This window comes from Mauremys reevesii, linkage group 16 (genome assembly GCF_016161935.1).
Source record: "Mauremys reevesii isolate NIE-2019 linkage group 16, ASM1616193v1, whole genome shotgun sequence".
In the NCBI taxonomy this organism is placed as follows: domain Eukaryota; kingdom Metazoa; phylum Chordata; order Testudines; family Geoemydidae; genus Mauremys; species Mauremys reevesii.
In genome coordinates this window covers 37,214,325-37,285,806 of record NC_052638.1, presented here as the reverse complement: position 1 = coordinate 37,285,806, position 71,482 = coordinate 37,214,325, and the positions used below count along the sequence as shown (strand labels likewise).

The following is a 71,482-nucleotide window of genomic DNA, read 5'->3' as shown; positions in this document are numbered from 1 at the left end:
GATCTTCTGCGTTGCAACCGCGCTAGCGAAAGTCTGTTTGTTTGGCAGCCTCACCTCCCTGTTTCTTTTCCTCTCTGCTTTGGGGTGCATGGCTCGTTTTGGCGTCCCATTAACGTTTGCATTGTTCTTTCCCCCTGCTGCTGGTGAGACTTTCAGGCATTTTTATAAACTGTAAATTACCAGGTATTTTATGGATTTTTTAAGACACTAAAGAATTAAAAGACTCCCCCCCCACACACACTATCTCTCGAATCAGCTGTGCTAAAAGCACCAAGCGCCCTACACGCCTTGGCTACGTGATTTCGAAAACAACCTAAAGAATTGTCTGCAAGAGGCCAGATTTTTCAGTTTCAGGAAAGCTCTGGGTGGGACCGGACGGGCATCTGAGCGCTTGAAGCAGAAGGCGGCTCGCAGTTAGAAAGCAACGGTGCTGTCGCTTTCCCCCTCTCCGTAGCCAGGGAATGTAGGTGTTTGCAGGACAATTCGGAGCTGAGTAAAAGCGGTTTACGTTTTGCTTCTCAATTCCCCAATAAACCTCTTTTATCTACCGACGTACAGCGCGCACAGAGCTTGTCTCTCTATCTGGTTGGGATGTTATCAATCCAAATGTACAGAGCATCGGGCCAAGCATCTTACGCTCCCGAGAGGTTTTGCTGCAGTAACTTCTACCCACTCGCCAAAGGCCTCCCCGAAGCAAGGCTTTGCGGGGAGGTGGCCCGATGCTGGGCAGGGTCAGGGGGGAGGAATTTGACCCACACCAGTCTTAACGCTCCCAGCGTATCCGCTTGCCCCTGCGGTTGGGGACGATGCTGACAGCAAGTGTCGTCCCAGCACCATCCCTCCCATAGGCAGGGACACTGCGGCAGGCTGCGCCTGTGACCTTCGGCGCTGGAGCCGTTGTCTTTAAAGCCAACCCTCCCCCGGGGGACCAGGGCCTGAGCCTGCCACCTGAAGGATCTCCTTGCAGGGAGACAAAGCAGCCCAGTGCCTGAGATCCACCCTAACTGGGCTGCATGTGCGGCTGTGCTTTGGGGGGTCCGGGGGGGGGGGATCTAGCTGAATCTAACACGAGTTTACAAATCTTCATCGCGACCAACGGCTCATATTAACCACCAGGGCTCAGCGGAGGATAACGCCAAGGGCTGAGCTCTCTTCCTCGTCTACTTACACCCCACACAGCGTTATGGAAGCCAGAAACTGTATCGCGAGCTAGAGATAGGCATGGACCTATGTATAGGATGCGTGTAGTTCTCGCTAAATAGCGAGAGAGCACAGGAAAGGTAGCTACAGACAGCCATTAGCCATAGGTAAATAGCCATCTCGGTAGATTAGCGGTATATAGACACCCACATTTCTACTTCTGTATAGATATACATACCTCTATGGCGCTGTAATTCATTTATCTCGCTGTTTGTAGGTATAAATATAGCTTATAAATTAGAGGATATAGTTCATATACTGCTTATGCAGAAACTAGAAGTATATACATGTATTTTGATATAGACCTGTCAATTAATCTGTGGCTGGATAGCTAGCTAGCGTGGGTGGGGATAGATAGATGAGAGAGAAAGCGAGAGAGTGTTTCTGCATTACAGGTATGTGTATTATTATCTTGAACTTTCTGCATTAAAGAGAGAGAGAGAGACTGCAGAAAGTAGAGGCTATAATACATATACCTCTAATGCAGAAAGTAGAGGTGTCTAGCACAAGCTAAACAGGCAGGCAGCACTCTGTCTCATACTCCTAGAGCCAGGGAGAAAAAAACCCACAACCCCCCGGAGGCTGTTATATCTCTGGGCCAGCCCTTTCGCTTGTTGGAGATCCTCCGGTCGATAGTAAAAGCCTGTCTTGATAATAAAGATGCCCTTTATGGGACTTATTTGAACGCTGCTGATCTCTCTCTCTCTCTCTCTCTCTCTCTCTCTCTCTCTCACACACACACGATTGTGATGTTATCAATACAATTATACAGAGAATAAGTGTATACACACACACACACACACACACACAATTAATCCAGAGGTCTACATGCAGGCATAGCTCGAATATCTGCATACCTTAAATCTCTCTAGTCTGTTTTAAACTGCTGCTAAAATCCACAAAGATTCAGAAGAAAGCTCAGCCCTGAATAGATACAGCTATTCATCCATGGCATTTCCCTGAGTAGCCCTGCTAGAACTGGACCATGTAACATAGACTCTAGGGTCAGGGATTTTGCTTCCGAAGCAAATATCTTTACTAGGTGCGTCCGAGATAAAGGTCCTGAGGTTAGAAGTTCAAACGCCACCAAGTGGTTCTTTTCCTTAAAGTCTCCTTATCTTTCCCAAGATTCATTTTCAGCCTTCAGCTTCATTTCAGGCTTGCCTTTTGTGTATACAATAAATCCCTGGAAAGTCTGGTCTCAGGGTGGGGTGGAGGGAGAGAGAACGCACCTTGCAGGCTGCAGGCCAAGTCTCCCAGAGGCCTTAACTCCATTCCACAGGAAAGTTTTGCACAGTTAATTTTTTTAAAACCTGGAAAAACAGAACCACCACATACCATGGACGCCACATATTCCTCAAGTCAGTGAGCGCAGTCTAAACAGACAAGCAGCACTCCATCTCGTACACCTACAGGCAGAGAGAAAAAGATAAACTCCTGAAGGCTGCTACATCTCTGGGCCCTTCTCCTGCATCAGGGCAGCCATTTCCCCTGTATGAGTTGCTCCAGAAGATAGTAGAAAATTGCTTTGATAATAACTATGCCCTTTATGGGACCTATAGGTGTGCATGCATGATGAACTGTGTCCAGATATGAGCAGACACCAACTACACAAGGGCCCAGATGCTCAAATCTATTTAGACTCAACTTCCACTGATTTCACTAGGAGTCTATACCAAGACTTTTGAAGATCCAGGGCCTAATTGCTTGGCCATAGTCTCTGGCTCAGGTGTCTCCCAGGTAGTGGGAGGCAGATGCCCTCAGGATGCCTGGGTAAGGGGCAAGGATTTCCCCTAGCTATGTTTTTGACCCAGCAAAGGTCCTGCCTAGGTTTATAGCTCTTTGAAGATGCGCCCATGACTTGGATGCCAAGAATATTCTCTAGCAGGTCAGGCCCAGCTTTTCGCAGGTTGGGGATACACTTCTCCAGCTAAGCCCCCCAGCTGTGCAGCAGAGAAACAACTACTGGGGAAGCACCCCCCCCCCCTTAGCAAAAAGCAAGATCAGCCAGCTCCCAGTTTCATAGTTTGAATAGGGGCATGTTCCCTGGGAGGATGGAGCCAGAGTTAAATCTCAGGTGAAGCCAAGCTCCTATTAAACAAGGTAGGAAAGAGGAGCAAAATGCCATCTTGACCTCAGGTCTTGGGCTGTTGCTCTGTATTTTAGCTCCTGCCTCCCCATGTTGCGTGGCCTCCTGCCTCAAAGAGCAAGTCTGATCACTGCCTTTCAAGCCAGTCCTGAGCTTTGTAGGGCCCCTTGAAAAGGAGGGGGGTGTGTGGGGGGGTGTTTTGCAAATTAGGAAAATAAAGCAGCGCATGATTTCAACGGCCTTGGTGGGGCTTGCAGGGGAGTGGCTTCCGGGTACCCCCTGCCCCCAAGAGAAAAGAGGAGCAGCAGAGCTAAAAGCGACTAGGGACTGCAATTGGAGCAGAAATACTCGGCGGCAACGCAAGGGTTAAGCGGCCTTACTGCGGAGCCCTTTAACACGGCGCTAGCGCCATCTGCCGTCCGCTCGGGGTGCGGTTCTTCAGGGCTAGGGCCATGCGGGGACGGGCCTGTGGCGGGGGCTGCCCGCGTGTCCCCCCACTTCGCGCTGTCTCGCGAACACCGCTCCCCTGGCTCGAAAGCCCAACACAGCCCGGGAAAGGGCCAGAAGAACAAGAGCGGAGAGTAGGCGGACTAGTGCAAAACAAAGCCTCCCGGAAGGGCCCTTCAGAGACACGCGTGGGTTGTGTCAGTGGCGGCTCTTAGTCTGGCAGGCTGTGTCTGCAGCAGGGGTAGCAATAGCACAGGGCAGTTCCTGGGGTGTTACACGCTTGTTCTGACTCCTATGCAGAGTGTTGTAGCCCTGCTGGTCCCAGGATATTAGCGGCACAAGGTGGGCAAAGGGAATCGCTTTAATTGGCCCAGCTTCTGTTGGTGAGAGAGAAGGCTGGCTGGGCTGATTTAGTTGGGGATTGGTCCTGCATGGAGCAGGGGCTGGACTAGGTGACTTGAGGTCCTTTCAACCCTGATATTCTATGAAAGTTGGTCCAATAAAAGAGATTCCCTCACCCACCTTGTCGCCTCTCAGACTCGGCAGATAACCCTTGTCAGGATTTTTTATTTGTTTCACCCTTTTCGCCATCAATAATGCGTTTTCATTAAAAGCAAAATGTTCTACAAAAATCTGTTCAATTTTGATGACACATTCAATTTTTCCACCACCCCCCCCCAAAAAAAATCCCAAACAAACCAGAAATGCAATTCATGTTGCTCAGTTTAGTTTTTGGCTTGAAACATTTGTCTCAGTTTGGTGTCCAATAACCAGAGAGAGAGAGAGAGAGAGAGAGAGAGAGTGAGTGTGTGTGTGTGTGTGTGTTCATTTCAGTTTTGTCATTTAAAAAAAGCCCCTAAACTTCATGTGGAAAAAAAAATCTCAAATGAAACTGGTTCATTTGAAATGTTTCACAGAAATACAATTGGCTCTTTTTCACTGGCCCTAGTATGTTGTCTAGAACCTGCCATTGTCACTACTAGTGGCGATACAATGGGGTTATCCATAGTGGGAAATTTTAGACATGAGGTAAAATTTTAAAAAGCCTCTGAGAGACAAGCCTAAGTTCCATTTTCAGAAGTGATTTAGGTGCTTAGATGCCTACATTTCATTGACATTCAATGACAGTTAGGGTCTTGTTACTTTTGAAAAAATGGCATGTAGGCTCCTAAGTCACATAGGCCCAGTTGCACAGGCATACCAATGAATTCAATGAGAGTTAGGCACCTCAAGACCTTTGAGGTGTTGGATGACAGGTGCTTTTGAAAAATGTTGCCTGCGGTGTCTTTCTTCCATGCATATTTTTGTTGGCAAAAATGTTTGCAGATAGAGAATGTGCTACAAATGCTTAGGCAAATATGTATTTGAACAGCAGAAATGTTTGCACATTCGTGGTAAAGACTCTGTGTATTAGGGAGTCATCATCAGGGACAAGAAACAATAATATGGACATTACGTGACCATTCATAGAGCATGGATAATGACTTACGAGTAGCAAAAGCTCAGAGCATTGGTGATGGTTAATAATTCATGAGATTTGCATATGATAATATTAATAATTCATGACATGTGACATCATGGACATCTATGGTGTTATTTCCTTATTCATACCTTTGTTAATGAGATCAAAATTAGGCCCAGAGAATATAGAAATAGATACAACCATACTTTAGCAGAAGCTGAAATTTCACTGCACCACATGGCTTCATGCTAATTACTGAAAAAATAAGCAAACATACCTGGGAAAGCAAGATGTCAAGGAGCCTGGGAAGTTTGGAAGGAACCTGTAGTGCCAGGAGTTCATGCGTAATAAGAATTGCTCCTACAATTGTATTTATGTGTGCTTGTAAAGAAATGACCCCACATATCAACTGCCTGAGTAATCACTTCCTGCAGCAGATGAAAACATTACTTTCTGGAGCCTAAACAGCACAAATTACTGGAAACCCTCTGAAAATGTGATCCTCAATTTAAAATGTGAGAGTTAATCTCCTTTAAAAGATTAAGCTAATCATCCTAGCAGACTGTTCAAAATCACTCTGAAGTGACAGCAAAGGATTTTTGAACATTAATGAACAGCAATACAGATGTTTTTGCAAGTTTGTTTAGTGGCTGCATCTTTCCGCTCGGGCTTTCTCATGCAACATTCTTAGCGAAGGCTAGTCTTTGCTGTACAGGTAAGGGAGGCCATAGTATCAATAACTGCGGTTCTCCAGCCATGGAGGATGATGGTCTTCCCTGTGGTCAAACAACTGATAAATAGGGATCCTTGCTGCTAAAAGTAGCCCAGTTCAGGACTATTTTAGGGTTTCTAGAAGCTATTTGGACCATCGGAACTCTGTATCCTATGCAGCTACTCTTAGTCTGGCTTTGTTGCATGTTTCTTTGGGGAAAATTCAACTGCACTCAAAATTGCTGATGACACAAGAATTGGAAGGGGTCACAAACACAGAGAAGGATAGAGCCAAGCTACCCAATGACCTGGCAACATCAGAGCTATGGGGTTGCAGACAGTGAGGTGAGGTTTGAATCTGTTCAGTGAAAAACCCTGCACTTAGGGACAGGAAATAAAACAGATCAATATACCAAATGGAGGGAAGAAACCAAGCTACTGCAGCCATCATATTGAAGTGAACTTATTACCCAATCTCCTTAGAGCTCTCCTAATATTCCTTAGGAGTGCAACCAAGACTATAGTTTGAGCAGGAAAGCCATTAGCTCAGGACTGAGCAGTCAGGATCAAAGCGCAAAGACCATGGCTCTACGTTTTTTTAGTGAGAGGGTCACTGAAATGATGACGCTTTTACTTTGATAAAGCCACTTTCATACCTGCTGGATTTCAAAGTTCATTGTGTAGGTTACCAATTGCACCAGCAAATTTCTTTGCCCAGCCTTGAGGCACTGCCATCTGCAAGGCAGAAGGGGATGACTGGTTAATAGCATTACATAATCAGATAGGCCAGGATGAGAAGAACACTGTATGCAAAGAATATGTAATATCACCCAAATGGAAATCTGGTTAGAAGCCTGGAGATAAGCTCTTACCCTTATAAAGTGAGCCAGGAGCTTGATTTTTTTGACCGAAGATACCTGGAAGATCAAACAAAATAATAACTAACTCTTATATAGCATTTGTCATCAGTAGATCTCAAAGCGCTTCACAAAGAGAAGCAACATAACGCTTTTCTTCATTGTGGCAGGCATCAACCAAATCAGACCATATAGCTTTTTAAAGGAAGGATTGTAGGGCATTTTATGATTTTAAGTGCTAAAAATATTCCAAATACAGTTTGACAAATAACTGAAACAGCCTCCTGAACAGATACTGATGAGAACCGATAAATAATTGAGAGAAAAAGATGTGACCTATTGGTATTAACACCGGGCTGAGAACGGAGAACTTGCTGATTCACTGCTGTGCCAAAGCATTGGCTAAGTCACTTAAGCTCTCAGGTGCCTTGAGGATCTAGGACTTAGTGCTTCAATTCTCCCATCTGTAAAATGCAGATAATATGCACAGGCTTTAAGGCCAGAAGCGACCATTATGCTCATCTAGTTTGACCTCTTGCACATTTTAGGCCACAAAACCTCACTCACTCACTTGTGTAATAGGCTGATAACTTCTGGCTGAGTTACTGAAGTCCTCAACGCTTGGATTCTCTGTAAACTGAAGTCTTTAAATCATTTATTCTAGTTCAAACCAGCAAGTGACCTGTGGCCCATGTGGCAAGAGGAAGGTGAAAATCCCCTTGCATCTCTGCCAATCTGACCTGGAGGAAGATCCATTCCTCACCCCAAATATGACAATCAGTTAGACCCTGAGCACATGGGCAAGAATTCTCTGTACTAACTCAGAGCCCTCCCCATCTACTGTCCCATCTCCCATCTTCATGGAACTCTGTGAAGATTAATTAGGTAGGACCATATCCTGCAATCATTTCTCCTATTTACTTCAGTGGGATGTCCATGTAGAACAATGACAGGATACATCACTCTAAACATTTTTGAAGTGCTTTGAAGATTGAAAAATGAGAAGGACTGATTTTTTTTACCTATGTAAGGATGGGAAAGAGATAGGGACGTGTGTTATTTATAATAGACAGCAAGAACAATATAGATGAAAAGATGGGAAGCGTCTCACTTTTCTGCTGAGACGATTATCTTCTGCAGGTGGCAATGAGGAAGTAAAATCTTTCAGAGCATAAGTGTTGCAGAGGGCTGTATATGCTTTACTAACTAGCAGCGGTTTCAGATGGCCAGAGACACAGATGTTTCCTCCACTGAAACTGATCTTAGAGTGGTCTTGGTCAAGAACTTGAATTAGAGAAATCACAGAGAAAAACAATACCCTCACAAAAGAGCTCTCGTCCTGCTGTGGTTTTCAGTTCAAAACTCTGGAGATTTTTGATTAAAAAAATTAACAGGCAAAGAACATTTGCTGTTTTTCCCTACCAGCAATATAAACCTGTTCAATGGTTTTCAAGAATTTAATTTTTGCTGACAATTTTTTCGCCAAACATTTCTTATGATAAATTGTTGCCCTTTTTTTGACAAGTTGTGGTAACCTGAGCCTGCAAACTGCTTTTCAGGGACAGATCCAGGAGTCACCTCAATGAAGTCAGAGGGGGTGCTGCCTGGAGCTCTGCCTGTATGGAAAAGGATCAGGGCTTACATGGCTTCCCAATTTATGAGGGGGCTGTTTTGTTTCTGGTTGGTTGTTTTGTTTTTTTGTGTGTGGTCTCTGGAAACAATCTCTAATGCTTACATCTGTCATTCAGTTACTGAAGTCATCACAGCAATAGATCATTTTGACTCACTGTTGCTTTCTGATTGAAACTGTGTGGCCAGAGACGGCTCTAGGAAAACTTTCATGATCATATCGTTTCGGCACTGAATGGCAGCTAGCCACCTCATTTTGACTGTTAGCAGATTACAACACTGCCTCATATTATAGTGCCACACATTGTGCTCTGACTAATATCGTTTAACAAAAAAAAACCAACTCCAGAGTGCCAGTGTTCTAATGCCTCGTGTCCCTGGTAGCCTCTCAGTTCTTTTGCTACCATGCTTCAGTCATGGCTTGTCTACACTGAGAAGTTAATTCAGATTAAGGGAGGGTGTGAATTTAAAGCCAAATCGCTATTTCTGATTAACTTCTTGTGTGGACACCCTGATTCTGGTATTAGAGTGTCTTATTCTGTATTAGCTAAATTCACTTCTAAAGTTGATTAACTCCCCTGTGTGGATGTTCTTACTGTTGAATAAGAGTGCCTTATTCTGAATTAATCCATCAGGAATAGTTGTGCTGGAATAATTCCCCATGGAGACAATCCTCAGCATCTCTCCCACCAATATGGATAAAACTGGGAAGGGGGGGGAATCATTCTTGAAAAATACTCATTTATTGTAACCTCTAGGGTGGTTGCTTGAACATTCAGAGCCTGATTCTGCTTTGCTCTATGCACCTTCAGCTGTCATGAAGGTCAAGGTGATTTGATAGCACTCAGCAGCTCCAGGAGTTGCTCAGCATCTTGCAGGATTGAGCCCTCAATGACAGCATGCAATAGTAAGGCTCTGATTTGTTTGTGCCATGAAAGTAGCTGGAAAGAATGCACCAACTACATGACAATCAAGGACACAATGGAGACATCAGGCTGCAGAAAGACTAGAAAGACTTCATTTTAAATTGCTGCTAAACAATGCTGGCTTCAGCTCTGGCCTGTCTCAGTCTGCTGTTGAACTTTTCCTCCCATTGTGTATCAAAGTGAGTTGCATTCTGTTGTGTGGTTGTGAGTGAAACAGACATGAAAATTGCATGTTAATGACATGCACTGATCACGTATGGAGATGATCCATATTATATCTATCTCTGGTGGTCCCCCCTTATTGTAGTAGTTGAACACCTCACCATCTTTGATGCCTTTATCCTCACAACACCCATGTGAGGTAGGGAAATACTGTTATGCCACTTGTACAGATGGGAAAGAGATGCACAGAGAGGTTAAGTGACATGCCCAGAATCATGCAGGAAGTCTGTGGCTGAAGAGCGACTTGAACCTGGGTCTTCTGAGTCCTGGGCAGGTGCCCTCCTTACTCCCAATATTATTGTATCTATCATGGATTAGAAATGAACTACATCTGCAGATGAGCAGACCCTGCACTTTGATTTATAGAGCTACAAATGCACTGCAACTGGCACGGTAATGATCATTCTTAGGATTTACATAAATCTTTTCCTTTTCAAAGCCTGTTAATTCATTTAGATTGTAGATTCTTCAGAGGGGGGAACCTTGGCCAGGGCTATATTGAGACCCATTGCTATGGCTTCAATCCCTGGAGTCATATGATGAGATCATACTCCCAGGATTCATTAAAAAAAGGATGATGTTTCTAGTTTTTGTGGTTGCAACGAAAAACTCGAAAGTGCAGAGTATAAATGATGCCTGCTTGAGTCTGCAGAAAGCCTGAAACCAAGTGGTGCGAACTGCCAGGTTCATTTTAATTCTGAAACCTGCTGTCTCTCCAAGTAGGGGGTGGCTGTTCTGAAGGGGAGGACTACATCAGAAGGGAAGAGAAATGGGGGCCCACATACAGACGTGCATATGGACCTCGGTTGCCTTAATTCAGCCCTGTTCTGTGGGTTATTTAAATAAACAATAGTTACTATGTCTTGCATTTGGAGTTCTGCTTTAGCTGAAAAATGTGCAAAACCACAGACTGCATCCTAGACCCTGACCCCCTGGCTCGCAATGGCAAAACTCCCACTGACTTCAAGAGTGCAGAATCAAGCTCCTGTTGAATATTAATTGAAGAGGCTTCTGTGTGACATGTTCAGAACTCACCTTCTTCCTAGTAGAGACAAGGCCTAGTAGACGGATCACGTATCCACAGCTGAGATCAGGAGTGCGTACATGGGTGGAAGGATAGCAACACAATACCATTGACTCCAATGCTAACAAATAATGCTTATTCTTAGCTAAAACTGTTGGGTCCTGATATTTCAGCTAAAGGTTGTTTATTTTTCTCATGGTGCTAACCACAGGTCTAATGTCATGTCTGGTAGATCAGTCTCCAAGAGGGCTCTTCTGAACTGGCCAGCGAATCACTAACTGGGTTAACCAATCTTTTTAAGAATGGATTTAACAGAGGACATAGATATGGGTTAAACATGGAGCACAGCTGCATGGATATGGAAACCCAATCAACAGTAAGATCTATGTACATCTTGTCAAAACAAAAAAGAGCCCCATATTGCAACTAGTGTGTTGCTATCACACCATACAGAGATACAGCTATCTTTGTGTGTATGGGCTTTACACTAGCAGAGGGCATAACAACAAACCCTACGTTTATTGCTCTGTTTCACTATGTTCTGAATATAGCTGACCTAAATCAAGTCTTATGGTTTCAATCAATTTTTTAAGCAAATCCATGTTTTTCAAATTACCAATGAAAGTGTTAAAAACTAGCTTTAATTGCAAGACAACTTTCAAGTGCATAGAGTTATATATATATACAATGTACTCCACATATACACATTTACCTAGGCAGAACTACTATGACAAAAGTATTAAAAATCTCAGCGGTGATTATTCTTAACAGTAATTTATTAAGTTCAAATTTTAGGAAAGAAATTGAGGTAGAGTGAGGCATAACCACAAATGCAAGTGGCCAAGTCAGAAGCAGAAATACAGCAAGGGAAATTGGAGATGGGCGCATGGGTGTGGGGAAGACGACTCGCTTTTCAAATATTAATAAGGTCAGGTTTGAAGGGCAAAATTAGCTCCCAGTTCAAAGATTCACAGATTGCAAGGCCAAAGGGGACCATTATGATCATCTAGTCTGACTCCTGTGTAGCACGGCCCATGGAACTTCCCCAAAATAATTCCTAGAGCAGATCTTTGAGAAAAACATCCAGTCCTGATTTAAAGATTGTCAGTGATGGAGAATCCACCACAACCCTTGGTAAATTGTTACCCCTTATTTCTAGTCGGAATTCATCTGGCTTCATCTGTCAGTCATTTGATCATGTTATCCTTTTCACTGCCAGATGGAAGACCTCATTATTAAAGATTTGTTCTCCATGCAGATACTGACATACTGTAATCAAGTCACCCCTTAACCATCTGTTTGTTAAGCTAAAGAGATTGAGCTTTTAAATCTATCACTATAAGTAGGGCCCTACCAAAGTAACGGTTCATTCTGGTCAATTTCATGGTCATAGGATTTTTAAAAAAATCATAAATTTCATGATTTCAGCTATTTAAATCTGAAATTTCAGTGTTGCAATTGAAGGGATCCTGACCCAAAAAGGAGTTGGGGCTGGGTGTCACAAGGTTATTGTAGAGGGGGTTGCAGCACCGCTACCCTTACTTCTGCACTCCTGGTGGTGGCGCTGCCTTCACAGTTCAGCAGCTGGAGAGCAGTGGCTGCTGGCCGCCGGGCTGCCCGGGGGGGGGCAAGTGGGGAAATTTGCCTCAGGCCAGGGGCCCTGCAGGGGCCCCCACAAGAATATAGTATTCTATAGTATTGCAACTTTTTCTTATGGAAGGGGCCCCCAAAATTGCTTTGCCCCAGGCCCCCTGAATCCTCTGGGTGGCCCTGGCTGGCCGGGAACCCAGCTTTGAAGGCAGAGCCGCTTCCAACAGCAGCATAGAAATAAGGATGCCATGGTATGGTATTGCCACCCTTACCTCTGCGCTGCTGCCTGCAGAGCTGGGCCCTCAGTCAGCAGCCACGACTTTCGGGATACCCAGCTCTGAAGGCACCAGCACAAAGTAAGCGCGGCATGGGATGGTATTGCCACCCTTACTTCTGTGCTGCTGCTGGTGGGGCGCTGCCTTCAGAGCTGAGCGCCCAGCCAACAGCCACTGCTCTCCGGTCACCCGGCTCTGAAGGCAGTGAAGTAAGAGTTGCAATACTGCAACCCCCTAAAATAACCTTGCAACCCCTCTGCAACTCCTTTTTCGGTCAGGACCCCGAATTTGAGAAACGCCAATCTCCCTAGCGAAATCTGTATGGAATAGGGTAAAAGCACACAAAAGACCAAATTAGCCTGTGACGCATTTTTCATGGCCACGAATTTGGTAGAGCATTTTTTCTAGTCCTTTAATCATTCTCGTGGATCTTCTCTAAAACCTCTCCAATTTATCAACATCCTTCTTGAACTGTGGACACCAGAACTGGACACAGTATTCCATCAGTGGTTGCACCAGTGCCAAATATAAAGGTGAAATAATCTCTTGACTCCTACCTGAGATTCCCCTGTTTATTCTTTGTTCCTAGATGTATACATTTATAGTTAGCCATATCAAAATATATTATTTGCTTGCACCCAGTTTAACAAACAATCCAACTCGCTTTGAATTAGTGACTTGTCCACTCTATTATTTACTACTCTCCCCGTTTTTGTGTCATCTGCAAACTTTAATGATGATTTTATATTTACTTCCAGGTCATTGATAAAAATGTTAAATAGCGTAAGGCAAAGAACCAATCCGTGTGGTATCCCCTGGAAACACACTCTCTCGCTGACAATTCACCATTTACAATTACATTTTGAGACCTATCAGTTAGCCAGTTTTTAATCCATATAATGTGTGCCATGTTAATTTTATATTGTTCTAGTTTTTTTTAAATCAAAAGTATATTACATCAACACTCTTACCTTTATCAACCAAATGTGTAAAAACATTAAAAAAAAAGCCATCAAGTTACTTTGACTGGGTCAATTTTCCATAAACCCTCCTTGATTTGCTTTAATTACATTATCCTCCTTTAATTCTTTATTAATTGAGTCTCATATCAGCCACTCCATTATCTTGCATGGGAACAATATCAGGCTGATGGGCCTGTAATTACCCAGATCATCCCATTACCTTTGTTTACACCTGTACATCTTCACTGATGCCAGTGGGGTTATATGAGTCTAAAAAGAGCATAATTAGATAGACCATTACATAATTGCCAGTGATTTTGGAAATAAGTGATACTGGATTATTTGTAGTTTGCTTTTCAGATCTTCTTTTAACTGATTATGCAATGAACATGTTTGCAATTTGTTACACAGCCCCCCTACCCATATATTTTAAATGTTTTGTTTGCATGGCCAGCTGTGCAAAGAGAAGTGCTTTGCAGAGATTTAGCTTTAATTCACCCTGAGCAGCAATGACAATAATTCTGAGTTTGAGGAACAGTCATCACTCGAGATCATAATTTTATTTCTTCAGAGTCTCTCCTTTGTTTGCCCTGCAAAAACTTAAAGCAATGCTTTCTTTGAGCTCTTATGCAGACAGCTTTGAGAACATTTTACTTTAATACTGCATGAAAGGTCTTCCCCACTTGGAGCATAATAATGTGCTTAAAATATACTTAGTAATACCCTCTGGCTAAGAAAAATGTTTCCAACTCCTATACTTAAAAAAAGAAAATATCCATTTAGAAGCTTATTTTGACTTTTTGCCCAGGATCAATTGCAAAGTGCTTCTGTTTAGAAAGGATAGTTCAGCCAAAATTCAACTTGTTTTTCAGGACTAAGGAACTTACAAAAAATAAAAGCCATACTAAATAAATCATAATTCTGCTTTATTCCGTAAAAGCATGTGTGGGTATGCGTGTACAAGCTAGCACCTCCCGGTCAGGAAAATTTTCCTGTAGCACTCTGTACTCAAACCCATCTCTGGCATCATGGTTACAAAGGAAGATTGCAATGCTGTAATGGTAATAAGAAGGCACAGAATGAATACACTGTGCTGATACCTTGGTAACTTTTCAAATAACTTTATGCCTAATCAGTTTCCACCAGTATTTGCAGTAGAGGCCCTGAATCTTCTCTCCCTTCCATCAGTTTTACACTAATATAACTCCATTCATGTCAGAGTTATGCTTAATTTACATCAGCAGCAGTGAGAGAAGAATCAGGCCCACTGGTCTTGAAAATAATCACATACTACATACCAATCTACCCATGAAAAAGGCACCTAAAATAGCCGGAAAGAAAAGCAATATTCATCTTATTTCCCAGACCAGAATAAAATGTACATAATTGAGAGAGTTAAGAGAATGACCCTGTGGGGTGCTCAGTACTGTCAGTTTCACGTGAAGTTGACAGGTGCTGAGGATGCTCAGTAGGAGAGATGGTAAAAAAACAACCACCACCCAAACAAACCAAAACAAACACCTCCCCGTCCCCCACGAATCACAATCAGGGGCGGCTCCAGGCCCCAGCACGCCAAGCGCGTGCTTGGGGCGGCATGCCGCGGGGGGCGCTCTGCCGGTCGCCTGGAGGGCGGCAGGCAGGGCTCCGGTGGACCTCCCGCAGGCGTGCCTGCGGAGGGTCCGCTGGTCCCGTGGCTTCGGTGCAGCCGTGGGACCAGCGGACCCTCCGCAGGCACGCCTGCGGGAGGTCCACCGGAGCTGCGGGACCGGCGATCGGCAGAGTGCCCCCCACAGCATGCTGCCGTGCTTGGGGCAGTGAAATGTCTAGAGCCGCCCCTGATCACAATCCATCCAACGGCATTGAAAAATTGCTTTTCAACAAAACATTTCTGTGAATTTTTTTCCATTTGTCACAAAATTGTGTTGCAAACCTCAAAATGCCTTTTTTTGGGGGGGGGGTGCGGGGTGGAGGGGGGGCAGTTTTCCTAACCAACTGTCCTTTGCGCCTCACAGGATTGGGCCCTGTCTGGCAAGTGTTGCATCCGACAGACTAGATTTTCAAAAGCTCACCTCTAAATGCGTGTGCAGAGCTGTGCAGGTACATTTCCCTGCCAGCACCGACGACAGAATATAGGCATCTGGCTAGAATTGTGGGTACATAGATTCCTTGGGGCAGTTTTCCAAACAAGGCATGTGTGCAAACAAATGTGTATGTGTGTACAATGACACACCTATCTAGTGCACCGCAACTACTGGCAACTGAAGACAAACTGAGTAACTGTATGCAGAAAGGGCCAATTTGTCATCTGCATAGGCAAATACTTGATTTGCATGAACATTTGTAGAAACAGTCAGCAAATCAGCTGTGCAACTGCATGCCTAATCGGCTAGAAAAGCTAGCTTTTAAATTCTATTGTTGGATACTGTTTAGTCCACAAAGTTAGAGACTGTGCTGAGATCCTTGAAAAACTAGGCTGGATTCTTGCTGAGCAATGAAGATATACCTAATTTTTTCTATTCATATTTGTTTCTCTGTCCACTGATTTCTACTTGCCCTTTGTTTCTCTGGTTCTTGGCCATCTCAACTCGCAAAGTCTGACCCCTGAGGCTTAAGCCTTTCAAAGAGGATACAACACTCTCAGCAGTCATTTTATCCATGTAATCAAAAAAAGCCCTGCCCTGTGCTCCCTGCCAACTGAGCCGCAACGGGGATGCATGGAATTCTCTTAAAGCACTTTTTAACTCACTCACTCTTGTGCCTGGAGGTATATTACCTACATAGACAGTGGTGAGTGCACCATGTGTCTCTGATTTGGTACTTAAAGAATCATTTCCAACATGACGATGTCCAATTTGGGCCGAGGTGGACTCAGTTTGCAGTTCTGTATTTCCAGTCTTGGCATTTTCATCGGAGTCTGCTGGTTTCCTGGTGTTTGGAAAGTCTGGATGTTCGTCTTTCAGGATAACATCTTTGCCTGCCTGCTTCTCTCTATAGCGAAGATTCTTTAGGATTGGGATTCTTTCCAGCATCTCGTAGCTGATCTACAAAATTAAAACAGAAACAAGTTTGAGGGTGTGTTTTTTTTAATTAACCCAATATATAGGGTCAGATCAGACTCTGATCTCGTTTGGTCATCATCCTTCAATGTGCCCAGAGCATTCAACAAACTTTACTAACTGTGTGGCTGACTTCCATAAATACACGTGGCAGGGCAACAAAAAACACTAGTCACTATGCAGGCTGCACAATGCAGAGCCAGCAGAAAATAACCAGCCAACCCAGAGCTATTGGACTTTGGAATTTGCTGACTTGTGCATGTTCGGATTTGCAACTTTAATGTTGCATCAGTACAAGATTCTGCATGTGATATAAATTGTGTGTGTTAAAATCTAACACAAGGACTGCATCCCCCATGCTTCCCTCGTGGAGACTGGCCGAAACTGTGTTCACGTTTTTCTCTGACAAGTCGCCTGGCCCTGCCCCCAAAATTTCCCTTCCATCATTTCTCCCCATCACAGGCACAGCCCCCTTTCTGTTGCACTCTGAGTGGCCTCGTATGTTTTCCCCTCCTCATCCCTCTCAGTCAGTGGGGTAGGGGTGGTGGTCTCCTTCCTTGCCAGGATCTTTAGGGGCAGCTGGTCTTTAGAACGAGGCCTGCTCTTTCTCCATCACACCCCAGTTATCATAAGCCCCATCAGCAGTGGTCCAGGAAAGACTCCTATTCTCACTGCTGAATGCTACCAGTCTGGGCCATGAAAGGGCTTAAGTTGCAGCCCATGAGTTACAGGAAACTCAAGAACTCCCTAGTTACTGTATAACATGGTTGGGCTCTCAGCCTCTGAATTGTAGCAAAGCCATTGCAGTAGCTGGAAGGAGAAGGGGCATTGCTTGCTTGGCTGTTGATGAGTGGGAAATAAGTGGGATGCCAGGGCACTTTGTCGACTCCACCTCAGTGATCTACAAGGGAAAAGGGGCCAGGAAGGGGCCAAGAAATTGCTGGTGGTAGATGAGAGCAGGTGAGGCATCAAGGCCCATCTAGGTACAGGGGAGGCAATTCAGGTCTCTCCAGGGTTTGCGAATGCCTCGGCAGGATTTCAGGTTTGTGAACCTCAAAGAGTTTTACTTTCAGGCTCAGACCAAAAGTCAGGCCTGGTTTCCTCTTGTTTCGGCCTAATAGTGCATATACGAACCAGTGATAGAATGAGAACAATTAGTTTAAAACAGAGGCTGCCTCCATTCTGGCCCCACATCGGTCGGGAGTAAAAGGTGCTGGAACTGGGCCCTGAGCAGGGCAGTTACCCCGCTCTGGTGGACAGGGCGAGGCTGATTGGGGAAGCAGCCACAGCTGGGGCCACGCCCAATCAGTCCACAGCTGGCCCTATAAAGGGGCTGTGAGCCAGGAGCTGACAGTCTCTCCCCAGCCTTGGAGGGAGAAGGACCTGGCTGCCTGGGAGAAAAGGGTACCTGAAGCGGAGCAGGGCTGGGGAAAGGCAAGAGGAGCTCTAGCCTGGCAACTCCCCAGGCTGAGGCCTTGTTAAAGGCCGAAGGCAGCTACTGGGGCTAAAGAGGTGTAACCCGGGGATAGGTGGAGGCAGCTGGTCCAACCCCCTTGCTGATAAGTGGCCATTATGGACTGCGGTTTGCCCCAGTGAGAGGGGGCTGGATGAAGACCAGCAGTAGCCATTGAGGCAAGGTGGGCTTAGGGGAAGGGGGTTCCCCTGGGAGGGGAGACCCAGAGTGTGTGGGTACTGCTGGGGCAGAACCCCAAGGTAAAGGGCACCGGGGTCTGAGAGGGACATGGGGGCTTGAGGCAGGCGAGACACCGGCCAGTAGAGGGCGCTCTGTGGCTGGAAAAGAGCTAATTCCCAGACGACCAGCAGAAGGTGCTGCACCAGTGAGTCTTGACCTTGCTAAAGGCCCTTAACAAGCACTTTTTTTTTTAAACTGTACCGTAATTCTTCTAGAAGCTAACACAAGCTGGCAATTCAGAGATGTACATGTTTCCATAGCAGCCATGGGAGCCCGAGCACTCTGAAAAGTACATGCCATTTTCATATTTTGATGAGTTATGACTCTGCTGATTCTTGGAGAGATGCATTTTTCTTCGCCAAGTCCTTTCAGATTGCTGAAACCGACAGCAGCTTCCCCTGCGCCGGACAATATGACATTAGACAAATGGCTGAAGCCATCTTACTTTGTTTTTCCTGGCCAACAATTAGGAACATTTGTTGTCCATGTGAAATGCAAGCTCTATGCTAATTAAACCAAACAGGAAAAACATTTTTCTACACTCATGTAACTAATCGCTCCTGTACCCAGAAACAAGCCTAGCCTATTACGAACCAACTGTACAGTTTCTTTCACCCTAAAGTCAAACTTAGCTCAAAACATGCATCCAGAATCTTTATTTAGAAAGATCAACACTACCAAGGGCAAACCTTCACCTCTTCACACAGCCTGTGTACATGGGATTGGCACTGGGATGGGCAAAGAATTCCCAGACCCTTCAGGACACTGTGGACAAAACCAAATTAAAGCAATCCAGAGCCACAGGGATACCCCCCAAAGGGGACTTCCCCACCGGCTGCCAGGACCAACCCCCAGCTCTGACATGGCCCTAGCTCTCCTTGGGGGGGCAGCAGGTTTCAGAGTTAAAATTAAATGGGGCAGTTTGTATCTCTTGGAGTTATTGCTTCAGGCTGACTGCAAACTCCGGGAGGCACATGCAGGTCAGGTTTTCAAGCTTCTCTTCGTTTCCATGAGGGAAACATTCTTTTTCAAATGAACCCTGGGATTCTGAATTCATCATGTGACTGGGCTGTTGTACCTATTCCTTAGTACAATGGACACTATAGAGTGCTCCCCACAGCTTCCCCCTTGCACCAGTAGATCTCACACTGAGATATCCTAGAGGAGCTTATCACAAGTGTAAGTGAGACAAGTGCTCATAGCTGAAAATCCACCCTGCCCCCCAAACCACCCTTCCTACTGGTGATGCATACTTAACAATGGCTCCCCATATCCTACTACCCCCCACCCCTGCCCATGCCAAAGAACCACCCTCGTTCCGCTGCCCGTGTCATGCCCATGACAGGAGCAGGGCAACGCAATCTGCCCAACGGATGTAGTCCTATTCCTATGGGAGCCTTGCTGGTCACTTCAGGGGGAGTGCAACCAAAATTTCTAACTCCTCCAACAAAAAAAAAAGGGGGGGGAGAAAAAGAGGCAGTTTGGGGTTTCAGTGTATGCACCCAACAAACCCATTTGTTGAGCGGCTGGGCGGCTAGGGAGGAGAAGGGAAATAAGCTGTTTGCTCTGTTGTAAAATACCAAAGAACTCTTCTGCCGTAGGACAATGTGTTGCTAATTATAATCATGCAAAAGCTACTTTTGTCTCGAGGGCTGCAGTGATTTGTCTGGACGTGGAGGGACTCCAAGGACAGTCTTCGCCTCCACGCTGTCCATTTCCCAGTTTGACACGTGCAGTAACTTCCCAGCCTCATCTAATGGTTAAAGCACAGAACTGAGACTTGGGTTCTATTTGGATGGCCACTGGCTCGGCAGGTGGTCTGGGTAAGTCATTTAATCTCCCTCTGGCTAGGATTCCCCCCTCTGTAAAATGGTGATAATTTATTCACCTGTGCCAAGGGCTCAGAGATCTCTCTGTGTCATGGTAGATATACCAATCTCTCCTAGAACTGGAAGGACTTGAAAGGTCATCAGTCCCAGCCCCTGCCTTCACTAGCAGACCAATTTTTTTGCCCCCCCCCCTAAGTGGCCCTCAGGATTGAAACTCACAACCCCTGGGTTTAGCAATGCTCAAAAAACCACACTGAGCCCTCCCCCCATGCATGGGCATGCACAAAGGGGGGCAAGCAGGGGCACAGTCACCCCCTCCAATCGGGGGGGGGGGGCACAGAACTGCTCCGGGGCAAGGAGAGCAAACGCCTCAGGCCAGGGCGGGAGATGCCAGCTCCTCTGGCCCTGGGCCCACGGGGGCAGATTCAGCTCCTCCAGCGGCTGGGGAAAAGTGAGCTCCGCCAGCCACAGAGGGAGGGGGAAGAAGGGGAGTCAGCTCCTCTGGCCCCGGGGCCGTGGTGTTCAGAAGGACTAGTGAGGGGACAGACTGGAACGGGGGCTGAATGGGAGTGAGGTGCAGAGACATGAGGATGGGGGGCAGTGAGTGCAGTGAGCCATATGGGAACAGGGGAAGCAGGGCCACATAGGGACAGAAGCAGATGTGCCTGACTGATTGACCCCTGGCCTCTCCCAGGGTCTTCATGAAGGAGGCTCCCCACCCCCAAAAACCTGTTCCATACTTCACACCCAACAACCCTCCATGTTCACTTCCCAGCAATTACCTCCCTCTCCCTCAGTTCTTACGTTACCCTTGACTCCCCCAAGCCTTTGCACTGCTTCCGAGGGGTGCAGGAAATACATTTTTATATTGTAGTTTAAATCATTTCTTACTCAAAGTTCTGTATAAATATGCCTAGTAAGGACAAATGTCAAAAAAAACATTTCCTCAATCTTTTTTGTTGTCTGAACTGTTACAAACATTCTTGTTGACAGATATTTTGAAATTAATTACCAGAATAATTGAAACTGGCATAATTACATTGTGTTATTTTGACAAATAAAATATGCAGAATTTTAAAATATTGTGTGCAGAATTTTTAATTTTTTGGCACAGATTCCCCCAGTAGTAAATTTTGCTAAGGGACAGATTTACCAAGTAATTAGGTGGCTAAGGATGCAGCTAAGTGCCTATTAAATGAGTTGGTGCCAAACTCCCACTGAACTCCAGTTGGAGTTAACTGTTTGATGGAATTTTCAGAAGCACCTAATATGATTAGATTCCTATCTGGAATTTTAGGCACCTAAACACCTTTGTAGATCTGGCCCTAACTGCCCAAGCAGATTCCTCTGAAGGTACTAGAAAATGTAAAGAATGTTAGCGCCAAGCAATGCCCCGTCCTTTCCCCTTTTGGAGGTCACAAAACCTGCTAGCATCTAGCAGTGGAGAAAAGGAAGCAAAGGTGGCTGATGCACAGAAACCCATACAACTGATAGCGGTGGATGCTATTCCAAAATACACGCAGCAAAAGAGATCAGTGAACCACACAGCAATTGTAGCAGGGCAAGTAGCAATATCTAGCCATTTCATTGGCTCAACAAGGTGCCCAAGTGTTGTCCAAAGCCCTACTCGTTAAGTCCTTCAACTAGAGTCTGATCTCATTTAGGTTCCATCCTACACCACTGTAGCAAATGGCAAAACGCTCATCGACTTTAACGGTGCAGGATTGGACCTTTACATTGGTGCTGAGGGAGTTACACCAGTGCACACCGGGTTCAGAATCTGGCCCACATCCTTTATCGCATAGCTTCCCAGTGATAGGGAGCTGGTGGGGGGACGACTTTGTACCATGTGCCCATTTGACATTACTGTCTACTTCTGATTCAGAAGCAGGCTGTCACATATTGTAGGGCTATTTCTGCCCTCAGTTACATTCCCTCTTGCCCCCAACCTTATATCAAGTTCCCCCTCCCCAACCCCACAATTTGTTTCTTTAGCAGGAATCCTTTTGCTGTTTCTGTCAGGCTTCATCTACACTGGAACTTCGTCAGCAAAACTTTTGTCTTCAGGAGTGTTAAAAACACACACACACACCCCAAATGACAAAAGTTTTACTGACAAAACGCACTGGTGTGAACAGCACTTTGTCGGCAGGAGCGCTCTCCTGCTGACAAAGCTACCACCGCTCATTGAGGGTGGAAGTTTTTTTGTCGGCGGGAGAGCTCTCTCCCTCCGACAAACAGCGGCTACACTGTGTGCCTTTTAGCGGCACGGTTGTAGTGGCACGGCTGTGTTGCTAAAAACTGCGTAGCATAGACAAAGGTTCTCTCTCAAACTCTCAACAACAGAAGCATAAATACGTTCTAAATCTTTTCTGTTTTTAAAAAAGGCGAACGAAATTTCTGTTATTTTGCACTAACTATTCTCATCTCCCCCTCCACTACCCCAAATATATATAATTATATTAATTACTCTGGTTATTTTGTACCTTTTTTTTTTTAAAAAGTAAAATGCAAAGAACTGTGACAAAGACGGACAAATACCTAGTCACAGATCACAGCTGCCACCAGAAAAAGTGTTACCTCATGCATTTAGGGTTCTCCTCAGAGACACTGGGCTAGATTTTCAAAAGAGCTAACAGCTCCCATTGTGGTATTTAAATAAATTGCCAGGTTTTCAAGAGGGATCAGCTCCCAGGTCAGCACCTGAATCACATGGCTAAACTTCTCAGCTCCTAGCAGCTTCCCTTGTTTTCCAAAGGAGCTGTGTATAAAAAGATACAGAGCTAGATAAGAATTTACTGCTGACTAAGCATTTCTAGAGCACCTAGCACTTTAGACAGGACAGTTTAGGGCAGCTGCTGTTTACACTTACACTGGTGTAAATCAGAAGTGGCTTCTTCAAAGTGAATAATGCTACATTAGTGTTAAACTGGTGTAAGTGGTGGAGAATTGAGCCATATTGTACCTACTGTATACCGTCAGGCACCACTGAAGGATCCAAAAGTCTTTCAAAGACATGGAATGATCATTTCTGTGATACCAATCCCAGCATTTCATTATGTTTTCCTTGTTGGAAATGTGCATGCAACATTCTTTTAATTACAACAAACATCTTGGCCACAACCACAAACCGTGCTGCAGAACGCAGGCTGTGGTGAAAATCTGTTGGGCCAGGTATTCAAGCTGTATAAATTGGTATCATTCATGGAGCAATGCCAATTTACACCAGGTGAGGATCTGAATCATTACTTTTTCCAATAATCAAAGTGGTAAGAAAACCTGAAATTTAACTTTAATTTTTGTGGTGTGCATTGTTTGACGCATACGTTTCTCATCCTGCCTCTCAATTTTAAGAGCATGCACAGTGTATGAATGCTGAAAACAGAGCGTGTTTGCTAACAGCTACTCACCTAACAGCTTCTCACCAAATTAAGCACATCTCCCAGCGCAATCCTTAGCCCTAGCCTAGTGTTTGCAAGCAGGAATACCCTACTTTATATAAACCCTTAAGCCATTGTTGTCTTTGCTTGAGCAAGCCACGTTTCTGAAGGGTGAACTTTTGTTACAAGGCAATTTACACATCTTGCAGACATCCCTTACTAAATACACTTAAACTACATTCCATTGACAAAACATCCTGTTTAGAAGATGAGTCTTTTATCCACTACCTCTTGGCTAATTTATTTTTGCTCAGAGATACAGGAATGCAATGGCAAAGCCCGGATTTGAAGAAGGAGAAAAGGATGTAGGATTGGGAGTCATGAGCTTATGGACAAACTCTTAAATAGCCGCAACAAAATCCTGTAGTTTTAAGACCTGCAGATTAACTAGACCTCCCAGCTCTGAGACACCGTGTGTAGCAGTTATTCACAGGGAAACGGCCCATAATGACAAGGTAACAAAAACAAGTACGCATGTAACTTTGTTCCCAGTGAATTAACAACCTGGAAATCTGTTGTCCTTTTAGTTCTTTAGCTGTACCAGAAACATGGATGATTGTTACCACGCTGAGGAACAGAAATCTAAATATTCCTCTCCCCTCCCCGGATCTTGGTCCTCATTCATGTCTTAATAGCGCAATTACTGATGATGTGTTAGGAAAGGGTAATATTACCACCACTGAATCGTAGGCGGTACAACTATACAAGCAGTAGCATTTTGGTACAGTATGTCTTCAATATCTTTCCAAGTCTCTTCTTGTCCCACCATCCCCATGTCCAGTGCAATCTTTTCCTGTGTCATTTCAAGTCCATCTGACCTCAGTTGTTAGCGCTTCAGGACAGGGACTCTGGTCAAAACTGTCAAGGTTGGGTCCTTATTAAAATTTAGGTTCCTAAACAAGGGCTGGCTCCTGCGAGATGCTGAGAGCTCCTGGGAGGTGGGGAGTCAATGGGAGAAGGATATTCAGTATCCTGAGAAAGCGAGCCTTAAAAATGGCCTGATTTCCAGAGAAAATGAGCACTCCAAAATCTCTCTGAAATCCATGTGAGCTGTGGGAGCTCAACACCTTTGAAAATCAGGTCACCTTTACTTAGGTGCCCAAATATGGACAAGAAGCCTAAACTCAAGCACCAGCTTTGAAAATTTCGGCCCACGTCTTTTCTTTTTTGCCGCAAGAACAACAAACTGTGTGTGTGTGTGTGTGTGTGTGTGTGTGAGTGAGAGAGAGAGAGAGAGAGAGAGAGAGAGAGAATACCCCCCCCCTTCTAGCTCTTTGGTTATGAATAAACATGAAAAAAAACTTGGTGGAGTTAGGGCCTGATCCAAAGCCCACTGACGTCAATGAGAGCCCTGCCACTGACTTCCTCGGGCTTAGCATCAGGCACTAGTTGCCGTTCTACTGAAAACATTCCTAACAGATGTGTGTTAATATGTGGTGAAAACTACAAACTCCATGCTTAGCACGTGAGATAAGAGACACAAACAGTAATAATACAGTCAAATCAAGCAATGATCTCAGAATCTCAGGGTTGGAAGGGACTAAAGGAGGTCATCTAGTCCAACCCCCTGCTCAAAGCAGGACCAACCCCCCCACTAAATCAATGATGGGAAAACAGGTAAGCACACCCAAGTGTGAACACCACCACTGAAAATAAAATGGTTTCTGACACAGCATAGAAGTAGTGTGGTTTGGTAAAATATGTCTGAGCAAGTTACAAATGTGAACAGATGGAAGTGCCTTAAGTGCTGGTAAGCCCGTGTCCCAAGCACTGTTATATGGCTGGTCTTTAATCTCTCTCTGATAAGTGAAGAAAAGAGAAGAAATGCAAAGACCACATCCATTTTGATACACAGGTTAGCTAGAGACTAACCTCGTCTGCGAGAGTGTCAAAAGCAGCACAAAGATTAAAGGACTTTTCAAGAGATTTTGTCTTCTCCAGACCTTTGCAGAGTTAGCTGGCGAAGGGAAGTGGAGAGAAATGTTCGCAAGGTAATTTATTGAGGCTGAATTCCGACATGAAGGGAGAACGTGATCAAAGCCATGCTGGCAAGATGGATGGGGCACAAGAGCTGGGACTTCAAACAATTCCGTTAAATGAGCTTGAGTATAAGAAAATCTCCATGTGAAATATTTCAATTATGAAATGCACTAACACAAAAGGAGCTCTCGGTAACTCACCCACAACCAGGTTAGAATACTCCCCCGTGATAGAAAAATAAATAGAGTTGGTGGAGTTATTTGTTGCAGATAAGTTACTTTATAAGTTTAGCCCTTTTTTCAGCTTGCAAAGTGTTTGCCAACTGATCCTGGCTTCTACAAAAGTACTAATTTCTTACAAGTATTTCCTGGATAGTTTATGCAAACAACAATTTGCTATTCATTATCTGTAGTGTGCAAATTGTCACTTGAGGCATATGGTGTTGTTTCTGCTGCCTGACTGGATGACTTGAGAAAGACAAGATGGGTGAGGTAATCTCTTTTATTGGACCAACTTCTGTTGGTGAGAGAAGCAAGCTTTCAAGGTAACACAGAGCTCTTCTCCAGGTCAGATGACTTTCAAAAGAGGAAAACAATAAAAATCAGATTATAAATAAAGCCCTTTACAATATGAACTTTCAGACAAAATCATTCGTGTGAACATTTGTGAAACTGTTTGGATTTGTGAACATCTCTGTGAAAAAAGTGGTGATCATCCAAATTAGCAACCAATCAACGTAAATCCAGCAGCATAAATCCAGCAGCGTGGACTCGTCACGTTGGTGCATGAAAGTATTTAGAAATCCCTTTCTGCACTAGTCAACAAGCTTGATCTATGTATTATTTTAAAATAAATGCCACACTTAACCACTAGCAGCAATGCAAAAACCAACGTCCCTACCACTAATTCATAAAACATACACTTACTTTTCCTGCAAAGATAGACTGGCAGACATTCCACTCTGGATTTATGGCATGAAGCTCTCCCTGCTGCATTGTCTCATGAAAAGGAACAGAATCCACTTCAACAAGTATTCAAGAGGCAAGACGTACTCTGTGGGGCAGATCCTGTCAGTTGTCATAGCTTTACTGACAATTTAAGCCATCTGAGAATCTGTCCCATTATGGCACAACCTGAAATCCACAGGATTGGACACCTCACCTACAAACGCATGTCTCGTTTTTGCCACTATCATTTACAACAACCACACAGACACCTGAAAACAATATGTCTTTGCTTATTTCCATTTTCCAAACACATCCCTCACCTTCCTACTGTTTCTAATACAACAGACAGCAACCTGATTCCACTTTGTTTACTTGTTTTTATTTCATCACCACCATCGGGAGGCCACGGGAATGTTCACACTGGCTATATACAGTGTTTGTTAGTTGGAGATGCAGTTCTCATGGATATTCAGAGCATACACATTCCAGAAGGATTAATGATGTACAGAAGGAGAAGGTACATCATTAGTTTCAGAAGCAAGCATTTGGTACCAATAAATCATCGTTAGCGGAAGTAGTCTACCTTATGCCATATTATTCCTTGTGGTTTTGGTCGTTTGCAGCCTGTTTTAATGGTTCTTGTTGGAGTGATGATGTAATCCACAGTTAAATCATGGTCATCAAGCAGCTCTTCTGCAATGTCAACCACCTACAACCAGAGGGAAGAGAAATTTGGTAAGTAGTTAAATCAACCCCACCAGAACTGTGACTTCGCATGGGAAGTTTCATTCCAGACAGCTTCCCAGATACCAAAAATCTCTCACTTAAAATGACAAGATAAGCAGATTACACTGAAACAACCCCAGATCTAGACACAAGTCAGTCCTGCTCTGCAACTACTTAACTGTTACAACTGGAACTGAGTGACTATTTGATTTTTTTTTCAGTTCAGGGGCTGAACTGAAAAATTTGTTTGGGGTGATCCAAAGCTTAAATTTTTGGGGATTTCCTCGCCGAAATACGAAACTGAAAAAATATTGTTTCATTCGAACCGAAATAGTATTTTTGTTTTGTTTTTTGCTGTGGTTTGGGGTGCCTTTGACCTTATTTTAATTTCTAAAGGCATCAGCTAGATTTCTGAGACAAAATGTTGGTTTGAAACGAAAAGTTGAAATGTCTCCTTCTGAAAAGGTCGAAACGAAGCGTTTTGACTTTGACTCCTCCCTGCCCCAGCCACTGCTTCATTTTTTATACATCCGAATTTGCCTTGAATTTGCAGATAGTTTCACTCATCCTGAAACTGCATTTTGGGGCAAATAATTTGTCCAAAAAATTCCATCCAGTTCTAATCTCGGCTGCTCAATACATGCCTATAATGCAAGGTACTGAATGGTTGCAGATGTGCCTTCAGATGTTCTTCAGCTCACCTGGCAGTCGTGCACGATAGTAACTATCGGGGTGTCCTCTGTGATGGCTCCCATTGACACCATCATTGCATATTCCATATCTGCAAAACCTTCCCCCTTCCCAATTCTCCAACCTAAAATGTACCAATAAAAAGTGAGCTAGTTAATTAACACTTGAGGGCAGTAGAGTGCAAGAGATGGCAATAATTAAGTAGAATGCTTGTAAAAAGGCAACAGATGTCTGGCACGTGAACTGAGCACACGGTGATATTCTGGGAGCCCATCTGCACCAGGCTGGACTCAGGAGTTGGTACCGGTTAACCCAAGTATGAAGAAGACACCTTAGGCTTCATAAAGAGAGGACTGTCTTTTTTTTTTTTTTTGGCAAGTGAATGTAATGCTGATGAAAGGTCCTGCACTGACAGCTGCCATACCGAGGTCACCCCCCAAATAGGTGGAGAATGGGCAGCTGCAGTGCATGACCTTTATGCTGCCCCCCTCACCCAACAGGCCTCTGCTTTGTCCTGGAGGAACCATCTCTACAGGCAGAGAAGATCCGCCCTCATGACAGTTCAACTGAAAACATGATGCACCCAGAAGAACCCTGCTGAAGGTGCACTGTGCACACAGAACACATTGGCTGGTGGAACTCCACTATTAGACTCCCAGCAGAGGGAACAAATAGCGATGGCATCTTTGTAATGTAGACACCAGCCTTCAGAAACCGGAGTGAGACCACTAATGCTTCATATGGAAAGGGATTACCCTTAAATATAAGACAGAGAAACTGATATCCTGCTATCCCCCCAAACCTCCCCAACTCTAACATGTCTAACAACCTTTACCCCTACCTTTTTCAGAAACAGCGACCGATCCTACAACAACCAGGTCCACATGGACTTTTGCGTCCAGACCTATAGGCACACTGTAATCCTTTACCCCCTAAGAAGAAAAACATGATTTTAAGGATGTTTCACTTCCAATTCAGTAAAACATCATCATCATTAAAAATAATCAAGCCTCCTTTGCTCAAACCAAATAAACAACCAAGCTCTGAAATGTCCTTTCCCATACACAGCCAAATATCAGAAGTCTGGGAAGTTATTCTCCAAGCATCCAGCGAGTTAGAATTCTGCAATATATTTTCTGCTAAACCATTGACACTTTTGGCATATTTCAATAGAAGCTGTGGCTTTTCATTACTTCTGAAAACCAAGCTAGTTATTGAGCAGCTTAAATTTGTATTTGAAACCTAACATCAGGCTCCTATTTTTGAAAATCTTGGCAGATGGCACGTGAGTAATGCATCGCTCAAGTCACAGAAGGATCAGAAAGTGCGTTAAAAACTGTTAAATTAATCCTCACAATACGTCTGTGAAATAGGGAGGGGTTAACTTCGGCTTACAAATGGGACAGCTGAAGTTTAGAGACATTACAGGCTTGTCTACATGGGGATTTATTCCTGATTAACTGTGTGTGCAGATGTAGAAGTGGCTTTAACTAAGGTGGAATAATGCAGTCTCATTTGGAATAAGAATGTCCACACATATCGGGCATGTCTACACTACAGCGGCACAACTATGGTGCTGCAGCTATTCTCTGGCACCATAGCGTGGACACTTCCTCTGTGGACAGAAGGAGGTTTTCAGTCAACGTAGTTAATCCATCAGTAGCTAGCTCAACAGAACAATTCTTCCACTGTCGGAGGTTAGGTCCACCTAACTACAGCTCTCAGGAGTGAAACTGTTCACAGCCCTGAATGACAAAGCCAAGTCAATCTAATTTTTAAATGTAGAGAAGGCCAGAGTTAATCAGGAAGAGATAATTCGCTATCAATTCACACATTACCTTATTCTGGATTAATTTTTATGCGTAGACAAACTCTAAACTATTTTTTCTAGGTTATACAAGAACCTGTCTGTAGCAGAACCAAGGACAGAATCTGGATCACCTGGCTACCTGTCTTATACATTAGCCACTAGACAGACTCTCTACACAGCAGTTATCCCTCAATGCATGCTCCAGTATGACCCACACATTCTCCTGAACTTTCCTTCCTTGTCACATTTTGATGTCTATGAGTCAACAGTGTGCCCTTGTTGCCAAGAAGGCTAACGACATTTTGGGCTGTATAAGTAGGGGCACTGCCAGCAGATCGAGGGACATGATCATTCCCCTCTATTCGGCATTGGTGAAGCCTCATCTGGAGTACTCTGTCCAGTTTTGGGTCCCACACTACAAGAAGGATGTGGAAAAACTGGAAAGAGTTCAGCAGAGGGCAACAAAAATGATTAGGGGGCTGGAGCACATGACTTATGAGGACAGGCTGAGGGAACTGGGATTGTTTAGTTTGCAGAAGAAAAGAATGAGGGAGGATTTGATAGCTGCTTTCAACTACCTGAAAGGGGGTTCCAAAGAGGATGGATCTAGACAGTTCTCAGTGGTAGCAGATGACAGAGCAAGGAGCAATGGTCTCAAGTTGCAGAGGGGGAGGTTTAGGTTGGACATTAGGAAAAACTTTTTCACTAGGAGGGTGGTGAAGCATGGGAATGGGTTACCTAGGGAGGTGGTGGAATCTCCTTCCTTAGAGGTTTTTAAGGTCAGGCTTGACAAAGCCCTGGCTGGGATGATTTAGTTGGGGATTGGTCCTGCTTTGAGCAGGGGGTTGGACTAGATGAGCTCCTGAGGTCCCTTCCAACCCTGATATTCTATGATCTCTGATGTAATGATGTCAAGCTGAGATACCTGAAGCAAGCCCTTCTACTTCAGAGCCTAGGTGAGGTACATGTTATTGCCAAACATAATGAACGGTCCCCCCCTCTCTACAGCATTCGTTCAAGACAGATTTCTGGAGCTGTAGATAACTCAGCACCTCTGAAAATCAGATTCAACGTGTCTCAACCTGGACACCCAAAAATGGGAGTCACTCAAAATGTGGGGGTTTCACTTCTTTAATTTTGTCTTTGTTGGATATATTTACTTCGAGATTAACTCACGGTAATTCACATGTTTGTAAAGGATAAGGCAGACATTTGTCACACATCTGATCCAGGTGAGAAACCTTTGCTCTTTACGTTAGGTTGACACCCACAATAAAAAACAAATGTTTAACGCCTAGAATAAAATAAAGCCAGTGAGGAACAACTCTTTGTGGCTGAGTCTCTCCATCTATAAAATGGAGAGAATATTTACTTGCCTATCTTCCAGAGGATTGTTTGTGCTGTATTTTGTGACTGCAAGGTGCAAGAGACGCATTACGACTTTAAAAGCAGCAAAGAAACCTGTGGCACCTTATAGACTAACAGACGTTTTGCAGCATGAGCTTTCATGGGTGAATACCCACTTCTTCACTTGCATCCAAAGAAGTGGGTATTCACCCACGAAAGCTCGTGCTGCAAACCGTCTGTTAGTCTAAGGTGCCACAGGATTCTTTGCTGCTTTTACAGATCCAGACTAACACGGCTACCCCTCTGATACTATTACGACTTTATTCACTAGCACAGGTCTGCCTGAAAAATAGCATTGACGTGATAGAAAGGTCAGATATGAGACCAGGCAGCAGGTCAAGGGAAAGTTATCTTTTGAATGACATATGGTACAACTTCCAACTCCTAACAGTTTTAATAAAATAACAGTCTTCAGAGAACTCTTAACAGCGACGCTCACTTTAGAGTTTCCACACATTTTCAGTCCCCAAATTATATGTAGGAGTCTGTGTTTGGATTGATGTCTTAACATTTTATTCCTTTCTTCACCTCTAGCTGGGGTTGACCAATTAATTGAAAAATGCAATATTTTTGTTTTAAATACTAGAAATAGGTAAAATAATACAGGAATCTGTGGCATACTCACTCAGCTAGGGAATATGACATTTGTACACTAGGGGGCGGCAAAGCACCACTTTACAGTTTACAACAAAAAAAAAATCCACTCAGAATTGTTTTTTTCCCTGCACATCAACAGAGTGACAGAAATTAGTTAATTTGGATGCTTTTTGTTAATTTCCTTAAGAGTCAAAGGGGTAAAAGATCTGCCCCTAACCTCGTCCCCCTCCCCCCAAAAAAGTATGAACCACCGTAAACATTATTACCCAGAGTAAGCAACCAGTTTTAAACATTAAAATACTCTTCCCTCTAGTTTCAGAGTAGCAGCCGCGTTAGTCTGTATCCGCAAAAAGAGCAGGTGTACTTGTGGCACCTTAGAAACTAACAAATGTATTTGAGCATAAGCTTTTGTGAGCTAAAACCCACTTCATCGGATGCATGCAATGGAAAATACAGTAGGAACACACACACACAGAACATGAAACAATGGGTGTTACCATACACACTATAACAAGAGTGATCAGTTAAGGTGAGCTGTTACCAGCAGGAGAGAAAAAAAAACTTTTTGTAATGGTAACCAAAATGGCCCATTTGCAGCAGTTGACAAGAAGGTGTGAGGAACCATAGGGGGGAAAAATAAACATGGGGAAATAGTTTTACTTTGTGTAATGACCCATCCACTCCCAGTCTTTATTCAAGCCTAATTTAATGGTGTCCAATTTGCAAATTAATTCCAATTTAGCAGTCTCTCGTTGGAGTCTGTTTTTGAAGTTTTTTTGTTGTAATATTGCGACTTTTAGGTCTGTAATCGAGTGACCGGGGAGATTGAAGTGTTCTCCAACTGGTTTCTGGATGTTATAATTCTTGACATCTGATTTGTGTCCATTTATTCTTTTACGTAGAGACTATCCGGTTTGGCCAATGTACATGGCAGAGGGGCACTGCTGGCACATACCACATTGGTAGCTGTGCAGATGAACGAGCCTCTGATAGTGTGATAGTTTTCTAAGCACAGAAGTTCAACTGTGCAAGAGAAGGCAGAAACAATATGCATCAGACTCTGAGGTTTTTAAGTGTGTAAATACAGCCTCTGAAACTTTCTTGCAGTGATCCAGGTAAATAAAGCCATTAAGAATTAATATATCTGCACCACTTAAAAAAAATGAAAATCCCAAACAACAAAGAGCAAAGTGATGGTGCATCTCTAAATAGTTGTATGGTTCAGATGAATATGCAAAAAGTTGATGCTTATTTCAAGCTTATCCACACTTTTGGGGTGGCAAAGCAAGGGCCAAAATCCTGTGAGCACCAGCTATCTGGCAACAGGCCTGAAACGTCCTGCTTCTGGTTAGGCTGCATTACCATGAGTATAGTCTTCTGTGTGTTAGTCCCAGGCCCAAACAGGGAGTGGAGGAGTGCATGAAGGTGAAAAATAACAAGGGTAAAAACGTTCACTATACTTTTCTGACTCTCAACAATAAATTTTGGTCGCCTTTTCTCTTGTTATTTGTGCTATGGTTGTGTCTGCACACATTACACATTCTCCTAGTAAGAGCTAGCCCATTGCTGAGCAATTTACAATCCAAAGACACAAGACAGAAATGAAATATTATCATCCCTGTTCTTACAGAGCGGGAGCAGAGGCATGCAAAGATTAAATGATTTGTCCAAGGCTACACAGTGAAGATCTCTCTACCCTCAGTCCAGAATCATAACTATAAGGCCACTGCTCTGCTCGTCTGAAATAGCTCCCCCCACTTCTGATACCTACTTGAGAGGTTGCACATATTCTCAGGATCTCTTTAGTTGCTCCTGGTGGTGGGACAATCTTATTAAACAGCCCAGTTCTCAGTCGCGGTGTTGGAACCAACAAAGTTTTCCTTGCCTGTGATAACAGAAACCATCAACAGTTACACATGAGAATTAGAGGACAGGCTTATTTTTCTTTGAATATATAGAAAAAAAAATCCTTTACTGCCATGTGTTTGAGTACAAAGACCAATGCTCCTCTGGGCAAAAATACAGAATTACCATTTGTACAAATAGATAATTCTTAATACTTGCAAATGAATCCTTTCTAATAATCAAGACAATAAAATCAGAGATTATTTATGTAAAAGATGAACAAGACATTGGACGAACTAATCTAAATGTAAGATCATTCTCAGTGACAGTGGAAGAATCTAGTTTCTGTCATGTGCTGATGCCAGACAGTCAATGTGAAATGGGGCATATCGAGAGATGTTACATTAATGGTATGGATGCAATTCAACCTGGATTTGTTTAGGCGTTTGCAAGTCTGTATTACGACATGACACAAAGCCACAGGGGCTTCATGAGAGGCATTTTTATCCGACAGCTATTGTAGTAGCTGTACCCTGAAGACTTACAGCTATACAGAGAATACTTTCATTCTGCTGTGAAAAGTGTCATGTACCAGCTAGTGTATACAGGAGGGATAGTATCTAATGGTGAGAGCAGAGGGCTGGTTTTCCTGAGTTTTATTCCAAACTCTCCCACCAACTTGGTGGGTGCCTCAGTTTCTCCATTTGTACAAGTGGCAATAACACTTATTTGTAAAGCTCTCCTGTGGCTGGTGCCATATGAATGCCAAGAACCCTTCGACAACATGGTCTGCTCAAGCACTGGGGGTTGCATCACCCTCACTCAGGGGAGGTTCAATTACCTGTAAGGTCACTAGTCGAACTCCTTCTAGTGGTTTGTCAGGGTCCACTTTAACCTCACTTGTTCTGTTGAACACGTCAAGCTCTCGGACAGCATGGCAAGCCTGGTGAGACCCCTGCATCAATGGAACAGCCATTAAAAAGGAAAAGGAATACCAGCACTTACTTCCAGGGTTAGAAAGCGAGCAGTCTTCTGGGGAGCGTCAGGGTTTATTTTAATGGTCTTGGCAGTTTTGAATTCCTGTAAACCTGGGAGCCTGCTTGCAGCATGCGAAGCACCCTGTTTTCATAAGACAGCAGCATGTCATCAGACAGTTCACAACCTTCCAAATCCGAGAGGGGCAACTCCCACCTTCCAACAAGCAATGCAATTTAATTCCCTACTTCTAACACTGACCCGCTGGACCAAGAATTTCTTGCTAAATTGGTGATGTCTCAAATACTCATAACCACTCAGATTGAAATCCAAGCGCCTCATGGGACTCATTGCGTACCCACAACTCTTGCTCTCATCGATGATCACTAGCGGGTACTCAACTGGCACCTTGTAGTCCACCCCAAATAAGGGCTAGCGCCAGTGATGTTACCCCAGAAGCAGAGCAGGGTCTGAATTGTGCCTCGGTCCCCTTGTTTCAGGAGGAAGTAAAGCCACACCAGCCCTCCTCTTGGGGAAGTTGCTTCCCCCCTGCACCAACTCAACTGCACAGGCTGGTGCTTTGGGTTCATCCCCTGCCCACTCATTCTCCATCCACCTGCATGGGAGGGGACGCAGTGGCTTGGTGGCAGCCATTCTCCCCCTTGTACTGCTACCCAGGATACTGATAGCCCATGCGAGGAAGCCCGGGGGCTCATTACACCTACTTATTCCCCTGAGCAGAACTGTAGCCAGAGTTGTAATATGGCTCTTAATGTTTAGTGACCAAATCCACTGTCCAGGTGCACTAGAGAATGGAAAGAGCTTCCTTTCACTCAGGACACCAACACTGGAAGCAGACGCAATGCTACAGCCATCGCTCCCTGACAATGACTGCACATGAAAACAACAAGTCACTGGGCAGGCTGATAGAACGGCCATGGTCCCGCGCCCCTGTGCATTTTGACGCTAGTGCTGGACATGCTATATTTATTAGGTACATTAAGTGCCACTTCTGACCACACTCTCGTTTCTCCCTGCCCAGTGACCTGGTGGCATTAAGGCTGTGGCTTTCCTATGCAGAAAATATGGCTCAGCCACCGCTGCCCAGTTACCTCTACATACCTCCGGCGGCCATCATTTACACAACCCTATTTCAGCAGCACATTATAGACAGTGAGGCCTAGGGTAGAGAGCACAGGACTGGGACTCAGGGGACCTGGATTCTATTCTTGTCCCCACCACTGGCTTGCTGGAGGACCTGGGGCAGGGCATCTCGGTGCCTCAGTTTCCCCAGCTGCAAAATGGGGTCATGATACTGACCTCCTTTGTAAAGTGTTTTGAAATCTACTGATAAAAAGCATTATATAAGAGCAAGATATTATTATCCCATTCAGTATGTAGGAATATGAACTGTACAAAACCCCTCAAGTTTTTCAGTTATATTTGCCAATTATTATTCCGATGGTTTTTTTCCCCCCAATCCATCCCAGGCGCTATGGTTATTCACTAATTGTGCAGACTGTTGGGATGCATGACGGACCAACATTTTCTGATATACACTGGAATAACCCATTTATATTTCATAAATACAACATATCCACTCCATTTTTAAGGGTTTCCAGCCAAGAGAACTTTTCATTTTGCATATGACAGGAAAGTATATTGTTCATTTCTGAGAAACCACAATACCTTGAAATTGGGGATCCGGTGATGCACTGGTCTTGGGAAATCAGCCACGTTATTTGCTTCCATGTAGTCCCAGATCTTCGTCCGGATATCCCATTTGGAGTCACCTTACAAAAGGAAATAAGGAGCAGGAGCAGAATCAAGGCAAGGCAAGGATGAATTAATATAATATACAGCAGAGTGCCGGGCCAGTGAGATGAAGGTTAGAGTTTCACCGTAACAGAGTGCTGAGGACACACTGGACAGCCACTGTGAAAGTGACCCTTGCGTCTCTCAGCTACTTCACTTATTTCCACAGGGAAGGAAGACTGCTGAATTGCACAAAGTGCTCTATGCATTAGACAGGTGTCAGCGTGGCAGTCGTATTAGTCTGTATCAGCAAAAACAACGAGGAGTCCTTGTGGCACCTGAGAGACTAACCAATTTATGTGGGCAACCCACAAAAGCTCATGCCCAGATGAATTTGTCCATCTCTCAGGTCCACGAGGGCTCCCCGTTGTCTATGCACTGGGGTACTGAGAAGCTTTGCACCCCCTGCTCTGACCTCCACGATCAACGTGGGGACGGAGCCCCTGGACAATTCCCTCCCCTTCAATACGGGGGCACCCATTGCCCCTTGTCTAGCCGCTACCCTCCCTCCCTACCTCCTCGCCCCCCCCAAAAACTCCTCACCCCGGTGCTATCCCCAACCTCCTCACCCCGGGGTTATTGCCCCAAAGCCCTCCCGGGGACTCCCGGCAGTTCCCACCGGCGCTCAGCCGCACCCCCGCCTCCATGTCCCCCAAGCAGCGGCCGGCGCCGCGTGTGTCTGCCCGGTACCGCCCCCCCCGCCTGTACCCATCAGCTGGCGGCCCACGTGTCTGCCGAGACTACGGCGGCCGGGAGCGGACACGAACCCTCCGCCCGACGGACCGACACGCGGGGGGTGGGGCTGGCTTGGCTCTCCAGCGAAGCGCCCCGCCCCCCCGGCAATAACCCGCCCGTCTGCTGGGGGCAGTGGCGCCTGGAAGCCCCCAGCACGCGGCGCTGCACAACCCCCCGGGAGAGCCAGCCCCTCCCCCCCCGCAGAGCTCACAGGCTGGGTGGGAGGCGACCCCCCCGCTGAAGGGACTTGCACAAGGGCAGGGGATAGACGCTTCCTCTTCCCACTCCCACTCCTGCTCAAGCCACTGGCCCAAGGGTGTCTCCAGGGGAGCTGGGACAATGGGGCAGGGGGCTGAGAGCCATTGAACCAAACTGTAAACCCTGTAGAGAATGGAAACCACTTCAAGCCAGGGGGTGCGTCACGGCAGCACCCTAGTTCCGGGCCGGAGCCTATGGGTGTCTCCAACAGGGCCAAAATGTCCTTGCCAAAAGCTGGGCATTTGTGAGGTGCTCAATGGCAAGAGCGTCACAGGGAGCTCTTAGCAACACTGAACCTGGGCAAGGAATCCACTCCCAAGCAGTTGTGGTAAAGACAAATAGAGACACTCTCTATACATCCCCTGCAGCGGATGAAACCCAGGTGTCAGCAATACCAGGCCGGGGATAGTGGAACAAAAAGAGAAGCTGGCATCACCCATTGCCATTGTCCAAGATGAGAGCAAATAATTGGATTTTAAAAGTTCTTTCACTCTTGGTTCGCCTAGGACTCTAACCCGGCTTCCAGCAATGAGCTCTCTGAGGGAGGAAGCATTATCCCCACTTCACAGATGAGGAAGTGAACAATGGGGAGATTAAAACCCTGACACTGCAGTTGTCCTCTGAATATTAAGAACATGCTTGTAAGAGTGGGAAATGGTTTACCCCAGGTCACCCAGGAAATCTGTGGCAAAGCCAGGAATCAAATCCAGCTCTCCTGCTTCCCAGCCCAGCTCCTCAACCACAAGGTTTTCCTTCCTCTCTTATTTCTGGCCCCTGTGAAGTAACAGCAATTTCACATTCAGCACTCAGCTGCAAAACTACCTTCAAGCAGCAAATGATAGCCGGTGGCTAAAGGGTCTGGGCTTGAATCCTTGGTGGGAGAAGAACAGGCATGTTCTTACACTCCATAACATTAAATTGCAATTACCCCAGTGCAACTAAAGTGCACAGGGGATAAAATGTATCTAGTTGCATGATTTCTTTACACAGCATTGTACTTATTTATGCATCTGATAAAAATACTAATTTCTGAGCCTGATCTTGACATTTTTACTCAGGTTTACTTCTTCACACAACATACAGTCAACCTGTGGAACTCGTTATCAGGGAATGTTGTGAAGGCCAAAATAGAACTAGATACATTCATGGAGAATGGCTATTAGCCAAGATAGTAAGTAATGTCATCCCATGCTCTGGGTGTCCCTAGCCTCTGATTGCCAGATACTGGGATTGGACAACAGGGGATGGATTACTCAATGGTTGCCTATTCTGCTCCTTCCTTCAGAAGCACCTGGCACCGGCCACTGTTGGAAGACAAGGTACTGGGCTAGATGGATCATTGGTCTGAGTCAGTATGTTTGTCTTCCAGTCAATGGGAATTTGTTCTAATTAAGTATTGCAGGACGGGATCCTATGCTATAAAGGACATTTTGTTAATTGGGGTACTTCCCTGTCATGCATGTATCCATCAGCCAAATTCTACTATATATGCAGTTCTCAAAACCAGCAGGATTACTGAGCCTTCAAGCTTTGGGGCAGTGGAGTGTTGTTATAGAATTCTGCCCTATTCCAAATAAGGAGCCTTAGTGGAATGTTTGATTTAAATTAAGTATCCTCTTGTGAGTTTCTGGGTATGATATTTTTGGCTCTACTTTCATTTTTTGAAATGTCCTCATTGGTGGGCAACTGTTATGTTATAATCCAGCAGTCTGCAGCTGGGGATTACAAGGTGTCTTTTAGCTCAGTTTTAATAAGAACAATATAAATGATTGCATGGCCCAAATTCATGAACAATGGCGATATTCTTCTTGAAATTAAATATACAAAGGGACATGCTGTGCCATAAATTTTAAAGTGGAAATCAGTGGGGAATTGTGCTTAAAAACTGAGAACACAGTGTAGTCCAAAAAGGTTATAGAAATATCTTCTTCTTTCTTTTGATTGCGTGCTATATCTGGAAAAACACATTAATAAAAAAGCCTCACAACCAATTACAGTTTCATTTAAATCCAGTAGTTTATGAACAGAACAATGTAAAATCTTTACACTGAATTTCATTTCCCTATGCTATTCAAAATAGCATTTTTCGCTCTTAAATTTAATGGGATATTAAATTACAGTATTTATTATTTATAGAATTCAAATATTCAAAAAATGACTCAGGGAAGACAGAGTTTCAAGAATCTGAACATTCCTGTATCAAGTGGAATACAGGGTCATGGGAACAATGAAACCTAGGTTTATTTTAAAGGGTGGTGGTGGGAGAAGGCTTATGAATTTAGGTTCTAATCTGCTTGGGTTGGATGCTACTGATATACATCCACAGTCAGAACTGACTGTTACTCTGCCAACCAGAAAGCAGAACAAAATTAGGATTCTCCTTTCTGAATAGTTACAGATGTATTGCTGGGCAGATACAAATGCGTTCTCTCTTTGCTACGGCAGTGATTGCATAAGTGTTTTCTCTGACAAATCTGTATAAATAAATGTAAAAGAAGTCAGGTCTTTAGGAAACCTTTTCTGCTCAGTGACAGGTTTCGGAATGGTAGCCGTGTTAGTCTGTATCAGCAAAAACAATAGGAGTCCTTGTGGCACCTTAGAGAGACAAATTTATTTGGGCATAAGCTTTCATGGGCTAGAACTCACTTTATCAGATCCATGAAGTGAAAAATACAGGAGCAGGTATAAATACATGAAAGGATGGGGGGTTGTTTTACCAAGTGTGAGGTCAGTCTAACAAGATAAATCAATTAAACTTCAAAAACAGACTCCAACAAGAAGCTGCAGAACTGGAATTAATTTGCAAAATGGATATCATCAGATTAGGCCTGAATAAAGACTGGGACTGGTTGGGCCATTACAAAACCTAAACTTAATTTCCCCAATACTAATTTCTCCCCACTGTTACTCACACCTTCTCGTCAACTGTAATGGGCCACTCTCTTACCATTTCCAAAGTTATTTTTCCTCCCTTGATATCCTGCTGTTAATTGATTTATCTCATTACACTGACCTCACACTTGGTAAAGCAACCCCCATCCTTTCACGTATTTATACCTGCTCCTGTATTTTTCACTCCATGCATCCGATGAAGTGGGTTTTAGCCCACGAAAGCTTATGCCCAAATAAATGTGTTAATCTCTAAGGTGCCACAAGGACTCCTCATTGTCTTTTCTGCTCGAAGTTCACCATGCATTTTTGGACATTGATTAATATGAACATGTTTGGTTAAATGCAGAACAGTCCCAATAACCCTGGAGCCTGATGTGCTTTCTCTTGAAGTCTATGGTGAGACTCACCCTGATTTCAATACAAGCAATTAGGGACATGGGCAATGGGATCCATCCAGGAAGACTGGTACACCAAAACCGAGTGCCATTGAAGTCAATGGTTCCTCATCCAGACGTAACAGACCATCCATGTGAATCAGATGTCTGAGGATTTGGAGGCCAACTCTTCACTTTCGATTCATGCAGAACTCCCAACAACATTGATGGATCATTTATTTGTCTTTGTAGGGAGTTCAGGATTAGGCCCTTGATGAGCTATTTACAACCTCTCTTTAATTCTGGGTAATTATGACATCTTCAATCTGATGAAGCAGAATCTTTGGAAGGATAATTCCTCTGTGTGGACTGAAGTGCCTATAATTTTCCTCTTCCCCTTTAGAAATCATCTACTGTATATCAGAGAAGAAGGATGGTCCCATGGACCAGCCTAGGATTTGGGAGGTCTGTGTCCCCGGCCGACCACAGACTTCCTGTGTGACCTTGGGCAAGTTAGTTAGCAGCTTAATGCCTTGGTTTACCACCTATAAAATGGGGGCTGATAGTACTTTCCTATCTCACAGTGGTGGTGTGAAGATAAATACATTAAAGATTATGGGACACTCAGATTGGAGGCCATATAATTATCTAAGATAGATAAATTTAATGATCTATTTATCTTAAGAAGCCAGCAAAAAAAAAAGTTGCTTAAAAGAGATGGTCTTCCATGGGAAGCAGAACTGGACTTGATATATTTAGGAATATTTAGGGATGGGCTCTTAAATTAGCAACTTGCCTAACAATTGAGGCCTCTTTTACAGGTTTCGTGCATCAGCTATTGTTTGATCCCATAAGACTGAAATCCCATTTGCTCAAAATCACTTTTCTAAGATCTCTTTTCTTACTGTCATACATATATTACCATCTCAAGCTTTAGCATTAATGGCCCAACCCAGCTTCCACTAAAATCGATGGAAAGTCTCTCCTTGGTGTCAATAGAAGTTGGATCAGTCCCTAAATATCCCTAATAAAAGTGAGTATTCTAGTCTATTCTACTATAATTCACGCATTGCACATTTCACTGTGGTATCTGAGTACCTATTAATTTTGCTTTAGAATTTGAACATATTATAATGAAAGATAGACAAGGTGGGTGAGGTAGTATCTTTCCCTGGGCCGGCTTCTGTTGGTGAGAGATACAAGCTTTCAAGCTTACACTGAGCTTTTCAAACTCAAAAACTTGTCTCTCTCATCAACAGAAGTTGGTCCAAAGTAAAAGAAATCCTCACTCATGTTGTCTCTCTAATCTCCTGGTATCCAGGAGGCTACAACACTGCTTACAAAAATAGAAAAATATAAACCATTGTCTTATAAGACCTATTAATATTCAAGCATTTGATTTAGAAGGGAAAATGTGAAAATCTTTCTTGAAGTGTTTTATGGTTTTAGAAGAAGAAGAAAACCAAGGAATGCTTCTAAAAGCCTGGATTCCAAATCCCCTTTGTATTTTTCCGGTACTCTCCACAATTCTTGCAAGCGCCTTTTATTGCAAATCCTTTCTCCAACCTCAGAAATTGACACATTAAGGACAGCAATAAAAGAAAGCTTGCAAATTTCCTGAAAATGAAACCTGAAAAATAGGCGCAGATGCATTTCTGTGCTTTATTTTCTGTCCTGGAAATGAAACGAATACAGTAAGGTAATTGCTTGTAATGCTTTGGTTTGAAGAACTATTAATCAAATTATTATTATCATAGGCACTGCTATACAAAATTCAGGTAAAGACAACTCTAGAATCTCAATATCATTTGGTTAAGAGAAAAATTAAATTGCAAAAAGCAAACAAAAAACAAAGGGGGCAATGTTGCTTCATTTTGCTGAAATTGTGTTAGATCTGGCTTGTTATGAAACAAGTTTCTGTAGGGCTGGATAACGTTTTGAACAGGAAACAATAAAACAACGGAGGCTCCTCAAGGTAGTCAGGGTTGAAACTAACCAACCTGCTTTGAGTCAGACGCATTTGGATCTTCATTTGCTGCTATGAACTGATTCTCTCTGTGTGTATTTGGGTTATTTTCCCATACCCGCTTTCAGATGTCGCTACCTCTATTGCGTTAGTCCCTGATCCTGCAAAGACTCATGCGTATGCTTAGAGTTAAGGCAATTATGTGCATATAGTTTTGCAGGAAAAATGTGCTCACAGGAACAGCTAAGCTTAGTTTTTCATTGCCTGTGCAAAGCATGTTTCTTCTTTGGAATAAACTCTTGCCTCCCATTTCTGGCACTTACTGACACACGTTCATAGGACAATCCCCCCAAAAACTAATATACAAAGCTCGTGTCTGACATCTGCTAAATTGTTGATACTACGACTGCTCTGCCGGGAGAAGTCCATAAGGTGTCAGCACTAACATTTTTACCATCAAATGCCCAGAACGTTTGCACAGAAAAATATTTTAATTCTCCTCCGTATCCCCTAGAGGGCACCAAAACCCACAAAGTGAGCAAACTAGACTCTCAGTGGGAGAGTTCAGGTGATGTTTGAGGAGAGCTTCACTTGGCTACCAGAGCAACTGGTTCTGTTGTTGCCTTTGTAGAAAAACAATGGGACAAATCTCCTGTCTGATTATTTCAGTCTTTGCAACCGGGTCTTTGCAATTTTCTTGTTTCTCCTAATAACATTCTCCAAGATTGCAAGGACATTTCAAAGGGGGGGGATCTGGTAGTGGAAAGGGTCAGGGGACTGTTTTCCACCCAGGGTAAATACAAAAATTCAAGACAAAACCTCTAGACACGTAGAAGCTGTTGTTCAAATAACTCAAACAAACATTGCTCCCGGGAGTCCTAAAGGGGAAAACAAAAAGAGCCGGAGCCTTCCCAGGAAAAGAGAATATTTCTTGTCCACCTTTGCGCTCCTGGCAGCAAGGATCTCTCTAGCTCGCTCTCATTTGGGGCTGAAACTATTTTTTCTTGTGCTGTTCAGAGTCTTTGGATTTAGACGCCACAGATTTTCCAAATGCGTGATGCGGGGACACAGGGCGTCTTTTCGATTTCTTTAGAAACTTACGCTCGGTAAAGTTTTGAGAGCGGTGAACTGATGGGAGGTAAGGGTTTAATAACAAGGCTATTTGCTGAGACAAAACGTAAACCTTTAGGAAATAGTAGGTCAAAGAGCTATAACCCGCCAGCGTTTCTTTGGGCAGAGTTTGGCGTTTACAGCTTTTTGAACTTGTATATGATTTTTTTTAAGTCCCCATGTGCTTATTGTGTGCTTTAAAACAATTAGGGTGGATCAGAAGTGGTGTTGTACTGAAAGTTGAAGTTTAAAAATGTGAAGTCGTTCTAAAACCTGTTAAATAAACCGCGTTTCTCCGTTAATTTAAATGAAACACCAGCAACTCTAAAATAATTTGCTTTTTTATTCTTTTGTGAAAATCACCCGGGCATGTATTCTACATCAAGAAATCGATGCGCATCATTTGAATTTATTGCCATCAAAACGAAGGTGGAAGTTTTCAAGAAATGAACTGCATTTTACAATCAATGCCCATTACAGGGTTTTGGTGGATTTTAAAGTATTGGGTAAAAAAACTTTCCCGTTTGTATTAAGACATTCACAGATAGCTGTTGTGATTCTCAGTAGATCTCAGGCAGGAGCATTAGCCCTGCAATATCTACCCCATTTGGATCCCTGATAGTTATGTACTGAGAGCATTTGTTAAGATAAATAAGGAGATCTCTCTCTCTCTCTCTCTCACACACACACACACGAAATTCACTTTTTGTTAAATGTGTCCCTGTCTGAAGCTTTACCGATTCCCGAAGACTGAATTTTGCTCTGCACATATTGTTAGATGATCTTTTAAAAGTCACATGAAGTACATTATAGACGGAGGGCCTTATTTCAATAGGCAGCGGACACAGACTGGGTCTGTAGCTATTTTATTCCGTTTTAATTTAAATTCGCCTTTCAGAAATTTGGATCCAAAAGGAGGTGGTTTGGGGTTTTTTTGCTTTTTATTTTACTTGGGGGCGGTAAGAGAGGTTGTTTCTTTCTTCATCCGTCTGCTTTTGAGATTAACGTTATCCACAATCAATGCAGTGCAGTTCACAGCAGCTTTGCAAATACAGGAATTTACACTCCGCTAGCATGCGTCCCTAATTAACCGAATCTGATTGCCTGTAATGAAATCATTAGGGAAAGCAGGAGGGGCGGGTTACACAAACGCAAGAAAACTCATCTCGATATGGGTCTTTTTCTCCTGGGTCTTTTATTACTTAGTTTTATTTTCTCAATTCTTTTGAAAGTGTTGAGGGATCTGCAAATGTGCTACCCCCCAAAGATCCCAGTGCCGGCTATTTGAGCTGATATCAGCCTATGCCATGAAACGTGACGTGTGCCATCCCATAGCTTTCAGTGCTAATACTTTTATAGGTAGCGAGGCTACAAGTAGCGTGTGAGAAAGAACCCAAGAAAATGAACAGCCCCTTCTGAATAGCCACCCGACGACTGGAGGGTGATTTGATTTAAAAATAAAATGTATTTTAAATGGGAAGCTCGGTGTTTGTTCAGCATTCCGGGTTTCCTCCGTTAAAAACCTGGAGGAATAACACAGCTCTCGGGAACACGTTTTCAGTTGATCGCTGATCATTGCGATCAGCTCGTCATAAAACTGGCAGGGTTTACTGCTTAAAATCCGTCCCGTTCATATATTGCATTTCATGTCATTTAAAGCTCTACTGCGAGCAAACAAAAGTCACTAACGAGCCGCGTTGGATGCTCGTTACCTTCCAACGCCTTCAAAAAAACATACAACCCCTCTGCGTTTACCTTGGTCCTAGCACCGCTGTTCCGCCGCGGCCTCTCTCTGCCCATTGATTGGACAAAGCCGTCCCCAAGTGCACTGCGATTGGCTCAAAGTCGAGGGCAGAGGCGTGGCCAGAGAGGAGTAAAAACTCGCCTTCGGCAAGAAAAGTTTTGAAACTTTCCCAAACCCTATAAGGGGAGTTAGCATTTGCGGGGCTCGCCGGTGGCTCTGCGCACACACACTCTCTCTCACACACACACACTCACACTGGACTCACACGCTCATCCACAACCTTAGCGTTTATTTTGATTCTGAGTTCACAAGACGTTTTGGTGGTTTCCCTCCCAGAAGATTTTGTTGTTGTTGTTGTTGCAAGAATTATCTTTTTTTCCCCCTCAAGACTTTTCTTTGCCTGCGAGAATTATTCCCTGCTTCTGCCTCCCTTTTAGCAGCAGCTTTTGCCACCTCTGAAAAAAAAATCCCCCCAAACCCAGAGAGATCACTAGATATCCGCACGGCACGCTCCTCCTGGCGACTCTGAAGGATGCTGCTGATTTACTGCTGCTAAGGACCCTTTTGGATTTGGGCAGCTTGTGTTTGAGACTCTCTCCCCTTCCTCCCTCACCCTCCTCCTCTGCAGAGGAATCCCGTTGGGGTGAGCCCCTCTCCCCCCAAACCCCTACCCTCTTCGTGTCTCCTCCCCCGGTGATTCCGTCGCCTTGCGATTTGGGGGAGCCCCATCCATGATGCAGGCTCGCTACTCCGTCTCCGACCCCAACGCCTTGGGAGTGGTGCCCTACTTGAGCGAGCAGAACTACTACCGGACCGCCGGGGCTTACAGCAACATGAGCGTCTATTCGGGCCACCCTGACCAGTACGCGGCCGGCATGGGCCGCTCCTACGGGCCTTACCATCACCACCAGCCGGCGGCCCCCAAGGACCTGGTGAAGCCTCCCTACAGCTACATCGCTCTCATCACCATGGCCATCCAGAACGCCCCGGACAAGAAGATCACCCTGAATGGGATTTACCAGTTCATCATGGACCGGTTCCCCTTCTACCGGGAGAACAAGCAGGGCTGGCAGAACAGCATCCGCCACAACCTCTCGCTCAACGAGTGCTTCGTCAAGGTGCCCCGGGACGACAAGAAGCCGGGCAAAGGCAGCTACTGGACGCTGGACCCGGACTCCTACAACATGTTCGAGAACGGCAGCTTCCTGCGCCGCCGCCGGCGCTTCAAGAAGAAAGACGTGCCCAAGGAGAAGGAGGAGAGGCAGCCCAAGGAGCCGCCCAAGGCGCCGGGCGTCTCCAGCCCGGACCTCTCCAAGGAGGCCCCCGAGAAGAAGGTGGTCATCAAGAGCGAGGCCTCCTCGCCCGACCTGCCGGTCATCACCAAGGTGGAGACGCTGAGCCCGGGCAGCGGCAGCCCCAGGAGCGTAGCCTCCACCCCGTCGGTGTCCACCGAGAGCTCCCTCCCGGAGCACCACCCGGCCGGCAACGGGCTGCCGGGCTTCAGCGTGGAGAACATCATGACCCTGCGGACTTCTCCCGCGGGGGAGCTGAGCCCCGGGAGCGCCGCCTCCGGCCGGACAGGGGCAGGGCTGGTGGCTTCGCTGCCGCTGGGCTACCCCCAGGCGCAGCCCTCCATCTACAGCCAGGCGTGCGGCCAGGGCATGGACCCCAGCGGGAGCTACCAGTGCAGCATGCGGGCCATGAGCCTGTACACCGGGGACAGGTCGGGCCACATGTGCGTCCCCACCACGCTGGAAGAAGCCATCTCGGAGCATCCCAACGGCACCTCCTCGCCTCTGGCCACCATGAACCTGGCCTCCAGCCAGGAGAGCGCGCTGACCCCCAGCCACCCGCATGCCAGCGGCGGGCCCGGGCAGCCGGCCGGCTCCTGGTACCTCAACCACGGCAGCGAGCTCAACCACCTCTCCGGGCACACGTTCGGCGCCCAGCAGCAGACTTTCCCCACCGTCCGGGACATGTTCAACTCTCACCGGCTGGGGCTTGAGAGCTCGACCCTCAACGAGCATCAGGTGAGCGGCAACACAAGCTGTCAGATCCCCTATAGATCCACGCCCTCCATATACCGCCACGCCACCCCCTATTCCTATGACTGCACTAAGTATTGATTAGCATTGACTCTCCCGGGTAGGCCAATTAAACAGACTGCATAAGGAAATGCTTTTACAACCTCTAAGCGGACCTGGGAACCAAAGAGTTTATAGACCCTTAATCCTCTTCCATCATCCTTAAATTCCAGACAAGTAAATTCTACTTGAAAAGGGATGTCTTTAAAATATATAGAGAGCTATCTAAACAAAGTGGCAAATTTATATGCTAAAGTATAGGAGGTCTCCGAAAATAAGTTATGGACCAATATCACAGCGATCATTATGCGATTAAAAAGAAAAGTATATATTATATATATAAAAATATATGTCCGGGGTATTTTAAGTTCTCTTATTGTGCTATAAAATGTGTGGATTTCTAATCAGGCTAATTTTCAGAGCCGTTAATATAATATTTAAAGTTGAGTTCACTGGATTATTTTTTTTATGTTGCCCAACAATTCCTAACAGCCCAATTAATTACAAGTGAGTTCTTCTTCCTTTCTTTTTTTGTACAATTATGCAAGAGAATTTCTTCCTCTTTAGAGCTGTTCTTCTTACAAGACGAGGAAATAATTTATTTTTGTTGGTGGATTTTTGGGAAAAAAGACAAAGTATCTGATGCGTTTTTTTAAATTTACGACAGTGTGATATTTTGTATAATAGTCTCCACCCTGATCATTCCTGAGAACTATTTGGTTTTATTCTACTTCACGCTTGTTTGTCTTATGTGGTCTTAATCGTTGTACTTACCTTAAAATAAATCTATGTTGTTTTTCTTCTGCTCAAAGTCTGGCGCATGTGTGTGTGTGTGTGTGTGTGTGTTTGCCATTTTTCCGATCCCATTTTTCAGGCAGAAAACGTGGAACACGTTGATGTTAAAACCAAGTAGATTTCCTGGAGACTAAAGGTTTATTACTCTTTTTTAATTATTATTTATTTAACAAAGGCTCAGTTCACATGACGAAATAGCATAGCTGACATGAAAACATGTAGGCGTCCCTGGGTTAGTTTAAAGGGGCGTCCCAGGATTTGAAGATTTGCAGAACACTTTGCAAATCCAGGACAATTGGCCAGTTTGAAACTGGAGGGAGATTCTCCAATCCGCAAATGATGTGAGTGAAAGAATCCTCACCAGGATAGGTTCTGATTAATCACTCTTATTTTAATCTTTTTCTTGACAGTTTTATTTACCTACTGAGATGTAGGCCTTATGAGGTGCTTTGAATGTAGCCAGTTACCTCTCAGTGCAGCAGCAATATGCCCCGATAAAACAACAGTGTATAGGAAGAATAAACTGATAACATCCTGTGAGGATAATAAGAAATATCATTTGATCTGGATCCCATTACGAAACCCTAAGAACTATCCCAGCAAGTTCATATTAGGATGGTTTTACAGCCCTGTCTGAACGCATTTTATTTTTATTCGTTTCTTGCACAAAAGATCTATCTTCATCTGACTTCATCTTCTGCTTCCTATCCCCAATCTGAGCTCTCATTATAAATGCCTGGGGCTAACAGCGGATATGTTAAAGCTGCCAACCATCTCTTCCTTCTGATCTCTTCTAAGCAACTTTAACATGCTTCAGAAAAGCAGTGGCTCATTGTCGCTTAGTCAGAATTGAAAAAATACCATCACAGGATTGTCTAGCACGCTGGTAAAGAATAAAGCAGCCTTTAGATAAAAATGGCCTTAGGAGCCGTTTTCAAATACAGCTTGTTTCTGTCAAGTTAATTTTTATTGGAATAATATAATTCTCCAACGAACGTAGGTGCTAGCTGCGAAGATTGTCAATACATGTGGATGTTAACATATGGAATCGGAGAATATAAATGCAGCACAATAAAAATTGCTGAGGAGGCTAATCTCCAGATCTCCTCCAATTAAAAAAAAATCAAAAACACGAATCACCTATTAGGACGAAAAGGTGAATAGATGGACGGAGGAGACATACTGTAAGTCATGGTAGACATATTACCCGAATTGATTTTGATCTGGCAAATGCCGAGTTCTGGCCGCTTGCGTTGAAACGCTTGGTTTAAATGAAACATGGCCCATAAGAATAATTTGTGCTGTATTTCAGCAGCCTTCCTATAAAACCCAAGCTACTTTTGCCAAGTTCTCGAGGTTTTTTGTCTATTAATAAAATAGCAAGGCGGGGGAAAAGGAGGAAAAATAGAGGCGCAAATACACTCTCCTTCCCTGCCTACCTCCCCAAATCCCCCCCCCCTTCTTAAAATGAAGTCGGGGAGATTTTTCGCTTAATAGATTTTCCCCCAGCTCACAGTGAAGCAGCAGCCTTATATCAGCAGTGAGCTGAAAATCAGGTGCTTGAGGTTGGATTTTCAGGCTGATGCTGCTTCGTTTTTTGGTGGGGAGAGGGTGGGCTGTGTGTGAGAATCCCCTGCAAGTGTGTGTGGGAGATAGGGAGACAGAGGAATATTCGTGGCCACTAACATTAAACTTGCCACTTCTGCTCCTTAACAGGTTCCTTGCTTGAGCCGGAGTTACCAGTGGCAGATTCTCTCTCCAACATAGGGCCTCCGGGGCGGAGAATGGGGATGCAGGCACAGGTGATCTGCTGCTGTCCTTAAGTTGCCCAGATAATTCGGCCATGAGCTTTTCCTTGTTTGTCTAACGGGCACTAGGCCCTGGATGGGGGCTCAGCAGAGAGTGGGGTTTGGGGGAGTTTCAGGCTGGCACAGGGTAGACACATGATGTGCCAACATGCGGTCCGAGCTCGCCGCACGATGTTCTCTCGTTGCAATCACATTTTAGTAATAGCTGCTGCCTGGGATCAAGCAGTTCCCCGTGGCAGATCTCGACCTCCTGAAGCTACTGCCAGAGCCAGGTGCGTGTGCTTTTCCCCGATAGGGCAGCCACTCGCTGCTGCCACCAGCCCTTTCCCTCAGCTGGCATTTCACACGCCTGCTGCGGCTCTCCGGAAAGTTGCTCTTTTGCTGGACAGTTCCAGAGGGACACTGGACACTGGACCGTGCAGAGGCTGCGGGCAGCACCCCCTTGTTTGCGTTTCCAAATTTCCATTTTCGCTGAGGCTCGAGCTGTTTCCCAGACCCAGTATCGAGTCCTACCCGCCTGATCTCGGCTAGACTATACAACCAAAAAAAGCCCCCAAAGGAGAATTAGTCATAATAATAAAAACAGGTATTTAAATTATTTTTATTCGATTTCCACTCAAAGTGAATAATCTCAGGCAGGTCCAATGCATCCTTGTCTCTGTCTCTAGAAGTTCCCCCTTCTCCGGGTGGCTGACTTCCTGCAAGATCATGCCATATTAAACAATAAAATAAAATAAAAATCCCCAGGAAAAGAAAGCACTTAAATGTCTCTCTCACAGGGCTCCCTGCTCCTTGTCCCCAAGCTGCAAGGATCTAGCCCTGAAAAAATGGCAGGGTTTCAGCAGCTAGCTAATTTCCTAGTAGTTGGTGGCAGCAGTTTTGGGCCCAGAATTGTGTTTCCCGTATAAAGTTTGTGAGATTGGACCGTCGATCTCACAACCGGTTGCATGCCTGGGGGCAGGGATAGCACTCTGCGCGGTTCATTTTCAGCCTTGTGCTCTCTTTTTAAACCTTATTTTACCGTGCATAATACGGGCACGCTCATTTTGATTCCTTATTTGTTTTTTATTATTAAAAAAGGAAAACCCAACAGAATAATAACACCTAGCAAACACTTACAATCAAAGCATTTTTTTCCATTTACCAGATGAAGACATTCCAAGTAGGTGTATGATGTTCCATAGCAGCGGACAAGAGCAACTCTGAGCTATGCTGAAAAACCCCAAGCGTTAAATCCATCCCTGGGAATCTTTGGGTGCTGAGCATGTAACATTTTAGGTTTAAATGCTTATATTTCCCCTTCTGACTATCAGCTTTCATCCTTATCTCCCTTTGGAAACAGCTGTAGCGTTTTTACCTCTGCCTTCCCCTCCGCACTGTAGTCGAAAATCTTCAAGGAGAAAACAGACTCCAGCATCTCCTTGCAGATTTTTTCCCGGCAAGGAGACCGCTACATCACAGTCACGTGAGGGGAACCATTCGTGAACTATTCTTTAAATCTGTAGACAGAAACTTTTTTTCAAAGAGAACAATAACTTTCCGGGAAGTCGTTTTTCTCGGTTTCTTTCCATGTGAAATCGTTCCCTGGTCGTTTATAAAAGCAACGGGCGTGTTAAATTAAATTATTAATAATAATAATGTTCCCCCCAACCTTGTCTGAAATGCTCGCAGTAAAGGCGAATTTAATCACTAGTTTGTTCAGACTTGGTGAGGTGGTGGTTTTATTTTTTTTTAAAGTCGCTTCTTGCAAAAGAAAAAAAAAGGAGGGGGGGGGGCTTTAACCCGATCTGCATTATTGTCCCCCAGGTGGTTTAAACCAGCCAGGGGAGTGAGAGCCCTGATGAAAATAACAGTTAAAATCTTTAAATCGTCGTCACATTGCAAATACCCCAGATATCCCAACTTAGAGTCCTCACAGCAATAGTGTGGGACACAGTCGTTCTTTCCAACACGATTGACTCACGTGGCTTTATTGGGGGAGGAGGGCTGGATCCAGCCCTACTAAAGTCAGTGAGTCCTGTGGCACCTTATAGACTAACAGACATTTTGGAGCATGAGCTTTCGGGTGAATACCCACTTCATCGGATGCATGTAGTGGAAATTTCCAGGGGCAGGTATATATACAGATCCAGACTAACACTGCTACCCATCTGATACTTAAAATCAATGAGAGTTTTGTCATTGGCTTCGATGGAAGCAGAATCGGTGTGTGTTTGTTTGTGTGTTTGTGTTTAGCTCATTTAAAGTAGTCGCGTCCATTGCGAAAGTTGCGGATGATCTCATAGTTCCGCCAACCCAAATACTTCCCCATCCCGACTCATGTTATGGTGTGACGCCACCTTCACCTGTAAGCCTCAATAAGGGACAGCTTCAGCACCTGGCAGGATCGGGCCCTACAGTGTATTTGCTTACAGGTGAGGGACCAACATAAATCCCAGTGCACCATTAGGGAGCCGATCCCATTACAGCCTCTACTCAGGCACAACGCCCCAAATACGTCAATGAGGAGTTGTGCTCAAGTACAAACTAACTGGGCCAAGAACAGCTTATATCAGGGAAGTCGCTGTACTGTAGAGTTCACCTCGGCTGGACCCAGCCTTGTTTGGGGTTTATTTTGGCTAATGAGGATGGTGGGTGGACACTTAGCACTATCAATACATTGTCATGCCAAAATTGCTTGGGACTTCAGATCTGCTGCCTAGTTTACTGATCCCTCCCCCACTTCTCAGGAACTTTAATTCATAAGAACGGCCACACTGGGTCAGCCTAATGGTCCATCTAGCCCAGCATCCTGTCTTCCCACAGTGGCCAGTGCCAGATACTCCAAAGGGAATGAACAGAACAGGGCAATTTATGAGTGAGCCATCCCCAGATTCTGTCAGTCAGCGGTTTAGGGACACCCGGAGCATGGGGTTGACTCTCTGACCACCTTGGCTAATAGCCATTGGTGAACCTGTCCTCCATGAACTTATCTAGTTCTTTTTTGAACGCAGTTATGCTTTTGGCCTCACACTATCCCCTGGCAAAGAGTTCCACAGGTTGGCTATGAGTTGTGATCAGAAAAGTGTGTTCAAAAACCAACAGCGCTTTAAACCACCCTGTATTTCTGTTCCAGCTCTGCCAATCCAAAGCATCAAACAAGCGAATTCCCTTCGTGCTACAGGACTCAAATGCAGTCCATTCAGGGACTCTCCAAAATATAACCTACCCAGACCAATTAAGATCACATTCTAGTTACCTGCCAGGTTTGCACAAATATATTAACACCCCATTTAGCACCGCCTCCCTTGTAGCATCTTGTTGCCAGCCTCGTGAGTATTTCATTTGTGTAGCTTTTTCCTTCTTGGGACAGATTCTAGAGTACTTGAAAGCCATGAGAGGGCGTGGAAAAAGAGACGAAAAGGCGTTAGGTAGAAAGTGCCTCAGTGAGAGAGATTCGCAGCTGTAAAGCTGCCGCTGACATCCGCTTTGCATCGTGCAAAGGGCAAAGTGTTTTTTTTTGTTCTCATTTGACACTGAGCACAACTTGACGGCTGCTCCAGTACGCTACGGACTCAGCTGCAAAGCATTAGTTCTCATGATGCCAAGGCCTAGAGAGCTGGGGAATAATAATGTGAGACGATACAGATTAAAGTGGGCAAGCGGGGATGCCTAAAGCTAAACACCTTTAAACATCAGATCGCTTTTACTGAGCTGCCTAAATATGGATTTAGGTGCCTGACTTTAGGCACCCAAGTCTGAACATTTTGGCTATAGACCATTTTTAATAGCTTGCAGGGGTTATTGGCTGGGGGGAGACGCTACAGATATCACACCTCAGTCTCTGCTCCCTTCTCCTGACCAGGAAAGCTGCTAATCTGCACACCCTCTATGCTGCCAAGTGTGTCTCTCTGCTATGACAGTCTCCCTCTGTCCTGCTGCCTTTAAGGGACACGGATCCCGGTTTTAAGGAGGAGAAGGTCCATCCAGGGGTCTCTAGAGAGCCTGGGACATTGATAGATTCCCGTGCCCAGCCTGCAGAAAGAAAGTTCCCCACGTAGCTTCTCGAGCACTCACTCCCAGCCCCGGACTGCGGCAATCAGAGTCATTAGAGCGGCTCGGATTACAGACACACCGATGGCTGCTCCCATGCAGCTAATGTCAGGGGGTCAGGGCAGCAGAGGAGGGTAACGCACCCAGGCAGCGAATGAGCTGTTAGGACGCTCCGATTGGTGGGTTTCAACCCGAGACGAGCGTCTCTTCTTTGCCTCCCGAGGGAATTTCTCGCAGCGATGTACAAAAAAAGAGGAGGCAGCAAATCTCTTTGGGGCCATGTGAGCCTGTGTCCATCCCGGGCCCACAGCCATCTACGGGGAGTATTTATTATTTTAATATTTCTTGCTTGGATTTCTCAAGGAGCCGCACTAGAGCCTGTGAGAATTTAAATAAAGCCGAGGGGAGGCGACGCTAAACGTTGATCTCCCGTTTAAAATCTCCACTGCGGATGTCGATAAGGTGTCAGATGAGTGAAAGCAGCTGGGCTCCAGCCCTGATCCACAGAGCCCCCTTCACAAGGAGGTTTTATGTGAAATAATGTTTAACGAAGAGATGCTTAGGAGAATTGATTTCTAAACTGAGCCAAGGGCCAGGGTTTTTTTCGCACACGCTGGATGTGGACAATCAAACAGCCCCCGGGAGTGAAAGGCGCTTGCTAATATGGATCATTTATATCAAATAAAAGTGTTTGCAGTTTACTGACTCTCTGAAATGTGCCGTGTTAATAGGTTCGATTTATTTCCCTCTGGTTTAATTCTACCAAGTAATGCCTGAAATCAAAGAGTCACAATCCTATTAATAAGCAGGCTCTGTGGAAGCGAGGTCCCAATCTGCAAGAACAAATGAGAACATCAGAATTGAAATCCACTTTGAAAAAAAAAACTAATTTGCAAATCCAAAGCAAGAGGATTTCTTACTCCAGCTGTTAATCTGAACCCCTGCTGGATTCATCTGAAAATGCAGAAATCAAATCAGGTTTCTTCACCGCTTCTGATCTCCCGCTGGGCACCTGGGGGATAACCCCCAGGGAATTCCCAGCTAGCCTTTTAAAAAGGAGCGTGATGTTTATGATGCACTAAGGGCCCGATCCTGCACTCAGACAAAAGCCCCATTCGAGTCAATAGTTTTACCAGAATCGGGAACCTTGCTTTCTAACGGCACACTTAATTTTCCCGCTTACTTTTAGAAGTTACCAGTGGAGGCCAAATCCTGCTTGCTCCCCTCAAACGAGGGCTCGCATTAAAAGCTGATGGGCCCTCGGTATGGGCTCGCTGCAAAGCCCAGGGAAGTCATTCGAGTCTGGATCAGATCCTACAATCGTGGCCCGGTTTCCTTCTGAGCACACTGTGCTCCCAGAAGAGGAGGCAGGCAAAGAGCCTCTAATCAGAACAGAAACGCATGACTCAGATCTGCCTTTACACAGCTTCCTAAAAATGCATCGGGTCGTATGTTAGTCAGTTTCCATGGGTCATCTCTCGCTATCGCTTTGTAGCAGATCCCCCCGCCCCACCACTGACTGCTTTAAAAACTGGGGACACACCAGGGCCCTAAGAATCTGTCCTTTTCACCCACAAAGAGAATGGTGAGCGGATTGTCAATATATCACATTAGATGCCACGCTTAGTGGGGGTCTGTTCATCGGCCTCATTAAAAAGCTGACATCTCTTTCTGAATCCGACTCAGCCAGTACCTTTGATTAAAATCGTTACATCAGTCAATAAAAAAACAAAACAAAAACCAAACCTGAGCGTTTATACAAAAAAGAGCATCACAAATGCCTAATGTAATCACCGGCCAGCTGTGTGCACTTGTAAAGTTGTTATAATCCCCCTCCTTGGTATAAACAGGAAAGTACATAATATAAAGCAACAGGCCTGCATTCACAAATACTAAACCTCCCCCACATGCCTGCCAAGTTCGCCTTTTATGGAGCGCGGTGGCTCCTTGCAATCCCACTGTGACCCCCAAATAATAATCAAAATCCCCTTCGATTTTGGTTCCTCGAAAAAGAAGGATTGCTGAAGTCGCGTCCCCCTGCACTAGCCTCTGGCCTGAGGTCCGAAGACAGAATCCCCTCCTGCTGGATTTCACTATCAGTGAGGGGACTTTCCTCACCCTTGGGGTTAGAGAGACTAGATTAACGTCACTCGGTACAATCAGCCTGTTCAAATGGCAGCAGACACTCTCAGCGCATACACCTGGTTGGATCGCTCCCCTAGTCTTTTGCTTCAACTGTCTCCAGACGTGCTTTACAATGTCCTTTCTACTGGATCGTCCATGCAAACCTCGTTGCTTGGGTGTCTGTGCTGTGTCTCAGGAGCAATCACTACAGGTTGGAAGGCAAAAAGCCAGATCCACAGCGGGTGTAAATCAGTAGAGCTACGTTGATTTACACCAGTTGAGGATTCATCCCTGTTCTCCACTTGGAGAGAGAGAGACAGACCCCTAGGTTCTTCCCTGCAGCTCCATGTCATTGCCTGTTTCCCTCCGTATTGATACATTCAAAAAAACAAATTCTCCTCTACCCAGGAGTTTCTGCCCCTGTTCCCTCTGAGCTCCAGCCGCGTACATCCTGCTTTGCTGACTGTGTGCTTACAGCGTCAAAGGGTGGACGTGATATTTCAAACATCAGATCAGTGCGTTTATATATTGGGTGCCCGGAAATTTTTCCAAATAAACACAGCTTGATTCGACTTGGGTGGGCAGACTTATCAACAGACTAATGCTATAAACAAATGAAGGACAAACCCGGCGAACCATTGGCTGGTACCAGAGAGACACGTGGAGGGAGCTTGGAGTTGTGTAGCAATGATATTTTAATTAATGTGGGTGGGCTGAGCACACAAACGACTGTTTATCGGAGACAATTTATTTTCCAGTGCTAAGTCAACATATAAGAGCAAACTTACAACAATTATTTAACTTTTTTTTTCTTTAAAAAAAAAAAGAGCGATGAAGCCGGGACAGAGGGAGAACAAACTCGTCGAGGCAGGGTTGGGGTCTGAGCTCACACAAATAGGTCCCCGGTGGACTCTTGGAGGGTTTCTTCCTTGTCCTTTCACGTCTCTGATCTGCCAGGGGAAAGATCCGGAGCTAAAACCACATCCGCGATGAGCCATATTTTCAGCAGCCATCTACCTCCAATAAGCAGCCCGCTCAATGGCTCCTCCATGGTCTATCTGTATGGGGCAGATAGGGCTGGGCTGCCTGCTGCTTTAAGCTTCGCCTCCACTAGCGTGATCTCCAGGCAGGAACCTCCCCAGAAGCCTCCTTACAGCTACATCGCTCTTATTGCCATGGCCATCAAGGAGGCTCCAGACCAGAAGGTGACACTCAACGGCATCTACCAGTTCATCATGGAGCGGTTCCCTTTCTACCACGACAACAGGCAAGGCTGGCAGAATTCCATCCGGCACAATCTCTCCCTCAACGACTGCTTCGTCAAGGTGCCCCGGGAGAAAGGCAGACCTGGCAAAGGCAGCTACTGGACCTTAGACCCCAGGTGCCTGGATATGTTTGAAAACGGGAACTACCGGAGGAGGAAAAGGAAGCCCAAAGCCTCGGGGTCCCAGGAGACGAGGGGCAAGGCAGAGGCCGAGGAGGGGACGGAGCAGCCCGCTGGCAGCCGAGCTGATGTGCAGCCGAAGAGATTCCGGGGGAGCCAGGCTGCATCCGCAGGAGAGGAGAACCTGGAGCCAGCCTGCGCCTCCAGGGATGCACGGGCCCCGGCAGAGAACAAAGGGAGCTCTGGGAGATGCAATCTGGCAGCACCGAGTCCTCCTCCGCCAAAGGTGCCCTCTGCCCCGTGGGGCCATCCCCACCCATCCAGGTGCGCAGCTCCTCAGGTCCCTGCGCCTGCCTCCAAGGAGGGAAGCGTTCCCGAGGGGGAAAGGGCGGAGAGCTCTTCGGAGGGAGAGGCGGAGGAGACGGTGCTGGCAGAGGCCCCGGCATGTCAGCATATACCCACCTCTGGTGCACGCATGCTCTCCCCAAGTGCCAACCAGAGCCAGGTGGGCTCTGCAGCCGGGACAGATCAAATGCCTCCGAAAAGCTCGGAGAAGTCCAAAAGCTTCAGTATAGACAGCATCTTAGCTCATAAAACCCTCCACAAGCCAGCCAAAGGGGACGCGCAGGCAGAGGGAGGCTGGGACCCGAGCGCCTCCAAGCTGGCTTTGGAGAGCCTGCCAGCTGGATACATCAGTGGGTCCCTGGCAGCTAATGCTAATGTCTGTCCAGCTTTCAGTGCTTCCCTGATGCTCGATTCCCAAGTTCAAGGTAGATTTTATCAGATCGGGATTCCCTTTCTCTCCTATTTTCCTCTTCACTTGTCCGAGACGGTATTTAATTTTCAGTAACAACCCCCCCCACCCGCAATGCAATTTGATATCCAATTATATACACACACGGAATTGGATCGTAGACATATATTTAGATATAAAACCAAGAATTAATTACTTGGGTTAAGAATATTAGGATTTTAGGGCATTTTCAACCGTTTCTTTCTCAGCAGATTTCTTGACTGATATTTTTTCTTCCAAATGTACTTTAAGGTAACTTTTTTTTTACGTTGTCTGTACAAAAAATATTACAGAGGTTTTGCGTTATGTTTTGCAGTACAGCAGCCTGATGGTTTATTCTTGCCATCCATCATGCATTTAAGACCTGTTTTTGTCCAACTGCTTTGCTTTCACGTTAAAAAACGACCCCCATGCACCCCAATTAATCATTTTTCCTGTGTGTGTGATTTTGCAGTTAATACATATATTTTCCCGCACACATATAAACAATCGCTGCGATGCTGCCTAATAAACCCCAACCTGGTAATTTAAATAATTCGAATAGATAGATAAATGACATATAAGATGAGCTAAACATAATGACAAATGGAGTTTCCTTCTGAACAATCCTGCTTGCTTTGAATCAGGACTGTATACAATTCATGGCGTGGTTTACTGCATAGTACTTGCGTTTTTATTGTATTTTGATAGTGTCTGTGTCACTGAAGCTGTTTACAGAGAACACCAGATTTGGAATGATGTGCAATGGAGAAACTGCAAATTTTTATAGATGGAATCCGATGCTCTAAACAGAAAAGCACATTGATCAAATAATAAACGTTAATCTGAGAGTTACCTTATTACAAACTGGACGTCTACCAAGAACAATCAACTAATCCGTCCCCACATGTTTTTATTTTCTCCTAGCTGCATTATAACCGGAGCATTTTTTTTTATTCTTTCAATAAATATCGAGGCTTTCTTTGTATATTAGTGGGCAAATGCCCTTTGGAAATCTTCTATATTATCAGCTTTCATTATGAAGCCGAACCTATATTCAATAAAGTATTTTGTTCAATGGGATATGGCTGATTATTTAAAAATCACCCCCAGTTCACGCTGCTGAAGGAAATGTTTTTTTGGTGGGGGAGGGAGTGGCGAGGAGTGTAGAAAGGGAATAAGGCTCTGTAAAAACGCTAGAAGAGATGGATTTTGACAGTAATATTACTATCAGTATTTAATTCTCAGAGGCTGCTCGAGGAGCAGCAGTAGCTCAGAGAGAATGTAACACTACGCATTTAACTGGCCAGTGCATTACAAGATGCTGAAGAAGGGGTCAGTGAAATTGTTTTCGGAGGACAGAGAGAACCTCTCTCTCCCACACAGCCGAGTCTGGCTTTGAATAACCCCCTTGACTAGTGGCTGCAGAGGAAGAGCTGGGCTTGTGGGCAAAGCTCGGATTCAGAATCATTTGCCCTTCCCCACAGGATGGTCTGGGGCTTTTCTCTGAAATCTCCTAGCAGCTCCTTAGTCCGGGGCTATTTGCATTTAGACGTGGAGTTCAGGAGCTGAACATCCAGAATCTGCAAATAACTCTCCGCTTATCTGATGTGGGAAAGTACAAAAAGTCACGGAGCCGTGGGAGGTAGTGCTGACCTAGAGAGAGGCTTAACTACATTTTTAAACTAACATCTATACATTCAATGCACCAACCTTTTCTCTAAAAATAGCAGCACCACCACTGAAAAGTTGCTTTTTATGCTTGTCATTGAATTGCAAAAGGGATTTCAGGTAAGCATGACAACTTGTTTATTTTATTTAAAAAAAAAACCCTACCGAGTATGATGCCAACTGTAGATAAAGCTGTTCCAAAAAATTATGGCACGATCTAATCCTGTAGTTCATAGGGGAGCCATTACAACTGTGAAGGAGTTCCAGCCCCCTAGCAGTTCTGTAAAATTCAGACACAGTAGTGTAGCCAAGGATAAACTGTGTTGACTCTCTTCTCATTTGAGCAATATGGAGTTTAGTTTAGTTTACCCACTTCATTTTAACCACTTCAGCCTGGATTTAGCTAAGGTTAGTTTGCCCACTTCTCTTTAACCACAACAGCCCCACAGTATTTGACTCGGATCCCTTGAGACTGAAAGGGTTAATATTTTTACTTTCCCACTTATTCCTCTGACTTGCTGTTCACATGTGTAACTTGATACAGGTATTACAGCAAACTAAATACATGGCCACCTTGTGAAGGAGGCTTCATTAGTGTCAGGGATGGTGGATGACATCATGGAAGTCCTTTAAGGGTCAGGGTGGTGATGTCATTCTTAAGCAGCAGCACAAAAGAGCCAGGACGATGCCTGTATCGGTTAGGCCTGGCACAGTTCTGACTCAGCCATAGCTCCCACTGCAGTCAAAGGGAATTTGACATGTGTATGAACTGAAGAGGCGTTCCCTTCCACCCATGGAAGTCAATGGGTGTTTTGCCTTTGGCTGAGATAGGAATAAGATCCATGGGAAAATAGGTATTGCCAGACCAGATCAGTTGTCCATTTAGTTCAATATCATGTCTCCAGTGGTGTCCGGTACCAGATGCTTCAGAGGAAGGTGCAAGAAATCCTATGGTGGACAATTATGGAACAACCTGCCCATATGGTAATTTCTCCCCCCAACCCTCACTTAGTGGTTGGTTTATGCTCTGAATCATGAGAGTTTATATCTCCAAAAAAATCCAAACAACCAAACCAAAAACCTCTAGCCGCTGTAACTAATGGTCAATGTTCTTATTAGCCCTATCAATGCTTAATCTGAAAGGTTCCCATCTTTTTTTGTAGTGTGGGCCCCCCTCTCAATAGAGAGATCCTGTAATGAACCCTCTCCTCCAAATCAGGCTGCACTTCAACATTAGGCAACATCCCTCCTCTAGCAGCTACCGTAATTCTCCGGGGGAGTGATTGTTTTTGGTGTAGGACTGAGAACTGCCATGCACAGAAATACCCCACCCCACCCCACCCATTCTCACACAAACTAAACATCCTCACCAAAAATCAATTCCATTTCACTCACTTCTTGGGTTTTCAGTCCTATCCCTGCCCCTGTCTCCCAGCCTACTCCCCTGGCATTCTAGCCCTCTGGTTCTGTGGCTCCTCGGCACCCAGCCTAGGCCCCAAGGTACCCACTTTTATCCCAGTTCCTTTCCCTCCAACATATGATGTATCCGGGTGTGACGGGGCAGATGGCTTCTCTTTGGCTTCGAGAGAAGGAAACAGCCGCCCCTTTTATAAAAGAGCAGCCTCTAGTGGCAGATCCACCACCTTCCTTCCTTCTACAGGTGTCCTGGCTGGAGGTGGATCAGGGCTGTTGATCCAGCAGCCCAGCTCTTTGTGGAGAACAGAGAGAGATTTTTTGGCCCACTGGTTGTCCATGGACCCCAAATTGGGAAACTGCTAGGCAAATCCTTTGTCAAATCCAGCCAAGCTCTGGGCCCCACTGATATTTTTTGGAACCGAGTTCCACAAGTTAACTGTGAGTTCTGGAAAAGAGATTGCTTCCTTTCATTGTTTAAAATGATCTTTTGTCCAGTGCTGTTGGCTGTCCCTTGCCCTCGTATCATGAGAAAGAATTAAGAAATGTGTCTGAGTCACTTTCTCTGTGCCGGTGAGTACTTCAGGGCTGGCCACAGCCAGGCGGCCATCTTAATGGCTGAAAATGAAACTAGAATTTAGCCCAGCATCTACAGTAGGTGTCTTTTGTCCATAGGCAGATTTTTGGAGTATGTTAATTTTTATATTTTGTGGAGGTTTATTTTCTGTGGGATGTGACCCCCCCCACCCACCTTTTTTTTGGAAGAGTGGAATGTGGTCAATGCAATGCTGCTGTTTTAAAAAGTTACAATGGGCTTAATTTTGATCACACTGACTCTGGTGATGCCAATAGACATACTGGTATGACACCAATTGGAGTGAAATCAGAATGAGTCTAATTATTTTGAGCGTCAATTTGGAATTAGCACTGACAGTTGACTAATGTATGCGACAGAGAAAGAGTTTGTATAATAAAGCATGATGGGCTGATAAGAAAAACAATAATAAAATGAGAACTATGTAATATATGCAGACTCCAATGTGAGCCTAAGTGCATATTCTCTCTCTCTCTCTCTCTCTCTCACTCTGTCACACACAACTTGTATATAGTTGAACATGCTATTACTACTCCAATAAGAATTCATGTTTACAAATTTTACTTTTGTCCTAAAATGTCATACAAAGATGGGCACCTCGATGCACTCCCGGAATTTGTTGTCAAAAGTTTCACACCTGTTCTATAGGCAAAGGAGCAGCTGCCAATGCTGAAAACTACCACCCACTATTTGACACATCTGTGGAATCTTCAGCCCAGAGTTCTCAACCTCTCCGGCATGGCAATAAATTTAAGTCTGAAATACTGGGAACGAAGTAGAAAATATTCGATGACAGAAGAGAATACTCCTTATGTGGGCAGTGTATATGCCTTTCCATCCCACTGGATAGGAATGACCTATATCCCGACTCATCGAGGTTTCATGTCTCTTGAGTTATGCAGCCACTTCTAACTTGCAGGAACACACAGTGTATACAATGAAGTTATCTGGTTCACAGAACAACAGTTTCAAACACAGATTTCCTATAGGGAACTACACTTTGCACATAGCAGTGCATTGCAACAATCCAGGAATTTCATTCCTTTTAAGTGGGGTTTCTCATCATTAAATACTGTGTGGCTGTTTGCTTAAAATTGGTCCCAGGGCATTTTATATATTTACATAAAAAGTAGATGATGTTTTTGGGCACCTTCAATTAGCAAAGGGAATGGATGGCCAACCCTGGCTGCTTTCAAAGTGAGACAATAAAATAACAAATAATAGTAATAATAACAGATATTGTATCACACTTTCATTTTTTTACAATTTAAAATATTAGTTACTTCTTCTTTCCTTCCTGCCCTAAGCCAATACTAAGATACTTGGTTTCATTACATAAGATTATGTCTCTTTTCAAACTGAAGGCCAGAAGTTTTCTGCTAATTGCTCGTTAGCTGTTTATAAAGGGCATAGGAACACAGATGTTAGAGGTGGGAAGGAGCTAGCAGATTACCAAATCCATACCTCTGCAAATTTAGGACGTAGTCCCCTGAGAGACAACATATCAGATATTAAAAAGACAGTACATTTGATCTTAGCCTAAAGGCTGAGAAAAAGGGATCACAGAGCTAGAGAAGTTACAGATGGAAAAGGACTATTAGGTTATGTAATTCATCAGTCTGGCTATTGCATAATTGCTCCCTACACTTTATTTTTAGTGCGTTAGCCAGACAAGCCATTAAGTGCTTTCTTTATAATGGGCCAGACCCTTCAAGCTTTATACATGCTGAATTCCAGTGGACTTCAATATGAGTTTATTGCTTAGCAGGCTTTCAGAATGGGGCCCATTATATCATGGGCAGGACACAGGAAGTTTTGCTCGATTAAGGAGAGAACTGGCCCTATAGAAGATAAATGCAGGGTCAGATTCTGTATCCCTTAAAGGAATTCAGGATTGGGCCAGATTACATTTTCAGATTACATAAAATAAGACATTATTACTAATTTAGATATGAGCTTGCTCCAGAGTAAAACATTGTTAATGCTCATGAAAAATGCAATTTGTTTTAAGCCAGCTTCAAAGCCAGTTCAGTAACACATAAAGAATGTTTATTTAAAATATAGTGGCTAAATTTAGCATGAGCTCAGTCAGCTTAAATCTTAGTGACATTTTTAGATAGCACATTGCAAATCAGGAATGCACGGAGAAATAAATAAACTTTCCCACATTTTTTGAAATCAGGTCAGGATTTGCAAGTTATTTCTTGCATGAGTGACTTCTACAGCTTGGACAACATTATGAATAATGCACGTTTTCCACCAAAAATAAATACACTTTCAAGAACAAAATGATAATGTTCATTATAATTTCATCACAGATTTTTGGTTATAGTGGGTTTGCTTCACTTGTTGTGGGCATTATAACAACACGTATTATACTTCAAACCCAATTAAGTAAATTCCTTTGCTTGGAGAGATGTAAATTACCCAAGTCTCAGAGTCCCACCTTGTATACTTATAGCAGGGGCTAAGACAAGGGGTAAATTATATGACTTTTGAAAGGATGTGTGTTACCCAAATGAACATGGTTATGGGCCTGATCCAAAGCCAATTGTAGCCAATGGGAATTTTTCCATTGGCATCAGTGGGTTTTGGATCAGGTCCTGTGTAATTCCCTTTAATGGTAATAGTGAAGCTTTCATGCATCCCTGGTATTTTGATGGACGAATAAACTCCTTGGGCCAGATCCCCAGCTGGTGTGAATCAGCATAACTCCATTGAAGTCAACAGAGCAATAGTGATTTACATCAGAGAATCTGCCCCTTTGCAATTTTTCTCTGTAGCAGTCAAAGTTCACCTGAAGGGGACAGGATCAGAAACTCGCGGTAGTTCACGCCAGCTCTTGTTCGTAATACTGGAACCACTAAATGCAGGTCAATCAGCTGTACAAGGACTTAAATCACATTACAGTGATCAAAGTGCCAACCAAGGTAACTTAACTGGAAATTACACCAGTCAATCTATGTAGACTAAAGACACCAATTATTTTAATGCGCTGTCCTGCTTCTCCGCTCCCACCCCACAGCATTGTTAGGCTGGGTATATTTTGAGATAAGTGGTGTGACTAGGCTGTCCTTTTACTACATTGTATAGTAACTTGAAGAAACAAGCAAATGAGTTATAGAAAGAAAAACGAATTTGGGATTCTAGCATTTGAGTGCTCCTTCACTGGTGAAGGTATCAGGACTTAGATATGTAAGATGTGGCTGTGTGACGTACCATGAATCTCTCTCTCTCTCTCTCACACACACACAGAATATTTAAGCCAATGTCACCTATCAATTAGGTGCCAGGAAATTTAAACACAGTTCATAAATTGGCAAAATCCTGCCCCATTTTGTACAAGTGGAAAAAGGCATAAGAAATCTCCTCTCCCTCCCCGAATCTACCACACTGTATTCATGTGGGTAGGATAAACTCTTAGCACCATTCTGATCTTGAGCAGGGAGGGGGCTGGCTAACATGCCTGAAGGCAATCCATAGCCTACATGGGGGCATAAACAGCTCACTTGAGGGCATGACCAAGATCTCCAGGCACCCTGCGTACATGTTGCAATCGGCAGCAGGTGCCAAGGTGGGGGGACAGGCTGCTCCTTTTTAAAGGCGTGTTCAGAAGTTGCCCTCAGCCCCGCTCCCTCCCCCAAGGGTTCATCCATTCTGTTGTGTAAAAGGTAATTCCTAGGCCCTCTACCTGGCAGTCTGCTTCACACCTTCCCAGGGAAAACTTGGCCCAGGTAGGGCAGAATTCTGCCCAATATAACAGCAACATGCGTTGTCATGATTCGTTATCTGTTGTGCACTGACAGCAGTAAGTTGCAATTCCAATTCTGTTCCTAGTTAGGGCTGCTATAGCACTCTGAGCAAGCAAAGGGTCTCTGCTAGCAGATAAAAGTATTGCTCATGAAAGGAGCTGAGAACTTCCCCATGTCCAGCTAAACCAACCAACTCAAGCCGGTGGAACATGGAGTGGTGCTCTAGATTTTCGCCTGCTGAGGATGACTCAGCAGCTCACCAGTTGTTCTGCTTCCTTTTGTCACTCAAGAGCCATGTAGTGATCACAGACTTGTGACAACAACCCAAGTGCTCGCCCGCTTTTGGAGGCAGCGGCTTCCTCTCAGGAACCTTCTGTGATCTGCTAGAGCTGAGTCCTCTCCGGTGGACCTGAACAGGTTGCCAGATTTGAATCCTCTGCATCAAGGCCTGCCAGGGATCCTCATGGGGCATGGATGTGGGGAAGCATAGGTGGAGGAAGAGCATACACAGCCACCCACCCTTCTTCTTGACTGCACTCGCTCCCTGGCCTCAGGAGTGGAGAACTGAGCCAGAGAGTAGAGTCAGCTGGTCTCTGAGGAAACTGGAGAGTTCATCAGACAAGAGGAACTTTGTCAAAGAGACTCCCACTCAGTCCTGCTTTCCCCACCCATTACTCCTCCCAGACAGCATTCCCATGCTCTCCTACATATTGCTTCTATCCTCGTCCCACATAGTCCCACTCCCCACCAGGCCCCCCAAACACATTCAGTTTTTAAAGTTGAAATGGATGTTTAGGTCTATCCACTCTGATAAACACTGACATCGAGGCCATAGGTATGCGTTAGTTGTTCAGGATGAGGGTGGAGATATCATAGAATCCTAGGACTGGAAGGAACCTTGAGAGGTCATCTAGTCCAGTCCCCTGCACTCATGGTAGGACTAAGTATTATCTAGACCAGGGGTCGGCAACCTCTGGCACACAGCTCGCCAGGGTAAGCACCCTGGGACGGAGAACCATGGCCAGTGGGAGCCATGATCGGCCAAACCTGCCGACGCGGCAGGTAAACAAGCTGGTCCGGCCCTCCAGGGTGCTTACCCTGGTGAGCCGTGTGCCAGAGGTTGCCGGCCCCTGATCTAGACCATCCCTACAGGTATTTGTCTAACCTGGGCTCTGGGTGGTGAAAAATCTGCTTTGGAAAAACATGTCAGGCAGAGCCAGGCCAAGGGTTAGACTTTAGCTCAGTGGCTTAGTCGCCATCATTGCCATGAGAAAGACCAGCCTAGTTTTGGAACTGTGTCCCCTCCAGTGACATCTGGGTGTCTTAGAAGGCCGGGAACCCAAGATTCAGGTTTGATTCCTTCTCTCTCTTGGTCTCTTTCCTCAGCCATGACATGAGAAGCTAAGGAGACTGCAAGATATTTAGTTAAGGAAGGACATTTAGGCCGATTTGTCAGGCTGGGAACCAAACAGCCAGGTTTGATTATCTGTCTGACGCTCTTTCTTGCCCCTTAAGGGTGGCAGCTCAGCAGTGACAGGAGAAAGGAAAGAATATAAAGAGAAAGTCCTGGTTTGCTTCCGGCATGGAAGGGATAAAGGGCCCAATCCAAAGCCCGCTGAGGTAAATGAAAAGACTCCCATTGACTTCAATGGGCTTTGGATCCAGCCCAAAGTGAGTGAACACACAAAATGAGGGAACTGTTGCGGGCTCCGCTGGATGTGGGGATTCACCATCCACACCAAGGATCCTGCGATGGCCAGTTCCAGTTCGCTCTCCTTTATAGCAGCTGCATCAGTCAACGGAACACACAGTCTGGTCTAAAGCACTGAACATTCACCACTAGCTAGAGGTTTCACTTTGTGTGTGCGGAGTGCTCTGTGTGTGGGCGTTTCCTTTTCTATTACATTTGAGTTTGGTCCAGATCTTCAGCTGAATGTTTGAAAACACACTGCACAAACACTCTAATTCCCGAATCCAGGGGGAGGTGGCCACCTTAATTCTTGACTACATCTCTTAAACTGCTTACTAAGTCACTGTTTTCATTAGAAAAGCAATATGTAATAATAGTTGTTACAATAATTGTATTTCTGTTTTTACATCTGTAAAGATTAACTTAAACAGTATGAGGCCCATTAAACTATTTCATGTCATGCTGCCATAAATTTCCTTCATTCCCATTGCTACTATTATTCCAGAGTAAACTCTGAGATCAGGCAGGCTGCTGCCACAGAGAGTTATTTATAGGAGCTCATTCATCAATAAAAACTTCAAAAGAAATCTGTTACTCTTCTATTGGGAAGCCAAAGAAAACTAACATAAAGACAACCCAGTTAAGAAACAAAGCGAAGGAGACCACAAGACATTTAGTTAAGGAAAATCCTGATTTTCTAACAAATACCATGTAAGCAACAACAACAAAAAAAAGTAATTGGCAATGTGAATCCATTTAAGTATCTCCATTCCCATTGGATGGTTAACATAAACTGTTAAATAGTTGTATTTATCTTGGCTCTGTCCCTCTCATTAGACTTCATGTATGTAATAGATTTGCAATCTTACAATGCTAAAGAACGTGTTTCATCTTTAGCAAATGCTAGCATTGTCTTTCTGCTTGTTTAGGCTTCTAATACTCACATTAATCATCACACTTTGTTTCTATTTCTCAATATGCCAGTGGGACTAAATTGACAAGCAATAGGGATTATCTCCCCCCAGATTACATATAATAATATAATGCTAGTATTTATTAACTATAATACTTGTCCTATACTCATCACTGTGGTATCTGAGGCCCAGACAAATGGAAATTGAAATCAATAGGAGTTAGGTGCCTAAATACTTTGGAAAAACACTTCAGGCTAAGCCAGGCCGAGGGTTTGGCTCTAGGCCAGTGGCCTAGTGACCATCACTACCATGAGAAAGATCTGGTTACTTTTTGTATAGTGTCTCTTACAGTGACATCTGGGTGTCTTAGCAAGCTGGGACCCCCAAGATTCAGGTTTGATTCCTTCTCTCTTTGTCTTACTTCTTAACTGTGGAGCTCAGTAATGACTCAAGAAGCTAAGGAGACCGGAAGGCATCTAGTTGAAGGGGATCTAGACCTGAGCAACTTCCAGTGTATTTTTAAATGTATTTTAATTGAACAACAGAAAATGTCATATCATGTGGGAAAGAATTTTTTTTTCTTCTAAGGCTCTGATTCTGCAAAGAGCTCCATGTGCGTGGATCTATTTACACATGGATCCCTTACACTGCAGTAAAAAAAACCAGGAGTACTTGTGGCACCTTAAAGACTAACAAATTTATTTAAGCATGAGCTTTTGTGAGCTACAGCTCACTTCTTCGGATGTGAAACCTGTCATTACACTGCAGTGGTTCTCATACTAGGGCCGCCACTTTTTCAGGGAAAACCCCTGGCAGGCCAGGCCGGTTTGTTTATCTGCCACATTCACAGGTTCAGCCGATCCCGGCTCCCACTGGCACTGGTTCACTGCTCCAGGCCAATGGGGGCTGCAGGAAGTGGCGTGGGCTGTGGGATGTGCTGGCCGCCCTTCCCGCAGCCCCCATTGGCCTGAAGCGTCGAACCGCGGCCAGTGGGAGCCGCGATCAGCCAAACCTGCGGATGCGGCAGGTAAACAAACCGGCCCGGCCCGCCAGGGGCTTTCCCTGAACAAGCTGCGGCCCTAGTTTGAGAACCACTGGCCTAGTGGTTAATTCAAGGAGGACATTCATTGTGCAAAGGGCAGCATGGAAGAAACAGACATTTGTGGGAGACATCTGTAAGGTCTCCCGTGAAGCTGCTCTTTGCTTGCAGAAGAGAGCTCTCCTGCTGGCATAATTAAACCACCCCTAGCGAGTGGTGGTAGCTATGTGGACGGGAGAGCGTCTCTCGATGAGATAGTGCTGTTGACACCAGCACTTTTGTCGGTGAAACTTATGTCAGTCAGGGGTGTGGTTTTTTCACATCCCTGACCAACAAAAATGTGACCGACAAAAGACCTAGCCATAGGCCATGTCTACACCACACTTTTGTTGTTAAACGTTTGTTGCTCAGGCGAGTGAAAAGAACACCCTCCCTCCCTCTCCCCCGAACGACAGAAGTTTTAACAACGAAACGTGTTGGTGTGGACAGTGAGTGCTTCATCGGCGGGAGCTGCTCTCCCATCGACGACTCTACTATCCCTCGTTGGGGGGGTTTACAATGCCTTACAATGGTGTGGTTACAGTGGCACATCCGCGCTGTTGTAAGGTGTGCAGTGAAAGGGGCAGGGTGATGCTTGCGGGTGAGAGCCATGCGGAGCCACTTGTGCGCCTCCGCCTAGGAGCCGGACCTGCTGCTGACCGCTTCCGGAGCACAGTGCGGTTTGCAGTGCCAGGACAGGCAGGCAGCTTGCCTTAGCACCTCCACTGTGCCACTGACTGGGAGCTGCCCAAGGTAAGCCCACACCCCAACCCTGTACCCCAATCCCCTGTACCCCAATCCTGGAGCACCTTCCTGCACCCCAAACCCCTCATCCCCACCCCCAGCCCAGAGCCTGCACCCCCAGCCCACAGCTCTGACCCCCACCTGCACCAGCTCTGAGCCCCTTCCTACATTCTGAACCCCTCATTCCCGGTCTCGCCCCGTATCCCTCACCCCCATACCTCAACTCTCTGCCCCAGCTCCGTTGGGTTGCAGGCATCAACAATTTTCTTCAACTGGGTTGCCAGAAAAAAAGTTTGAAAACCACTGTGCTAATTATTTCCATAGATATATTTCTATATGTTAAAGTTCTCATTTAAGCCTCCCTCCTGGCTTTAATCTTTTTCCTGCTTTACTCGCTCAGCCTCTAATGATTTAACCTTGTCTCTCTCTCGCTCTCTCTCTTTCTCCAGTGATCGATTTACCCAGTCAGCTATCATCGCACTATTTTCTCCTTCTCATACAAACACACGCACACTATCCGCCCAGCCCCAATCCATTTCAGAATGGGCGCTTGACACAGTAACCTCACTGAAAATAGCACTTCATAGGAAAACAGATTTTTTTCCACCCAGGTGGCTCAGCGGCCTCAGTTCTGCATCAGGATTTTTGACTTGCTTGTCACTCTGAGCCTAATGATGAATGACAGCGACCTTATAACCTTTCAAGTTCACCAGAGTTCAAAACTCCAGCACACATCACATTACAGCTCAGCTAAACTCACTATAGTATCACTCCTCCAGATTTTTATACTAGGATATTAGCATCCAGCCTAGTAATGAGATATGCTATTTCCATAATTTATCTTCCTTGCATATTCTTGCTGCTTGCTTCAACAGATATCATCTTTCTCTCCAGTAAGAAAGCAAATATGTAAGCAAAAAAAAAAAAACTGTACAAGGCTAAGAGTTAAAATTCATCTTTGGGAATGTTCAGCTACACAAGGGAACATTCATTAGTAGCTTTCAACTGTTTGGGATTTGACAAGTTTTTAAAAGTGAACCAAAACTAAAAGGCAATGCTTTAAGATTCAAATCATTAATGCACTGGGTTGAAATTTTTTAAATAAATGTATTTTAAAAAATAGATGAAAAGCAACCTGTCCTCTCCTTTCCGGATGAGATCCGAGCTGCGGCTCTGTGCTTTCCCTACCAAACTTTCTCATGCCATTAAGGACTAAGGGCAAATTCTACCCCTCTCAATGGAGGTCATGAAGGAACCTGCATGCAGTTGGACTGCTGATTCATCTGTGTGTGTGCCTGGAGCAGAAGCTTCTGTCACCCCAGGGCAGTTTGTGGTGGGAAGTG

General features: G+C 44.8%; 3 protein-coding genes across 8 annotated transcripts; 2 read left to right on the top strand and 1 right to left on the bottom strand.

Annotated features, from left to right (window-relative positions):
* Window positions 1-15,343: 15,343 nt before the first annotated feature.
* On the bottom strand, window positions 15,344-37,019 carry MTHFSD (methenyltetrahydrofolate synthetase domain containing). 6 transcript variants are annotated; one of them, XM_039503987.1, is made up of 8 exons: window positions 36,913-37,019; window positions 36,079-36,182; window positions 34,420-34,533; window positions 33,341-33,454; window positions 28,597-28,687; window positions 27,767-27,879; window positions 26,923-27,048; window positions 15,344-16,435 (listed from the first exon to the last, which is right to left on the bottom strand). In XM_039503987.1, exons 1-8 carry the CDS (start codon window positions 36,914-36,916, stop codon window positions 15,908-15,910), a joined length of 1,194 nt encoding a protein of 397 aa, XP_039359921.1. In that variant the 5' UTR covers window positions 36,917-37,019; the 3' UTR covers window positions 15,344-15,907. The 6 variants fall into 6 exon arrangements, with proteins under 6 accessions (XP_039359921.1, XP_039359920.1, XP_039359919.1 ...); XM_039503986.1 differs by lacking the exon at window positions 34,420-34,533 and adding an exon at window positions 34,256-34,369 and having other exon boundaries at window positions 36,913-37,015; XM_039503985.1 differs by lacking the exon at window positions 36,913-37,019 and adding an exon at window positions 36,824-36,906.
* An 8,452-nt stretch (window positions 37,020-45,471) lies between these two features.
* On the top strand, window positions 45,472-47,719 carry FOXC2 (forkhead box C2). The gene has a single exon (XM_039503405.1). The coding sequence runs from the start codon at window positions 46,015-46,017 to the stop codon at window positions 47,407-47,409; it is 1,395 nt and encodes a 464-aa protein (XP_039359339.1). The 5' UTR covers window positions 45,472-46,014; the 3' UTR covers window positions 47,410-47,719.
* Window positions 47,720-57,063: 9,344 nt separating this feature from the next.
* Window positions 57,064-58,402, top strand: FOXL1 (forkhead box L1). Its single transcript, XM_039503697.1, has one exon. The coding sequence runs from the start codon at window positions 57,116-57,118 to the stop codon at window positions 58,358-58,360; it is 1,245 nt and encodes a 414-aa protein (XP_039359631.1). The 5' UTR covers window positions 57,064-57,115; the 3' UTR covers window positions 58,361-58,402.
* Window positions 58,403-71,482: the final 13,080 nt, after the last annotated feature.

Bases quoted from the DNA above. Each gene is read 5' to 3' on its own strand.
- MTHFSD (XM_039503985.1), bottom strand. From the start codon at position 36,851: ATGGAGGCGGGGGTGCGGCTGAGCGCCG. The intron at 34,534-36,078 runs GTATTGTGGTTT...TTATGAAAACAG, and splicing joins ACCGGATCCCCAATTTCAAG to GGTGCTTCGCATGCTGCAAG. The intron at 27,880-28,596 runs GTAGGGGTAAAG...GGTACATTTTAG, and splicing joins GGTCGCTGTTTCTGAAAAAG to GTTGGAGAATTGGGAAGGGG.
- FOXL1 (XM_039503697.1), top strand. From the start codon at position 57,116: ATGAGCCATATTTTCAGCAGCCATCTACCTCCAATAAGCAGCCCGCTC.
- FOXC2 (XM_039503405.1), top strand. From the start codon at position 46,015: ATGATGCAGGCTCGCTACTCCGTCTCCGACCCCAACGCCTTGGGAGTG.